General features: G+C 43.8%; 3 protein-coding genes across 5 annotated transcripts in view; 1 reads left to right on the top strand and 2 right to left on the bottom strand.

The window, feature by feature from the left end:
• Positions 1-12,125: 12,125 nt before the first annotated feature.
• LOC310945511 (scavenger receptor cysteine-rich domain-containing protein DMBT1-like) lies at positions 12,126-39,226 on the bottom strand. Of its 2 annotated transcripts, XM_083911628.1 has the most exons (14): positions 39,099-39,226; positions 33,189-33,394; positions 30,634-30,771; positions 27,523-27,640; positions 26,501-26,687; positions 24,664-24,805; positions 23,181-23,336; positions 22,832-22,887; positions 20,782-20,957; positions 17,989-18,389; positions 17,805-17,901; positions 16,941-17,106; positions 15,570-15,628; positions 12,126-15,533 (listed from the first exon to the last, which is right to left on the bottom strand). In XM_083911628.1, the coding sequence occupies exons 1-14, from the start codon at positions 39,219-39,221 to the stop codon at positions 15,294-15,296; spliced, it is 2,265 nt and encodes a 754-aa protein (XP_083767754.1). In that variant the 5' UTR covers positions 39,222-39,226; the 3' UTR covers positions 12,126-15,293. The 2 variants fall into 2 exon arrangements, with proteins under 2 accessions (XP_083767754.1, XP_083767753.1); XM_083911627.1 differs by having other exon boundaries at positions 12,126-15,628.
• Positions 39,227-50,012: 10,786 nt separating this feature from the next.
• On the top strand, positions 50,013-63,799 carry arfgap2 (ADP-ribosylation factor GTPase activating protein 2). Of its 2 annotated transcripts, XM_083911956.1 has the most exons (17): positions 50,013-50,098; positions 52,126-52,244; positions 53,389-53,461; positions 53,626-53,757; positions 55,615-55,695; positions 56,561-56,666; positions 57,317-57,373; positions 58,756-58,800; positions 61,001-61,053; positions 61,177-61,313; positions 61,405-61,536; positions 61,668-61,796; positions 61,937-62,089; positions 62,293-62,419; positions 62,532-62,619; positions 62,705-62,829; positions 63,660-63,799. In XM_083911956.1, the coding sequence occupies exons 1-17, from the start codon at positions 50,027-50,029 to the stop codon at positions 63,678-63,680; spliced, it is 1,650 nt and encodes a 549-aa protein (XP_083768082.1). In that variant the 5' UTR covers positions 50,013-50,026; the 3' UTR covers positions 63,681-63,799. The 2 variants fall into 2 exon arrangements, with proteins under 2 accessions (XP_083768082.1, XP_083768083.1); XM_083911957.1 differs by lacking the exon at positions 58,756-58,800.
• A 3,178-nt stretch (positions 63,800-66,977) lies between these two features.
• Positions 66,978-71,708, bottom strand: part of pex16 (peroxisomal biogenesis factor 16) — a 22,838-nt gene continuing 18,107 nt past the window's right edge. The window contains exons 10-11 of the mRNA XM_083911975.1: positions 70,938-71,002; positions 66,978-67,119 (exon numbers count right to left, since the gene is read on the bottom strand). Of these exons, the coding sequence (XP_083768101.1) occupies positions 67,061-67,119; positions 70,938-71,002 (124 nt within the window). The 3' untranslated portion in view covers positions 66,978-67,060. The remainder of the gene's footprint in view (positions 67,120-70,937; positions 71,003-71,708) is intronic.

Below are 71,708 nucleotides of genomic sequence, written 5' to 3'. Positions count from 1 at the left end.
GTGCCCCAGCTAGGCGACTCACACTGGTCAAAGGAACTAGACTTTAGCCGTGAAATGTGTTTGGGCACGGTTATGGATGGACAGTGTGAGTGCGACCTAACCTAAACTCCCAATACCCTAAAAAAGATACAACATCATTGATTATAGAAGTAAAAAGCAAAAATAAAAAAAATCTCACATCCATACCAAAATATATGCCATAAGAATTTAAATCCTACTTCATCAGCAAGTTGATTTGAATATATATGATTATAAATGTGACTGCAGTGTTCCCTAAACCTCCCAGAAGCAAATTCATTCACTCGAGGGTAAAGAGAAGAGTCTAAGTCTCAGGAGTCAGCGGTTGGCAGCCGTTGGTATTGAGCTCTGGACCTCCTTGATCGGTGGATCACCACTCCCACTGCCACGAGGCCGCTGGCAATGAAGAGGATGTTCAAGCCCAGATTCAGGCTCAGCACAGACGCTAAGAACATGAAATAAATGACTTTATAATAGATATGTATTTATATATCAGGCCAGTGTTAGAAAAGTGTGTCCAATCATAAAACATATTGAAACTAAATATGAGAAACCGGTGGATTGTTACACCAGGTAGGGAATGAGTCCTGACCCCAAGTGAAGGAGTTCAAGTACCTCGGGATCATGTTCACGAGTGAGGGGACGATGGAGCGTGAGTTTGGCCGGAGAATCAGAGCAGCGGGGGCGGAGCTGCAGTCGCTCTACCACACCGTTGTGATGAAAAGGGAGCTGAGGAAGGCAAAGCTCTGGATCTACCGCTCAGTCCTGGTTCCTACCCTCACCTGTGGTCATGAAAGCTGGGTCAGGACCCAAAGAACCAGGTCCAGGTCCAAGCGTCTGAAATGTGTTTCCTCAGGAGGGGGTCTGGAGTCTCCCTTAGAGAGAGGGGTAGGTGTTCCAGGCACGTCCAGCTGGGAGGAGGCCTCGGGGAAGACCAGCGACCAGGTGGAGAGATTAGATCTCCACACTGGCCTGGGAACGCCTCAGGATCCCCCAGTTAGAGCTGGTTAATGTGGCCCGAGAAAGGGAAGTTTGGGGTCCCCTGCTAAAGCTGCTGCCCCACGACCCGACCCCGGATAAGCCAGAGTGTATCTGGTAATCTTCTGGTTTGTTTAGACTTGTTTGCCAGTTTATTAGGTACATCTAGCTAAAAGTAATTGTTAATAGTTAATTGAACTAAATGATCATTTTGGAGGATGTAGTTAGTGGTGCTCACAGGCGTTTCTATGGTTTGACTGTATGTGCACACTCACCTTGGCTGTCAGAAGTCTTAACCAGGTGCAAAGGTCCCTGGGAAATGGAGTGACTGGACGACTGGGCCACAGCTTCTCTTTTTCTGCGATGGCTCCCTGAGGTGGATCTGACGCATCCCTGAGAGCACCTGGTCCAGGGAGCGCCGGTCTCACACAGCATGACCGAGCAAGTGATGTACACCTGCAGACACATGGTGCAGCCGTGGTTGGAGCAGCCGTGGTCGGTGCAGCTGTGGTCGGTGCAGCCGTGGTTTGAGCAGCCGTGGTTGGTGCAGCTGTGATTGGTGCAGCTGTGGTTGGTGCAGCTGTGGTTGGTGCAGCCGTGGTTGGAGCAGTTGTGGTTGGAGTGAACGTGGTTGGAGCAGCCATAGTTGGTGCAGCTGTGGTTGGAGCAGCCATACTTGGTGCAGCCGGGGTTGGAGCAGCCATAGTTGGTGCAGCCGTGGTTGGAGCGGAATTCGGTGCTGAATTGGATGCTGAATCGTGAATCTCTATGCCATTAGATGTCCAATAGCCCACACCATTGTGGCTACTGACACTAGTGGGGTGTCTGTGTAAAGACAGAAAAAAATTCAAACATTAACCACTTCTCAAGATGCTGCAGATCAGGCAAACCATTTGCCACCAACAGGCCAGGGCAGGTTCCGCCCCTCACTGCAGGCAGGGGCAGATACACACACGTGAGTGAACTTGACACACAGCCAATGCAAGAGCCAACTGATGTGTTTCACTGTGAGACTGTAGAAATGTTTTACTGCGAGAGCATAGACAAGCCTGAGGATGTGCATGAGCAAGATGAAAGGTTTGCTGGACTCTTTGCATGCAACACTGGCAGACGGTGAAGACTGACACTGGGGCCATGGAGGTCACATAATCCAGACTCTTGGTGCGGCAGACAAGAACTTTAGTTGCGGTTTGCTGCGATTCCAAGTTGTGGATAGAAATGTGAAGCCATTGTTGTGTCTCAGAGACATTGTCAGATTCTGCTGTGTGACTTCTGTACCAGAGGTGCATGCCGTTGTCCAGCAGGAAGCGCCAGAGCTAACAGTACAAGGACCTGTATTACACCAGCACCATTGGCAAGCTGCCTGTGGTGTATCACATGCACCTGAATGGCACCGTGCATCCCACTCCAAAATAGGTGCAGTACTGCATAGAATGACCCGACTGGGAGTCATCCCACCAGTTCAGGAGCCCACTGAATGGATATCAGCCATGGTGTCTGCGAGCAAATGTGATGTTTGCATGAGACTGTGCATCAACCCGTCAACCTCAACAAAGACCAAAAGATGAGGTGATTGCTGACATGCCTGATGCCCAAATGTTCAGCATTCTGGATGCTTAGTGTGGCTTCTGGTAGGTACCACTTAGCAAAGAGTCCTCAAAACTCACCACCTTCCTGACTCCTGTGGACCGCCGTGCTTTCCTACAGATAACCCTATGGCACCACCACGACTAGTGAGGTCTTCCAAAGGTGTATAGAGCAGCATAACGAAGGACAGCCGTGTGCCATTGTGATCGATGATACCTTGGTGTGGAGCCGCTCGAATGAGGAGCATGACCTATGTCTGCCAGGTCATGGACAGGATACGGATACAGCCTGTTAATCTCAGACTGAACCCTGAAAAGTGTCGTTTCAGGGTTCCCCCATTGGAGGACAAGTGCAGTCTCCGAAGCTTCCTACGCATGACCAACTACTTGGCCAAATTCATACCAGATTACAGTGAGACCAGAGCACCCCTGCGTGAGCTGTCGCCAGGATGTAGATTGGCGCTGGCTGTTTCTCCACACAGCAGCATTTTCCAAACTCAAAGCACTTAATGCAGGTTCCCCAGTTCTGCTGTACTTTGATGTGCACTAACCTGTTGCACTGTCAGCTGATGCCTCACAGCACTGAGCCACATCCGGCTCTTTATCCAGACGGTGATGAGGAGATGAGCCACAGCTGGGGGAACCACGCGGACCAGCTCCAACAGACAAACCTACAGGGAAAGACACATGCAGGGAGAAACAGACAGAGGGAGACAAACTCACACAAAAGAAAGAGGGAAGAGCCTGACTGGAATGTTACTGCGAAGCCATGACAAGCCAAGGAGAAGACAGACATGAACTTATGCTTCCCATCAGGACATGAAGAGCGCTCAACAGATATTCTTTTACTGTGAACAGGACAGATCCTGATTGGCCCATGATCCACGCAGTGAAAAAGATCATTGTTGTGAAAGTATCATTTATCAAATGAACGGCATTATTGAGTGAAAACTGACTATACAGCTATAAATTCATTCTTAATTAAATAAAGTGCACACCTCTTATTCTTACCCTCAGCTGCAATCACCGTTCTTTGTGCCGTTATTATCTCTGTCATAAAGTTTAACACTTTAAATGAATTCATATTAACGAAATCCACTCCAGCAGCTAAACAAACCCTTTTCCTCTACAAAATATTGGGAATATTGATTTGTGTAAAATGACATGTGCATCACCTTCACAGGAAGCAACCGAGCCACAGCCAGCTTAGTTTTCAGTGAGTTAACATCAGCAGACAAGCCAGCGTCACCGGGGTCCTCCCTGTGTTCCCTGGGCGCAAAAGCATCTGCCTTTGCTGGTTCAATTCAGCATTTTGTTACGGTTAGGTTCAGGGGTAGCCTTTTGTCAACTTCCCTTTCCCGGGCCACATTAACCAGCTCTAACTGGGGGATCCTGAGGCGTTCCCAGGCCAGTGTGGAGATCTAATCTCTCCACCTGGTCCTGGGTCTTCCCCGAGGCCTCCTCCCAGCTGGACGTGCCTGGAACACCTCCCTAGGGAGGCGCCCAGGGTTCATCCTTACCAGATGATCCTGAACCACCTCAACTGGCTCCTTTCAACGCAAAGGAGCAGCGGCTCTACTCCGAGTTCCTCACGGATGCTGAACTTCTCCCCCTCTCTCTAAGGGAGACTCCAGACCCCCTCCTGAGGAAACACAGTTCACACGCTTGGACCTGGACCTGGTTCTTTGGGTCCTGACCCAGCTTTCATGACCACAGGTGAGGGTAGGAACCAGGACTGAGGGTAGATCCAGAGCTTTGCCTTCCAGCTCAGCTCTCTTTTGTTAAACTGCCAAATAAAGTATATTTGGATCTCAGAAGTTGTGTTTTTCTAATCCCCTATCTCCTAAATCTGAACCTGACCCAGAAAAAAGAACCCTGAACCCTTCAGACTGCCATCGACTGTCGCTGACTATCCGCAGGGCAGGTTTTGATTAAGACGTCACTGAAACTTGCTGACAGCTACGCGACAGGTGGGTACAGGTGTGTGTCTGTGTGTGTCTGTGTGTGTCGGGATATGAATGCATTCATTGTGTATGTATGTCTATAATCTATCAATCTGCAGACAGTTCATCATTATGTGCCTGTCAGACATGAAATGCTGTCATTCATTGATTAATTGCGCAGAAAGTAACGACACACATTTACTCAAGTACTGTTCACGTGTGAGGTACTTCAGCTTTTCATGAGCTCACTTTTCTGCTTCACCTCAGAGGGAAATATTATATTTTTTTATTCCACTTCATTCATCTGACAGCTGTAGTTACTTTACTGATTAAGTCACTGATTTTACAAAGAACGACCAATTTATAAAATATGAATGTATATAATAAAGAACGCTGCTTACATGTTAGTGTCAGTGAGAATATTCCAATGATATGATTTCAATCAACATGCACTTTCACTTTAATACTTTAAGTTCATCTCATCTCATCTTTAACCTCTTATCCAGGGTCAGGTCTCGGGGGCAGCAGCTCCAGCAGGGACCCCAAACTTCCCTTTCCCGGGCCACATTAACCAGCTCTAACTGGGGGATCCTGAGGCGTTCCCAGGCCAGTGTGGAGATCTAATCTCTCCACCTGGTCCTGGGTCTTCCCCGAGGCCTCCTCCCAGCTGGACGTGCCTGGAACACCTCCCTAGGGAGGAGCCCAGGGTTCATCCTTACCAGATGATCCTGAACCACCTCAACTGGCTCCTTTCAACACAAAGGAGCAGCGGCTCTACTCCGAGTTCCTCACGGATGCTGAACTTCTCCCCCTCTCTCTAAGGGAGACTCCAGACCCCCTCCTGAGGAAACACATTTCAGACGCTTGGACCCTGGACCTGGTTCTTTGGGTCCTGACCCAGCTTTCATGACCACAGGTGAGGGTAGGAACCAAGATTGACCGGTAGATCAAGGGCTTTGCCTTCCGGCTAAGCTCTCTTTCGTCGCACCCGCTGCTCCGATTCTCCGGCCAAACTCACGCTCCATCGTCCCCTCACTCGTGAACATGATCCTGAGGTCCTTGAACTCCTTCACTTGGGGTCAGGACTCATTCCCTACCTGGAGTAAGCCACCCACCGGTTTCCTGTTGAGAGCCATGGCCTCAGATTTAGAGGTGCTGATCCTCATCCCGGCCGTTTCACACTCGGCTGTGAACCGATCCAGTGAGTGCTGAAGGTCACTGACCGACGACGCCATCAGGACCACATCATCTTCAAAAAGCAGAGACCAGATCCTCAGCCCACCGAACTGCAACCCCTCAGTTAATACTTTTCACATCTACGACTGTAATACGTGTATTTGTGGTGGTTTTGTTGCTTGTGCTGGTAAAAGACATGAGCACGTCTTCCACCGTGACAGGACGGGCAGATACCTGAGCAGACGCTTTCAGATTTGTGTGATGTTATCGTGTTCAATGTGACATTCTTACTCATCACATGAAAATGTTCCCATGCAGCTCCGGTCTGATGTCGATCTGCAGATAAGAGATCAAAGATGAGCACGACAACGAGGAAATGAATCTTTATCTTTCTGGCACTTAAAAAGACAGAAATTGTAGATTCCCATCAGCTGCATGTGACAGGCCGGGGTATGGGGACATGCAGCAAAACGACTTACGGACAAACGTATGTGGCGGGCGGTGTGAAGCTGGGCGGACACCGGCCAATCTGAGCCCATTTCTGATGCTGTGGGAATGATGGTATAACGGTATATGTGTGCATGTGGACCCTGTGTTAGAGACCTTGGGATGAGAAATGTTCCGAATGTTCAGGATTGTAATGTCTAAGGCATTTGGGGGGGCCCTTCTGTGTGGAGTTTGCATGTTCTCCCCGTGTCTGCGTGGGTTTTTCTCTAGGTTCTCCGGTTTCCTCCCACAGTCCAAAGACGTGCAGGGAAACACTGGGGACTTTATAAACTGGCTTAGGTGATGAGGGGACTGGGAACAAGTGTGAGGGTGGGGAGGGACGCACAGGTGACTGAAGATGGGAAACAGGTGAGGATGTGGGGGACGGGTGGTGAAGTCTTGGGACATCTGGTAAACAGCAGGTGAGGAGGAAGCTGAGGGGCGGATCGTGCGTGTGCAGCTGGTTCACAGATGTTTGTCTCGCTGATGCTGAAACTGTGGGTTCACCTTAAGAGTCACTTAAACGTCATATAGTGAGGCCCAACACGTGCAGTAACACTGGAGGAAATCAGGGCATTTCCTCTATCACATCAACAGTAATTAATTATTATCAGCAAGCTGGGTCAGGACCCAAAGAACCAGGTCCAGGTCCAAGCGTGTGAAATGTGTTTCCTCAGGAGGGGGGCTGGAGTCTCCCTTAGAGAGAGGGGGAGAAGTTCAGCATCCGTGAGGAACTCGGAGTAGAGCCGCTGCTCCTTTGCGTTGAAAGGAGCCAGTTGAGGTGGTTCAGGATCATCTGGTAAGGATGAACCCTGGGCGCCTCCCTAGGGAGGTGTTCCAGGCACGTCCAGCTGGGAGGAGGCCTCGGGGAAGACCCAGGACCAGGTGGAGACATTAGATCTCCACACTGGCCTGGGAACGCCTCAGGATCCCCCAGTTAGAGCTGGTTAATGTGGCCCGGGAAAGGGAAGTTTGGGGTCCCCTGCTAAAGCTGCTGCCCCCGAGACCTGACCCCGGATAAGAGGCTGAAGATGAGATGAGATGAGGTTGAAGTAGTGCAGGAGTTTAAATATTAAGAACTTTTCTTGATGAGCGTGTGAATCCTATCAGAAAATAGGATTATTTTTATGTGAGTGAGAAAAGTTTGGATCAGGGTCTTGTAGAAAGCGTCCTGTTACACTATAAGTCCATGTTTTGGTCACATTGGGGTTAAAAACAGAGAGAAACTGGTAAAAATGCTAAAAATGTGCAGTGAAATCATGAGGAGGAGCAGAAACAGCCGGGGTGGATTTAGGACCAAAGAGGAGAAAGGAAAGCACAGAGGATTGTGAGTGAAGTTCATAAACTGCCCTGAGGAGGGCGCTACAGAGCTTCTTAAACAGCCACACATACGGATAAGAGCGCATTCATAACGAATACAGTCACAATATTAAATCCATGAACGCATTCAGGACGTTTCAGAGCTCTGGACTTTTCACCTTTTTACTCTTTCTCTGTGGATTAAATGACGTGTTCTTTATTTGATGCGTGTTATTGTGTGTTTTTATGTGGTTTAATGTGATTTTATATGTTTTTTTGTGATTTTTATGTGGTTTTATGTGTTTTTTTGTGGTTTAATGTGATTTTTATGTGATTTAATGTGATTTTATGTGTTTTTTTATGTGGTTTTATGTGATTTTATGTTTTTTTATGTGGTTTTATGTGATTTTTATGTGGTTTTATGTGGTTTTTGGGGTTTAATGTGTTTTTTTATGTGTTTTTATGTGTTTTTATGTGATTTTAATGGTTTTTTGTGTGGTTTTATGTGATTTCATGTGGTTTTATGTGCTTTAACATGGTTTTTTGTGATTTTTATGTGGTTTTATGTGATTTTTTGTGGTTTTATGTGATTTAATGTGTTTTAAATGTGGTTTTATGTATTTTTAACGTGGTTTTATGTGTTTTTTTTATGTGGTTTAATGTGTTTTTTTATGTTGTTTTATGTGATTTTATGTGGTTTTATGTGCTTTTATGTGGTGAAGCCAGAGACAAACTTAAGGGAAATATTAAGATTTTCTGCTTTTCTGCTTCGTCAGAGAGTGAAAGCTTGGAGAGAGTTTGGATGTTATCATGAGATTGTGCGTGTGTTTCCTTTACACTGCACATTCTCATCTCTTTTCTTTCTTTTGCACCATTTAGAATTTATTTAGTGTGTATATTTTGTACCTATCGCACCATGGGTACGAGAGAAACATGTTTTCATTTCCTCAGTGTGTCACATTTGCAGACACTGCCAATCACGCTGACTTTGACTTTGATGGGAACCGTCGCTGTCAGACCCCTCGGCGCCCTGGTTTGTGTCTGACGTGAGGATCGCAGCATTAAAAAGAAAACAAAAGTCCCATGAACCCAAAACGTGAGCCGTAAGAAAACAAAGTCTTCAGTTGTCCAACGGCTCAGCAGCAGACAGGATTTCAGGTGTCGCCCCTCTGACACCGACTGAAACATGTGGAAGAGCAAGAGTCTCACTTTCAGACAAAGACACTTTGTTCCCCCTCTAATCATCTGTCTTTGTCTCTCTCTCTCCATCTGTCTTCTCTCTCTCTCTCTCTGTCCATCTGTCTTTTCTCTCTCTCTCTCTCTCTCCTTCTCTTCCTCTCTCCGGTGCAGACAGATGTGCGTCCTCCACAGAGCTGGGTCTGTCTGTTCGTTCCTGCTGTTATAGTGAAGGTTTTCATCTCCACTGTGTGCAGCAGACTGCTGGATTAATGCTGCATAAAATAAAGATACTACTTGTCTTTGTATACTGAATGTTCAGCAGTAAGTTTAAGTTTTTTAAATACAGTTTGTCAGTCAAACCGTGAACTTCGCTTCACAAATAAACATCAAAACGTTTCACTGAGGATCTGAACGTTATTTTGAGTTTTCTAGTTCTCCGTTTACTTTGTGCGATCGAGTGAGACAAGTGTTTAACGGCATTTCCAACTTATTTAAATGTGAACCTGCGTCTGTTTGTGTTTAATAATCACTTCACAGGAGTGATGAGGTCACAGTCTGGAAGCCAAACGCATTAACGTCTCAAAGGTGAGTCGTCTCACTGAAATGACTGATACAGTAGGACCTGTCTGCAGGCGTGCACGTGTTAACATGTTGACCTTTGCTCCCTCCATCCACCTCAAACTGAAACACTATCTTGGCCCAAGCGGCGTCGGTTGAGTCGTCAGGTATCAAATCATCGCAGACGGTTGTGCAGAGAGTCTGGAGTTTGTGGCAGATGTCGGTGCACGTGACAGATTACTCTGCTCCAGCTCTATTACACGTTGACTGACAGCTCCCTGCATTCACACTAAACAGTTTCCTCCTAACATGAGTGACATGCAGGGTCATTAACGTGTCAGTGAGGTGAGTGTGGATGACATCAGGCAACTACACAACAGCACCTTTGTCCTTTTATCCGCCGTGTTCAGCTGCAAAAGGTCTCCAATATGAGAAACAAAGCAGCAGTTATTTACATTATTTACACTGTTTTGTTTGAACACAACATGCGTTCGCATCAGTGTGAGCAGACGAACCACTGGAGCTCGTCTGTTATGCTGCAGGGCACTGATGTTTGTCCACATCATGTAAAACTGACCAACAATGCACGTCCATCAAGGTGAAGCTTCACACTCAATTTGCTGTAATTACCCAAGTGAAGGAGTTCAAGGACCTCTGGATCTTGTTCACGAGTGAGGGGACGATGGAGCGTGAGTTTGGCCGGAGAATCGGAGCAGCGGGGGCGGAGCTGCAGTCGCTCTACCGCACCGTTGTGATGAAAAGAGAGCTGAGGAAGGCAAAGCTCTGGATCTACCGCTCAGTCCTGGTTCCTACCCTCACCTGTGGTCATGAAAGCTGGGTCAGGACCCAAAGAACCAGGTCCAGGTCCAAGCGTGTGAAATGTGTTTCCTCAGGAGGGGGTCTGGAGTCTCCCTTAGAGAGAGGGGGAGAAGTTCAGCATCCGTGAGGAACTCGGAGTAGAGCCGCTGCTCCTTTGTGTTGAAAGGAGCCAGTTGAGGTGGTTCAGGATCATCTGGTAAGGATGAACCCTGGGCGCCTCCCTAGGGAGGTGTTCCAGGCACGTCCAGCTGGGAGGAGGCCTCGGGGAAGACCCAGGACCAGGTGGAGAGATTAGATCTCCACACTGGCCTGGGAACGCCTCAGGATCCCCCAGTTAGAGCTGGTTAATGTGGCCCGGGAAAGGGAAGTTTGGAGTCTCCTGCTGGAGCTGCTGCCCCCGAGACCCGACCCCGGATAAGAGGCTGAAGATGAGATGAGATGACTGTAGAATTACGTCCGGAGCAAAGAAGGAAATCAGACTTAACCGAGTCATTTTGGTGTCACAGTTACATGGATGGATGATGGTTCTTGGATGATGTTGGATGGATGACGGTGGGCGTGTACAAAACAACAGGGATGAGTTGTGCAGCCTCTCACATGCGTCACGGTTGTTTGTTGTTGTAAACGTGTCGTCAAAGTGAACATTGTGTTCCAGAGTTGAACCGCAGCATCGACCGCCTGGCAGCGCTCGTCTGAATGTGCCACCGCTGCTCCAGAATGCAGCCCAGCTGGTCCTTAAGCTTCCTTCACAGTGCGCTGCTCCTCCGCACCCTGCAGCCCAGCCTCCAATCCAAGGCACCGCCATTTGTACCTACACCCAAGACGGGATCGAACCATTAACCACTGCGATGCCACCTCCCATCAGGAGAGCAGAGACCCCACACTCACCTCTTCAGGAGCATCTTGATATTGTGTTGAATTGTTGAACTACTCCAACATCAACGGGTTCATGATATTCTATTCAGCGCTGTGAAGCTGCGACAGGAAGTGGATGCGATTCACATGAACAGTCGACCCTCCTCACTACGCGGGTGTATCGTACCGGCGGATGCAGGCTCTCATCTTCAGCCTCTTGTCCGGGGTCGGGTCGCGGGGGTAGCAGCTCCAGCAGGGGACCCCAAACTTCCCTTTCCCAGGCCACATTAACCAGCTCTAACTGGGGGATCCTGAGGCGTTCCCAGGCCAGTGTGGAGATCTAATCTCTCCACCTGGTCCTGGGTCTTCCCCGAGGCCTCCTCCCAGCTGGACGTGCCTGGAACACCTCCCTAGGGAGGCGCCCAGGGTTCATCCTTACCAGATGATCCTGAACCACCTCAACTGGCTCCTTTCAACGCATTTGTTTTCATGGTAGCAGCCGATAGCTTTGGGCGTTGCCAGGGTTGCCTGTTGTTGGGTGCAGCTACTGTAGGCTGGCACTGGGTGAAATGGAGTTAGCCAATCCTGCAGCTGCTTGGGAGCCTCAGTGAAGGGGGCGTTCTTTGTCCCAGCAGCTGAGTGAGCGGAGACGGGCAACAACCAGAGTCACTATAGGCCGAGCATTCACTCCATGGACTGAGAGAAAGGAGAGGAACGCCATTCAAACGCACGCCCACATGGCTACGCTGCTCCTTGATGCTAACATCACTTTCATCTGCACTTAGCTGGAACGGCTAACGCTAACTGTCAGTCAAACTCCTCTAATCTTTGTTTTGATGCTGTGGTTTTCTGGAGGGGACGGGTTCAAACAGGCTCAAACAGACTCCGGTCTCCTGGAGCTGCTGGGCCGGGTCTGACCAACCTGGCAACCCCACTGCTGGACTTCTTTTTTGTTGTTGCGACGACGATCTGGAGACACTAGATGGAGCTGCTCTGCTCATTCTACATATTCAACCTTTACTATAAGTCACTTTGGATGAAAGTGTCAATGACGCTAACGTTATTACAGGGAAACTGTTTTGGATATTTTAAAGAGAGAACATTAAAAAATATATGATATATAATTATGAATTATGTGTCTAAGTGGTGACGAATGGATAAACAAACAAAGTGGAGTCATAGCGTCTTTGGGAGAGGAGATATTATAATGAGAATAAGACTTCAAATGTACTTTTCCCCTTTTATTGTAAAGAAAATCCCGTTTAAATGACAGAAACATGTGATTTCACCATTACAGATACATCGGCCTATACGGGACCTGCGGATTAAATTCTAATTAACTTAGTTTGAGAGTTATACTTCATTTCACCAGAGGAGCCTGTCTAAGAGTGTCAAACTTCAGATGGAACAAATTCAGGTTCACATTTTATACATATATATTTTTTTAAAAGGCAAATTCTGGATCCAAATGTAGACCAGGGCGTTTCCCCACCAGCACGTTTCAAACATTGACTCTGGTCAAATTAAACGTTTGTTTACATCCGTACTGGTAAACATCTAAACCAGGGGCGTCAAAGTGACCCAGTGAAGAGTCGCTGTGGCTGCAGGTTTTCATTCCAGCCAATCAAAATAAAGAATTAAAGCAACGTCCAAGCATAAAACAGTTTAAACGGAGGTATAAGGATGTGATCTTTACGAGGTACAGGGAGGAAGTTACTCAGGACCACTAAGTGCCATAATGGGCACAAGGGTGTGATGGGGTGTACTGTAAAGTCTGGTGGCAGTAGCTCAGTCCATAGGTGACTTGGCTGGGAACGGTTCAAGTCCCTGTGTGGGCCATGAATGGAGTGTGGACTGGTGGCTGGAGAGGTGCCAGTTCATCTCCTGGGCACTGCCGAGGTGCTGTTGAGCAAGGCACCGAACCCCCAACTGCTCTGGGCGCCGGCCACTGGCAGCCCCCTCGCTCTGACATCTCTCCTTAATTGCATGTATAGGTCCTGTCTGTGCATGTGTGTGTATTTCGGGACTGTGTGTGTAACATGATTAATTTCCCCGTTGCGGGATAAATAAAGTAATTCTTCTTCTTTTTTTCTCTGTATCTTTCTGTGTGTATCTGAATCACGTATTCATTTTTTCGTAAACACACGTACAGCTATGTGTGTGTTACTTTATTGTGCGTTGAGGACTTTTTTTTTTGCTTAGCACTCAGCAAAGCGTTTTCTATTTTATCTTATTTTTATATAAGAAATCTGTCGGGCTAGGAAGCTCATTTCTATTTGTGTTGTAAGTCATAAAGAAGGATCAGGGGTGGGAGTTCATAAGTTTAACTTCTTCTCTCACTCCTTTTCCAATATTTTATTTCATGATGAATGCGATTACTGCTGTAGATATGTGCATTTATGTGTATGTACACATATGTGTGTATTACAAAACCACACCGGGTCCAACAAATCACCTGTGTGGAGACAGTTCAGGTGGTTGCAGGACTCGAGTCAGGTGTGTTCTTGCTTGGTTGGAATGAAACCTGCAGCCACAGCGCCCCCTACTGGATCACTGTGACACCCCAGAGTTAAACTGTATTTAAATCATGAACGGTGGACACAACAAAAATTAAAAAACCTTCATCTTTTGTCTTAAATAACAGGTAATTTCCGAAATATAAAAATCTATTTAAAAAAATAAATCACATTATAGTGTTAGTAGTATTAGTATTTTACTGTACAGTGACTAAACTTTCCACAGCTGGCGTTGACCCTTTTTGGAAGAGGTCGCCAACAGGACGGTGCCAAAAACGGATCCGGTAAAACCAGACGGCGAGGAATGTTATTTTTAACTTCAGAGCAGACGTGCGCCCGTTCGTAAAACCGGTTTAGTGAACGCTGAGCTGCAGGTGGGGAATGTACTCAGCTGAGGGTGAATTTGATTTGAAGGTTAAGGTTATTTTATGCTCGTGTCTTAATTTGACAGTAGACAGTGAAGAGAGAGAGAGAGAGAGGGAGGGAGGGAGGGAGAGAGAGAGAGAGTTATGACGTTATGCATCTACTCGCCCCAGCGTAAAGACTTTCATCGGCTCTTTAAAGGAGAAGTTCACAATTCAGCGTCTGTCTTAAAACAAAGTCACAGGAGAGAGCGTGAAAGTGTGAAGACGAATAACGAGTGTGTGAAATACGCATTAGCATTTTTATTTATTTTTACCATCATTGTCTTAACTTCTGTATTCATATATATATTTAAAATAATTCATTCATTTAGTATATTTAATATTACACGTGTATAACTCTCGTGCTTCTGACCCGTGTACCACTTATTGTGAGTTTCCGTGCATCAAGTTTGACAAAAACTTGACGCATAACTTCACCTAAAGTCACTTTTTAGGGCCCTAAGAATAAAAAATATACAGATAATAGAGTAATGTATATATAAACATGTATATGTACGTTATATATAACTATGTATACTGTATTTTTTGGATTATAAGTCGCAGTTTTTGGCATAGTTTGGCTGGGGGTGCAACTTTTACTTATGTGTGAAATTATTAACACATAACCGTAAAATATCAAATAATAGCCCGGGCTGTTATTTATCTCAGTCACGTAAGAGACGAGGCGTATATCAGCAATCGTCACACACACACACGTCAACCAATCAGAATCTGGCGGGGGCGGGTCATGGCAGAAGTGCGTTGTGTAAAAAAAGATGCTAGCTGCTACTTCCGTACCGTTGAGTTGGCGGAGTTGTTCAGAAGTGACAGCGTGAATGACTCTGACCGTATTATGTTACGTTAACACACCAGGCACGTTCTCAGGTCGTTGTTCATGCGTCATGTAACGTAAACACTTATTCAGCCTTTTGTTCTCTGTTCTAGTTTTAGTTAAAATTTCCCCAAAAAATGCGACTTATACTCGAGTGCGACTTATATTTGTTTTTTTCCTTCTTTATTCTGCATTTTCGGCCGGGGAGACTTTTACTCCGCAGCGACTTTTAATCCTAAAAGTACGGTAATTAGAAATATACAGAAATACATTAAGAAATGAATGTGTTTATAAATGAAAATGCTAGTAATTATTATTTACTTTATAGTTGCACATTTATGTGTTCTTGCATTTATTTTCTTGTTCTTCTACAGATCTATTTTTCCACGGCGCTCCTGTGAAGCCGCATTAAAACAACAGCCTGGTGTCGAATCCTCCAATTAACTTTGGATAAACGTATAAATGTTGCATTTATATTCCTGTGTTTTGTCCTCCCTCTCTTTGTTATGAACAGGAGATTTAATGAGTCAGCGTAAATGTGAATACTTAGTTTTAAGACAGACTTTGAAAGCAGGTGAAACTACCCTTTAACAGAGAGCCGTGATCCCCGATTACTTGCTGCGTAGATCTGAGATTAGTTGGGTTTAGCCCGAAACCAAGAGAGATTTACGGTCTTCTGCTTTTCTCTTCCTGAAGTAACTAACTACCACTCCCATCAACACCAGCGACACTAAGAAGGCGCTGACAACCACGATGGCGCTGACGTTGATTTCACGTCTTCCTCTGCTGGCATGTGGAGAGGCGATCTCGTTAATTCTTCCTCCGCTGGATTCTGGAGAGGCGATCTCGTTAATTCCTCCTCCGCTGGTATCTTGAGCGGCGATCTCATTAATTGCTCCGCTGGTATCTTGAGCGGCGATTGCACGTCTTTTTCTGCTGGATTCTGGAGAGCCGATTACACGAAGTCCTCCGCTATAGTCTGTAGAAAATGAGTGGAAGAGTTACTGAAAGAACAGTTTTTTCAGATAGAGAGAGAGAGATAGAGATAGAAGGGACGGGCACGAATATTAAATCCAAGATGGAGGGATCGCATCAATTCCTAGAGGGCCAAACGAGTACGGTATTCTACGCACTATAAGTTGCACCTAAAAACCTTCACATGTCTCAAAAGCCGACAGTGCGCCTTATAACCCGGTGCTCCTTATATATGGACCAATATTGAGCCACAACAGGTCTCCAACTACGGTGAGCAGCCGCCGACTCTATTTTCCCCCGTAGAAGAAGAAACGCGCGGTGCATGTTGAGATATACGACTGCGTGAAGCGTGCCGTTTCATTTCCATGTGTGTGTTTGTGTAAAGAGCCCAAAATGGCTCCTGTTAAGAGACACGCTTACGACGCAGAGTTTACACTCAAGGCCATTAGTCACGCAGTAGAACACGGGAATAGAGCAGCAGCCAGAGAGTTGAACATGAACCAATCAATGGTGCCGAAGTGGAGGAAGCAACAAGACGACCTCCCCTGACTGTGTTGTTGACGTTCCCTTTAGAGCAGCTCCATCTAATGGATGCAGAACGTAACCCCAGCCTCGACTGTAGCGTCTGTTCTATGCACCTTATAATGTGGTGCGCCTTATAGTGCGGAAAATACGGTACTTGTTTTATCAAATTTAGACGCAACACATCTTCCTGCAGGAATAATGATTCTAGGCAACACAGCCTAGCCAACACCTGATGCTTATTCTTAATCCAAACATCACAGTTCACCTTTAAGGATTGATTTTCCACAACCAAAACCTCTGCGGAGAACAGGCGCTCCTCTGGCAAAGAGGTGGCAGGTATCAACGCTCAGTTTTTTGTCCCGGTGCCTGTTGGACTTCCACCACACCAGTGGGTTTTTCTGAGGACGAATGCACGGCTCACTGAAACAAGCTTTTCGCTCGTTCACATCCATATTTTCAAACTAGTCCTCCTGAAGAGGGGGTCCAGAGCCTCGACGCTGCAGCCTTGAGCGCCACTGCTTTGCCCCTCCATGTCGTCTTCACCCCGTCATGGAGGTCACACAGCTTCTCTGACGGTGAGGAGAGGAGCCGGTTCCAAAAATCAAAGGTGTTTGTGTTTCGGGTCAAACGCAGAAGCAAGAGGTGCACGAAGACACTGGAGCACCGTTGGTAACCAATCAAGTTCATTTGAAACGAGGACTACTCGAGGAATCGATCAATCACGCCCATCCCAGACAGACAGACACACAGAAGGACAGACAGACAGACAGATAGATGAAAAACATATTTACCTCCAGAGACAAACTGCAAAGGACCTTGCGTAATAGAGTGGGCAACTGTCTCCCTGCTGCCCAGCGATCGTTTGCGTCTGCGGGAAGCCTCCTCCTCACAACCCCGGGCACATCTGGAAACAGGATTCCCAGACTCGCACAGGAGGACGGAGCAGGTGATGTACACCTGGAAGGTGGAAGGTGAGAGGAAATCAAGTGATGAGGAAACAGCAGTTCTTGTTGTGAATCTATTTGAAACGTGTCCTTTCACACAATCCAGGATCATTCAGTCTGTCAGCCTGTTATCTTGTGAAAAGATAACAGGCTTTACGTTACTGCCCTTTTCCCCCAATATTTACTGTTACACAAGAACGAGGTCGCGGGTCCAAGCGGCCGAAATGTGTTTTCTCAGGAGGGGGGCTGGAGTCTCCCTTAGAGAGAGGGGGAGAAGTTCAGCATCCGTGAGGAACTCGGAGTAGATCCGCTGCTCCTTTGCGTTGAAAGGAGCCAGTTGAGGTGGTTCAGGATCATCTAGTAAGGATGAACCCTGGGCGCCTCCCTAGGGAGGTGTTCCAGGCACGTCCAGCTGGGAGGAGGCCTCGGGGAAGACCCAGGACCAGGTGGAGAGATTAGATCTCCTCACTGGCCTGGGAACGCCTCAGGATCCCCCAGTTAGAGCTGGTTAATGTGGCCCGGGAAAGGGAAGTTTGGGGTCCCCTGCTAAAGCTGCTGCCCCCACGACGCGACCCGACCCCGGATAAGAGGTTGAAGATGAGATGTATTTAAGATGCATATGCATAAGGTCTCATGCATACAACAGCCTGGGCCGACTGTGTGAATTATTCCGGTGTACATTCGGTGTAATTCAGTATTCATTAGTATTACCTGGTCATAGTTTCCAGAAAATTTGAAGGCTTGAACCTCGAAGTTGGATGCACCTGAATCCGATGGATAGAACTGAAGTGTCTGATCCTTTACACACCTGTGAGAAGAATTCATCGTCGTGATTGTTATTATATTCCCGGAGCTTCACTCAAACATCTTCAAATTAAAAGCCAGAATCACTCACCCATTCTTGATGAGGTCATAGGAAAGCGTGTTATCAGGGTTGTCATCGGGGGTGGCTTTGCACGATTCGATAAACACGCTCACGTCTGTTAGATCGGCTTCAGACTGGATGCCCATGTAAATTGTATCCAACAGATTGATCTCCACTGGGTAGGCGCTGGCCGGCACCTTGTCTGTAAAGTTGCTGTTGAGGTATATCTCAAAATTGTAGCCGAAGCTGCCGAAGCTTGACTCTGTGAAAATGTAGTCCGTCTTGTGGAGATTGTAGTAGCTGGAGATGCTCATGATCTTGGGGAACTGGCACATAATATCGATCTTAACCGTCCTCCTCCGGACTATAATCTCGCTGTCCAGCACGAAGGAGCTGATCTCATTTGTGAAGACCAGGAAATCCCCCATATCCTATTTAAAGACAAATGTAAGTGGTTTTAAACCTGTTAACAGGAATTTTGAGTTTATACAACGCAGAACTTATGATACCATTTCCAATATGATTCACAGCTAGAGTACTCCAGTATTACCAGTGGGTGATTTGATGCCATCCCTCAAAATGACCAAAATACATCCCCTCCCCTCCTTGTTAAACTCTCACTGCAATCTCTGACTGTCTTTAAGGGCGCACTCACACGGTCCATCCGCCCCGTGCACAAGCACGTCTCACAGCTAAAGTCTAGGAGCGGCACGCTTTAGTAAAGCACGTTTGAACATGTACGAGCACGAGCGTGCGCACGTGTACGAGCACGAGGCCTACGGCGGCTCTGAGGTCATTTCCTGTGCGCCTGTTGGGACGTAGAAAAAAGAAGGAGGGACCATGCGCGGACATTTCAAACAATGGCGGTGAAAGGTTCACGTTGGTGTGATGCGGAGGTGGAGTGTTTACTGCAGATTTGGTCGATGAAAAGATTCAAAAACAGTCGACAAGACGCACAAAAACTCCGAGGTCTACGGAAAGATTTGGAAACAGGGGTCCTTTGACCTCTGACCTCCAGGTGTTTTGAATGATAACTGTAGGTACCCGTCTTTACAGACACGCCCACTTTATGATAATCCATAGGTATTTTTTTTGTTTCTAAAATGGACTTGTTATATTTGTGGACTGAAATTTTTTAATCCCAAATCCCAGTGTGGGGTTTTCTCTGGTGTTCTTCGAGGTCTGGGAGTCTTAATGTGGGATTTTGGATTTTGTTGTGAAGTTTGACCATTTTTATCCTTGAGTTGTAAAACTTGTTAAATTTTGCACCAAATCTGAATAAGAAATTATATCACCACCACATTTATGCAACAACTCACGAGACATAATAAAGCATTAGAATGGGCATCATACACTTCCATCATATTGTTCTATGTCCTTATACACTTTCAACATCCAATAGATGCCCAACCAGATCATGTTTAGGACGAGAAGAACTTGACTCAGCTCTGAGCTTCAACTCAAATGACTGTTCAGCTTTCTGGCTTCATGCTCATCTACTGTTGACCTCCCCGTCTCCCCCTGAACCCCCCCACTAAACAAGACAATGCTGGGTCTGAAGTGGTGACCTGCCATCCCCTAAACCAGGGGTGGGCAATACCGGTCCTGGAGAGGCACTGTCCTGCATGTTTTAGGTTTCTCTCTGCTCCTGGAGCCACTGTCCTGCATGTTTTAGGTTTCTCTCTGCTGCTGGAGCCACTGTCCTGCATGTTTTAGGTTTCTCTCTGCTCCTGGAGCCACTGTCCTGCATGTTTTAGGTTTCTCTCTGCTGCTGGAGCCACTGTCCTGCATGTTTTAGGTTTCTCTCTGCTCCTGGAGCCACTGTACTGCATGTTTTAGGTTTCTCTCTGCTGCTGGAGCCACTGTCCTGCATGTTTTAGGTTTCTCCCTACCCTAACACACCTGAGTCTAACGGAGTATCGCTTGATAACGAGCAAATCCTTAGAATCAGGTGTGTTAAAGCAGAGAAAACCTCAAAAACATGCAGGACAGTGGCTCCAGGAGCAGAGAGAAACCTAAAACATGCAGGACAGTGGCTCCAGGAGCAGAGAGAAACCTAAAGCATGCAGAACAGTGGCTCCAGGAGCAGAGAGAAACCTAAAACATGCAGGACAGTGGCTCCAGGAGCAGAGAGAAACTAAAACATGCAGGACAGTGGCTCCAGGAGCAGAGAGAAACCTAAAACATGCAGGACAGTGGCTCCAGGAGCAGAGAGAAACCTAAAACATGCAGGACAGTGGCTCCAGGAGCAGAGAGAAGCCTAAAACATGCAGGACAGTGGCTCCAGGAGCAGAGAGAAACTAAAACATGCAGGACAGTGGCTCCAGGAGCAGAGAGAAACCTAAAACATGCAGGACAGTGGCTCCAGGAGCAGAGAGAAACCTAAAACATGCAGGACAGTGGCTCCAGGAGCAGAGAGAAACCTAAAACATGCAGGACAGTGGCTCCAGGAGCAGAGAGAAACCTAAAACATGCAGGACAGTGGCTCCAGGAGCAGAGAGAAACCTAAAACATGCAGGACAGTGGCTCCAGGAGCAGAGAAAAACCTAAAACATGCAGGACAGTGGCTCCAGGAGTAGAGAGAAACCTAAAACATGCAAAACAGTGGCTCCAGGAGCAGAGAGAAACCTAAAACATGCATGACAGTGGCTCTTCAGGACCGGTATTGCCTTCCCCTGCCTAAACTAAAGCTTATAGCATCTCACTTAAAAGAGCTGGTCTTCGCATCATTAAGGTGCTCCCTTTGAAACCCCTGCTAAAAACGACTTTACCCATTTATCAGAAAACACTGATTTGGAAAATAAATTAAATATTTTTCCACACCTCAAGTCTTGTGCCGCAGGTGCTGAATGACATGCTGCCTTTGATGTGAGTGCCGTTGGAGGTGAGAGAGCACGACGAGTCTCGCAGTGTGAGGAAGTTCACGTCGATGTCGGGCATGGTTGCTATGTCCAGCGCCACCTTCATCATGTTGGGTAAGCACGTGACAGTGGCTTTGCCTGTGGATCACAGTGTGTGTTTACTTCCTCAGCAAGAAGGAGCTTCAGACTGTAACTCTTACTCATGTTTATCGCTCAACACAAATGTGAAACTTTGGGGAATAAGTAAAAGAACTGTGGCTGAGATCTAATGTTGTGGTCGTAGCTAAATTAGGTTTAGAGGATAGCGTTGTGTATTCTACGTGTTTTTACACCTGCATTAACATAGACAACTTATTATCATCCAGCCTGAACGCAGGACAGTGCATAAAGTATTCAGATAAAGTAAAAAGTAGCATTACACTGTAGACATCCTCTACTACAAACAGAAGTGCTGCATTCAAAATGTTCGTAAAAAAGCATTAAAACATTCTCAAAATAAAAGTAAAAGTACTCATTATGCAGAAAAGTATACATTATATTGTTGCATTATAATTATTGAGGCATTGTGTTCACTTTTATGTTGCAGCTGGTAAAAGTAGAGCTTATTTTAAGTATTTAATAACCTTAAATATTAACTTGTAAGTCAAGTTAGACCACAGACTGTATATGAAGATGGACGTTTGCTCCCTGAACATGCAGCCAGAGCGTGTGGATCGCCGTCTGGTGGCTGACTGCAGTACAGGTCGTAAGTCCTCCTCCGTGTTAGTGGAGATGGTCACGGAGATACATTTGTTTCAGGGTTTGCAGACGTGGACAACCATCGTGAATTTGGTAAACGGTTGAAGATGAAACTATTATGCATTTATTCTGGGTAACTTTGGAGTTCTGGAAAAAAGTTGAAAGCTTTTTTAGCGTCAGTACAAACACTTAATTAAACTGGAAGCAAAAGACGTCGTTAGCTGCTATGAAACAAAACACAGCGGATTAATGTCAGTTTACTAGGAAGCATCAGATCCATAAAGCTAACTTCTCCACTTTAATCCCTTCATAATTGAATTCGTAACTATTTCGAGTCCAAATTATTAATAATAAATTTAATTATACCACAGATAAGTTACATGATTTTTTATAACAGTATAGCCCACGTCTATCTAAGCTCTGTGTTTGCCTTTTGCCTCTGTATCTTATCAAGTATCGATGTATTCTTTTGTAATGTCATTATAATTTAATGTGTACTATATTTGTTCCAATTTTGCAAATAAAGAATAATAAACTGCTCTAACCACTCAGCCACTGGCCGCCCATCGTTGCAAATCTTTGGTCTGAACTTGGCTAAAGGGGCTCCGCTGCATTCAAATGTTGTGTTGAGCGTGAACGCACCCCACCGGCCCAGAGCGACGCGGTGGTTTCATTTGTTGCGACAGGACGACTCCGGTACTTTTGAAACACAAAGATTTATACAAAAACCTGTGTTTCATCCATATTTTATGCTTTGCAATAATGTTGCAGAAAATCAGCAACTTTTTTAATAGGAAAACACATTTAAGCTTCAAATATTATATAAAAATGATTCAAATGTGAAGATTACTGAACAAAACCTGTAAGTATCATAAACGTGTGTCACAGATCTTATTTTCTGCAAACCAGCGCGATGCTGAACCTTCAGGTTTTGACATCAGCCGAGTTATGAAGGGTTGAAATAATCATGAAGCAGTGAGTGATACTTTGTAGGAACTGTTTTGGTGCTTTGGCTGTGGGCGACAGAGTTGTGTGCACATGTTAGTTCAGTATTCAGTGACTGGGCACTTTATGCACATGTAACGTGACCAGTGTGCACGTTTTTGGCTCTCGTGTACTACAAACTTCTCGCTGCCCTGCCCCGTCAGCCCTGATCTTGGTGAGAAAAAACCCTGTGCGTAACAAACATATGCCTACTTCATAATCTTTTCCAGAAGAGCTTGACTAAGAGGTTTCATGGAGCAACTTTAACTGATTACTGATGATCAACGAACCTTGAATGATAGATGCTTGAGTCACCATGACAACCACACACCTCATATCTGATTGGCTGAAGGAAGAAACAAAGTTTGAGTTAAAAAAGAACAACATTACTAATAGTAATAACATTTGCTGCAGTAATAAAGCATTCTAACTGTTTCACACATATTTAGACTTAAAGACGATGTGTTTACGGTTCGATCCCGTACAGAAACCCAAATCTTATAATCCCCTGAATCAACTGAGGTTTATTTCTTTGTCAGTGCTCCGTATTCACAGAAACAATAGATCTCCGCTCTGCTGGCACAAAGCACTTAGCAGGAAATGATAACCTTTCCTGTAAATGCAGCCGCAGGCTCTCACCTTTCAACTGTCTCTGCGGTGAAGCAGACGGGGACGACTCTGTACAGGTCGTCGTGCTGTGGCGTCCAGCTCAGAGCCACTTCAGCTTTTCCTAACGCGTTGTCTTGGAACACTTTGGTCATGTTCTGGGGGCCGCTCACCTGGAAGTCGTGTATGCTTCGGGAAAATGGAGACAAAGGGTAAAAAAACATGAAATGATTATCCTTTTTCGACAAGTAAGGCATTATTAATTTATATATTATTGACAAGTTTAAAAAACTATACTAGAATAGAATGACTTTTATGATCCCAGACTGGGAAGTTACTTTGTAACAGCAGCAGTGGGTCAGCAAATAAACACTTTGTACATAACATACATAGAATCCAATATAGACATAGTGTATATATACAGAGCACAGTGTGCTATCAACAATAAACAATAATAATATATACAACAAAACGGCAGTAGCTCAGTCCATAGGTGACTTGGCTGGGAACCGTAGGGTCGCTGGTTCAAGTCCCTGTGTGGACCATATATGGAGCGTGGACTGGTGGCTGGAGAGGTGCCAGTTCATCTCCTGGGCACTGCCGAGGTGCTGTTGAGCAAGGCACCGAACCCCCAACTGCTCGGGGCGCTGGTCACTGGCAGCCCCCTCGCTCTGACATCTCTCCTCAATTGCATGTATATAGGTCCTGGTTGTGCATGTGTGTATTTCGGGCCTGTGTGTGTAACATGTATGATAATAAGAGTGAAAATTGAATTTCCCCGTGTGGGATAAAAATAAAGTAATTCTTCTAATTCTAATTCTTCTTCTAAAACAGTAGAGAGAGCAGAGTTCTCTGTTGCGCAGAGCTGAGAGAGTTATTATATATATATTATTATTATACAGTGATGGAAAGACTTCCTGTATCTGTTGCTACGACAGCGAAGTTGAAGCAGCCTTCTGGAGAAGCTGCTCCGCTGTCTGACCAGTGTGAGGTGGAGAGGGTGGAGAGGATGATCCATGATGGAGGACAGTGTTTTCAGTGTCCTCCTCTCCACCACAGCCTCCAGAGTGTCCTGTTTGCAGCCACCTACTATGAACTAGACTTGTTTTAAGTTTACTTACTTTGCAATTAAGATGCACCTAAATACACTGAAGTGGAACTTTTTAACTAAAGGACCAACTTTGCTTCATTTCACCTTCACTTCTATTTAAAGCAACTGATGGGTCCTTTCTCCTCTAATTATTATTAAAGACTCTCTATAAAGTTTTTTTCTGCCCCTGCCGTCTCTGATTGGAATAATCCACCTATAAATATTCCATTTCATCTTTCCACTCCAAAAACACTCTGTCTTTATATCATAAGATCATTGAAAATAGCATAATTAATTTACTAAAAGTCTGTGCTCATAGAAGTAGGACTAAGTATAGCAGAAATGATGTGTTCTCAGTTGCATGTTCATATTGCAGGGTCTGTCTTTACCCAAGCTGCATGGTTAACACATTTAAGAAGTAAATACCTGGCATGGTTAGCCAGTGCTTCGGCGTAAAGCTGGAATTCCTGCCCCGCAGTGGCATAAAAGACGTGCCCGTGTAAAGGCGTCCTGGACAGGAACATGGGTATCACATGAGCAGACCCACAGTTTGGTATCGAAGGAAGGACTGAAACACAAGCAAGAGGTCATCACGGCAGGAAAACAGGAAAAACACTTCATTTGTTAGTGTGTAGCAGTTCTAGTACGTTATAGGGGTGGAACGGTATACCGAAAAAATCCGTCCCGTTTGGTACGCATGTCACGGTTCGGTACACGTGTGTACTGTACAGTTTATGAGGTGCAACATAGCGTAAGCCTTCATGACCGCTGTCCTCTCTCGTGTCCGTCTCAGCGCGTCAAGTCCCAGCACGCTGGGAGACTTGCTCTACGCTCTCTCTGTAGGCACACAGCCACAACGCTACGCATGCTCCCGCTACACTCTTCTTCGTGGGTTTCTGAATCCTCTTGGCAACAGCTCGCTAAGCTCGGCTCTGTTTGTTGGTTTCTGTGGTTAAATCACCACAAAAACGTCTCTTTCTACTCTGAAAAAAGAAAGGTTGTCACAGAAAACCGCCAGGTAACCAGAGAAGTTTTAGTTTCCGTCTCTGTGAAGCCTGTGTTTACTCTGCAGCCATATCTGAGTGTAAAGAGGAGAAGTTGATAAAAATCATGCTACTCTGCATTTATGTCACGTTCGTTTCTGTCAGTCCAGTTTTTGATGAATAAACTAATTTTTCATGTGCTTTTCAGCCTGATCCCAAAACCGTGATATGAACCGAACAGTGGATTTTGTGACCCGCTCCACCCCTAGTACGTTATGAATCTTTTGTTGTGTTGCTGGTCAGTGCTCCGTCATCATCGCATGTCACGAGAAAAACATTATCTCTTAATGCCTGTCCCAACATCAGAAAAAAAACGTTTCACGGAACAGACTGGACGAGCCTAAAGCTGTTTTCTCATACGAACTCTGGAAACGTCGGGAGAATCAGGTCCAGACATTGTCCGAAGTTTCTCTTTCACACATGCAGCTACGCGGCAGAAGATTTTACTATAGAAATATGCTGGAAATACTTTGTTTGCTCTAGATTAGGGGTGGCGTCTGGGTAGAGCGTACAGAAAGGATGACATGATGCAGATAACAACGGGGTCTCGTAGCCCAAACTCTTGCATTTCTTCAGTTTATCTGATGACTTTCAAAGCAAACTGACCCGCTGATTCAAAATGGTAAACACTGAATTAAGCAGTTTCACGCTAAAATATAAATAAATGCTGTTTGGCTCGTCGGCAGAGGGGCTTCGGCAGTTTGCTCATCTTGTTTCTCTTATAACTTTAAGAGATATTTTCCTGATTTTTAAAGGTAGCTCTGTGTCATGGAGGTGTGCAGATGAACAGACCCCGTACTCCCTGTGCTGCGGCCACGGAGGGAAGCCAAGCGCTCTTCCTTTGCACACACTGCCATGACACAGAGCTGGATTTAAATCAGCAAAATAGTTCACAGAGAGATGGTGAGCAAACGTTAGCTGAAGACCCTCCGCTGACGAGACGAACAGCCGCAGAGTAACACTTGATTTTTACCAGTTTTAATCAGCAGGTCCGTTTGTTTTTGGAGAGGAGACCTCTGCGGTAAAAACGTCCTGAATGACGATGACGAAGAAAACACTGAAGGAATCCAAATGAAGGAAACAACTCTCATAATCCCCCAGCGTCACCAAACTGAGTCTTTTGCTATCGAGAGACACCTAGCAAAGGAAAATGACATTGTGCATTTAAATTGCAATTAATTTGAGGACTTTCCTTTGGTCCAGTTGTTTCATGTACTCACTCTCCAGGGAGAACTGCAGCTTCACTTTGCACAGAGGGGGTGAGGTCATGTCGGAGGCCTCCCGAGATGCTGATGTTCCGTCTTCGTAGGTCAAAGTGATGTTTTTTCTGGGAAAGTCCTCCAGCATCAGCTCAAACACGTGGACGCCAACGGCGACTTCCCCTGTGGTTTTCAGAAGGCACTGAGTCTGAGAGAACGTGAGGAGGGAAATAAAGATGATTAAATGCTTTTGTCTCTTTTGATATTGAAAAAATAATCACTGAAAACTATTTCTGTCAAGAGTCGGTTCCGTCAGTCCCTCCTCTCTCCCTTTTGTGTGAGTTTGTCTCCCTCTGTCTGTTTTCCCCTGCATGTTTCTCCCGTGTATTAGTTTTGTCCAGGAACAGGTCGGCGTGGTTCCACCCCAGCTGCAGCCAGTTACGCTGATCACCTCCTGGGTTATAAGAACCCGAAGGTGACGTGCATGCAGCGCCGGGCCGTTGTTCTCATTTACTTGGTAACTCTTCATCGATGGCTCCCTTTTCTCGTTGGTTCCTGTATTTCCGTGTTAATTGTTGTTACTGTTTCTTTGTTTCCCTCCGTAGTTTCCCGTGTTCCTGTCCTGTTTTCCTGACCGTCCGCTGTTTCCTCGTTCCTGTTTCCGTCGACCGCCTCCTCTTCAGTGTCCTTGTTTCCCCTGTAGTTATTCCCCTTTTGTTGTTTATATTAAATATTTGTTTGAACTTTTTACCCCGTGTCCGTGTCTGCATTTGGCTCCAGTCTCTTTGTGTTATTTCCCCGCAGCGTTCATGACAATTTCTTAACATCACTAGTCATAAAGCATCTTAAAAATACTGCACGAGTTAGAGGAACAACTTTTTAACTACACTTTCAAAAAGGTCAGTGGACTGTAAATGGGTCTGCAGGACACCGAACATATTCAACACAAATCAAAAGGAGTCATAAGAGCATAATATCCCTGTTTCACACCTCCTGTTAGTGCTCATGAGCTCGTGTTAGTGTCATACTGTTGAATGCATTACCTCGTCCATGGTGAAGTTTGCAGGAGTTGCAGCGTCTGCATGAAATCTGCATCTCACGTGATCTCCGTCTGGATCGTGTGCCAGAAGAGAAAGCTTTGAAAAGCAGTTCTGAGGCGCCCTGCATGAAAACCAAATTTAATATTTTGATAAACATATGAACTAAACACACGTATACACACAGCCATAGACGTTTTTAATGTGGGATTCACAGAAAGGGAATCACAAAAGAAACAACACGTCATTCAGTCAGGAGGTTTTATTCTTTGAATGCAAAGGCTGGCTTTATTTTTCATGCATTCTGACGTTCACTCCTCTCAGGCATGCGCTCTCATTGTTCTCTGCTGTCATTGTCCGGGGCTGTCAATCATGTCATCAGCTCGTCACATCTATCCAATAGCACAGCGACACACCTGCAGGGTTAACCTGTCCTCCTGCTGCTGCTGCTGCCTCTGTTTGAATATGAACCTTTCTCTGCCTTTAGTCGCTCACGCTGCTGTTATTCAGGGTTTTTCTGTATGATGCATCTTTAACATGTAAAGATGATAATACGAGGTATGACCCGTCTCACCTGCTGCATGTTTTGAGTTTCAAAACCGCTTAAAAAAATGGTTGAGACAGTCATAAGATGGTGGTATTTATTGGTATGTATGTGTGTATATGTGTATGTTTGTATGTGTTTGATTGAATTGTGTTGTTTTATTTCCTTCCTACACTATCATATACATTGCATTTGACACACACGCACACTCTCACACACACACTTACAAATGTAAACACTACGAAGGGACCACAATGGAAATAAGCCCTTGGGCTTTTTTGTGTTCTCCTTTTGTCCTGATGCACTTTTGTATTCCTACCCTTGTGCATATGACAATAAAGAATTCCATCATCACCATCATCATCATCATCATTCTTATGATTTAATAATAATAACTAAAATAATAATACATTTTCTTTATGTAGCGCTTTTCACGGTACTCAAAGACACGTTACATTATACAATAAAAACAATACATTTTAAACAAGCAGGCTGCATTAGGTAAGTTGTGCTGAGGGAAAATAGTAATATCTACAGTATTTATAAGCCTTTATTTCAAATGCAGATGTATAAAACTCAGTTTAGATTTATATTGTGAATTTGTAAACTGGTATAATTCAGGGTTGCCATACATTGTCCAAAATTATAAACTTTTCCAGACTTCTCAGAGGACTTTTTAGTCAATATTAAACATCTAAGCACCAATTTTTAGGGTTAGGCCTATTATGTAACTATATACAGCATATATATATATATATATATATATAATAAGAGATAATTTTACCTACGTATTGTAGCTCGAAAAGTGAGTGAACTGTTCAACACACAGCATTTTATTCAAGCTAAATGCTGAAAGAGTGAAATGAATAAGTGAACCTGTGACTCTACAGACAGGAACAGTAGAGATGATTAACCAGAACCACAGAAGAAATCTGTGCTTCTTTGGCATTAGATGAAGTAAACATACTGTAAATAAAGAAAATAATAATAAATAAATATAAATCATAAATAAAATGTTTGGGAAAAATTCAAAAAATGAGAGTTGCAGTTGCACAGTGAGCAGTAACCATGGTAACACCATTCTACACCCGGCTTGATTGATTTCATATCATCTACAGGTTGACTGTGTCGCGTTAGTAAACCTGTTTTGATTGGTAAATATTCATATATTTTATTTTAGAAAGTGAGATAATAGTCTAGTAACAACATAAACATTTCTCCAAACTGATCCAGACCTGGAAATGACTCAGATTAAACTCCATGCTGCGTAGGAATCCATAAATAACAAATCAGTTTGTTGAGCCTACTGTCTTTTGTTTCCCAAACATGTTTCACTTTGTAAACAATAAAGAAATTTGTATTCATATTCATTCTCATATTTGTTATCAATGCCTCTCTGTTGCTGTCAGTCGTCATTCAGAGTTCAACCTCCTCCTCACCACCACCTCGTCTTCATCAGCTTCATCACTCTCAGCAGAATCATCACAGACCACCACGAGTGTCTGAACTCAACGGATTCCCATCAACAGGTTCGTATGATATCTTAAAACATTACGTTTGATTTAATGCCATGTAGCAGCGCCCAGAAGTGGACCACAGCGGTTACGTTTAGGCATCAAAGGGACTCGGTTCAGATCAGAAATAAAGGTGGTTGTTTGTCTAAGTACATTCAGGACTTGAACAACGGTCGTTAAGGTAGAAAATGATTTGTGTTACTACTGATGAGCCTGTGAATGTTCTCATTTGTCTAGGTCAGAGGTCTGCAACCCGCGGCTCTTGGGCCTCATGCGGCTCTTTGGTCCCTTTTCAGTGGCTCCTGCAGCTTTGGCAAAAAATAACTTGGAAATAAATGATGTATTTTTTGCACAGTGGACGATCTTTCAAAGGGAGCACCTGTTCTCTTGGAGTTCAAGGTGATTTAAAAATATGCGTCACATGCTACGGCTATCGCTCAGTACCTTTCCTGCTAATCTGGAGTTTCTGACCTGCGCTGTCAGGATGCTAACCGTGGATTAACCCCCCAAAAACACTTATCTGAGGAGAATAAAGTGTTTAAGTGTGGAGAGATCAGTCTGCTTTCACTGCCAACATTGATAATTACGTGTACGCTTCATATGTGGTGAGACTTTAGCGAACAACTTTTTAAAAACAGGTAATCATAATAATATGAATGAAATGTCAGTTTTCTTTATTTTGTTCTATAATTTCATAAATGCAACAGACTGTAGTTTTTTGTATATATCATATAACTATAAATACAACTTTATAAGCTGTGACATCAAATATGTTTTGTGGATCCAGCTAAATTTTACTTGGTGAAGAGACGGCAAAATGGCTCCTTTGATGGTAAAGGTTGCAGAGCCCTGGTCCAGGTCGTCGTTATCCCCAAAGCAACTTCAGTCAAAAGCAGCTGGACTTGGTTGTTTTGTCCAAGACAAATAATCAAGTCCAGCTACTCTTGACTGAAGTTGCTTTGGGGATGTTTAATCTGATGTTACGGATGTTGTGTGCGCTCTGCTTTGTGTTTGTGAAATCTTAATCCCACTTTGAAAAGAAAAAGAAATGCCGTGTACCGTAGAGAAGACACTGTTGTAGTTACGGGACAGTGGTTGAGGGCGTGGGAGTCAGATCGCCTTCCCAGGTCCAACTCCGCGTGAGACGTCCAGTTAGATTTCCCATCGACATTAGACTCCCAGCAGCAGCCTGAACCACTGAAGGGAAAAATGCGGAGTGTTATTATCGCTCAGAAATACACGAACCTAAACACACACACACACTTTACTTCCACATATTATACCTGGAATACACTCTGTTCTTTATGACACTGGTTCACAACCTGCAGCTCAGGACCCCAACAAAGAACATTGGTTATTTTTCAGGCATTAGCTGCATTTTTTCTTGCTAAATGTCATATAATAACCATTTTACTTCTAAAAAATACTTAAATTAATACAAATTCCAGGAGATGAATCAATCTTTTGTTGAAGCCTAACTCTCTGAGGCCATGAATAAATATACCGTATTCTCCTCACTATAAGTTGCACCTAAAAACCTTCACATGTCTCAAAAGCCGACAGTGCGCCTTATAATCCGGTGCTCCTTATATATGGACCAATATTGAGCCACAACAGGTCTCCAACTACGGTGAGCAGCCGCCGACTCTATTTCCCCCGTAGAAGAAGTAACGCGCGGTGCATGTTGAGATATACGACTATGTGAAGCTTGCCGTTTCATTTCCATGTGTGTGTTTGTGTAAAGAGCCCAAAATGGCTCCTGTTAAGAGACACGCTTACGACGCAGAGTTTACACTCAAGGCCATTAGTCACGCAGCAAAACACGGGAATAGAGCAGCAGCCAGAGAGTTGAACATGAACCAATCAATGGTGCCGAAGTGGAGGAAGCAACAAGACGACCTGCCCTGACTGTTTTGTTGACGTTCTCTTTAGCGCAGCTCCATCTAATGGATGCAGAACGTGATCCCAGCCTCCACTGTAGCGTCTGTTCTATGCTCCTTATAATGTGGTGCGCCTTATAGTGCGGAAAATACGGTAGTTTGAATTTAAGGGGTCACATACATAAAAGGTTGGACCTCACTGTCTCATACAAAATATCTATATAAATATTTGCTATTCAGACTTTTGTACTACTGCTGTTTTTACATTTGTTTTACATTCTTTTTATTATTATTATTTTCACAGCAGACATTTTGATTTACGCAACATTCGGAGCATTAATATCAGCAAACGAATATTACACCATTACATCTGTGCTTTTATTAACATTTCACAACTCAAGTTTTTATGTAACTGCATTTTCTGTTTCTACGTTATGGTCAGGTGTAATTTTGGAGAATACAATTTACAACTTTTAATTTATCTAATCAGAGAAAACATCACTACAGAATATCACGAAAACCCTCAAATTCCCCCAAATATAATAAAGTTAGCTCCAACACTGACTCTATAAACTGACTCCTTTAAAGTGTTTTTCTAGTCTTTTTAATATTATAATTAATCATTTTCAAACCATAATAATAATTAAAAATATGAACAGCAACAACAATCGTCATACACCGGAGCAACCTGCAAAATTGTATGGTATTTTATATTTGTGTTTTATATTATTGTGTTTTTTCTGACTGTGAAAAACTTTGTAACTGTTTTGAAATATTCTGTATAAATAAATAATAACTTTATATGTATGGCACCCTTTCTACATAATAAGTGTTACAGCATTGCAATAACCACAAAACACAGTCAAGAAAAGAATATCAGCAAAACAAAAGTTCATTTAAAGTTAATTTGTAAAATAGCAGCAAACAAAATTATACGCTTGTTCTACCTAAAAAATATAAATAACCTATAAAAACTATTCAATTAAAAGAATAATGTCTCATTTTCTTTGGTATTTTTGAAATGCACTGATGATTTCTGGCAAATATGTATGTTGATGTTGATAGATATACAGCAGCTAGTTCAGGCGTAAAATCTGTCAAGACTGAGCACGTGTGTGAGTCCAGCGAGCAAAGATGCCTTTCAAACAGCGTGCACTTGGCACTATTTCGTTTGACCAGTGTGAGTGCATCCGTACCGTGCCTAAGAGCGGCACGCTTTGCCGTCCACGGGCCGTTTGGGAGAGGTGGGCTTTAGTAAAGCACGTTTGCACGTGTACGAGCACGAGCGTGCGCACGTGTACGAGGCCTACGGCAGCTCTGAGGTCATTTCCTGTGCGCCTGTTGGGACATAGAAAAAAGAAGGAGGGACCATGCGCGGACATTTAAAACAATGGCGGTGAAAGGTTGACGTTGGTGTGATGCGGAGGTGGAGTGTTTACTGCAGATTTGGTCGATGAAAAGATTCAAAAACAGTCGACAAGACGCACAAAAACTCCGAGGTCTACGGAAAGATCTGGAAACAATGTGGCGCATCGCAATGACGGCATCAATGCGTGTGACGTGTTACGGCGTGATGACGTATAGGCAGCAAGAAGCATTCTCCGAGGCCCAGGTAGTGTGAGTACAAACGGGCCTGGAGGGGGGGGGCAAGGACCCTTAAGCACGGGGCACGGGGCACGGGACGGAGGAACAGTGTGAGTGCGTGCTAAAGGTGTTCCCGTGTGTCACGCTCACCTCAGAGCCAAGGAGGTTAGACTAGATGAGACGGTGGCTGTTGTGAATCCTTCAGACTGGCACCACCTGTCTTGGCCGGTGTCATCCTGATCCGTTTGAAGGAGACCGGACTCATCGAAGCTCGTGCACACCGCGTCCTCACACGAGTAGGACGGCGAAAGACTGTCGCAGTTGCTTCTGCCGTTCTGCCTGTGATGAAAGGTCACCTACGGGTGTTTCAGAGAGAAAACACAGATGAAAAAGATCCCCCATGTTTGTGAATGAAGCACTGGGAAAAAACATGGCATTACATTTACCTTTAGATTTGTTATGCCCCAATAAACTGAAATAATGACATTATAACATCATGCACAATATTTACCCCACTAATACATTTGTTTCAAGGTTTGCAGATGTGAACAACAGTTAGAAACTATTCCCTTTAACTATTAACTATTACTATTCTGGGAGTGTCAGAGTAACTTTGGAGTTCTTTTTTTGAACATTCAGTTGAATCATCTCATTAAACTGGAAGCAAAAGACGTCATTACCTGCTATGAAAAAGGAAAACAAAACAGTAGAGTGGATTGGCAACTCTTAATAATTTAAGACTGTAATGTTTACTGAAAGGAGAAATGACTGCCTTATATATTTGTATATTTGAAGTACGATGCCAAAATGTCCCAGTGTTTGTATTATATTTGTGAAAATGTGCAAATAAAAAAATTATTGTTTATGTTGTTTTTTGTTTTGGCAGGTTGTAAAAATACCACAGGAGTCGGTAAATACTTTGCGGATGACGATATGAACGACACGCAGAGGAGAACTTTCTAAAAGGTCTTTTTACCCCTTGATTTAACAGCATCACTTCACACCATAGACTACATAAAATAATAATAATATTAATAATGACAATATTTATATACCGTCTGTGCTTTAAGAGTCATCTTTGATCAGATACTGTTACAGCATGATACGGGATTTAAACACCGGTTCCAGTTAAGAACCAGTAACAGATTGAAATCAGAAGCCGAATCATCTGCCTCCAACTTTATTGATGTCTTTAATCGATGCTTGTTTGTTTTTCAGTCTTTCAACTGGACTTCAGTCAGAACAGTTTATTGTAAGTTCTGGCAGACAGGAAGAAACGGTCCAAAGTGTGGCGTTATAGTAACATTAGCACCATGCTGGCAGGCTGTACCTGTGTCCTCTCATTTCATCTAAACTGTGTCCTGGCTCAGATAATTAAAGAGCTGCATTGATGCTGAAAACCTGTGTGGGACGTTTTTCAGAGAGGGTCGATAAGTGCATTTGTATCAATGAAATCAATTCCCATCCTGAATGATCCTTTTAAACTTCTGATAATGTAATTATAGAATACAGAAATAGAACATGGGCTGATTTTATTTTTTATTATATAGAGTTTCAATGTAACGCCCTGTAGATTCAGATGGAGTTTGATCGGCTGTCACTGATGAAATCGCTCTGAAAATGATCCCGACGATATCGTTCTCCGCTGTCGCTGCTGCTTCAGTCTTCAGGTGTGGACTAAGGATCCACAATACACAGAAAATTTACCTTAATCGCGATATCAACATGTGCAATATACGCATCGCAGAACACAGCTTGAACTGCGATAAATGGTACATTTCCATATGTCATGTGTTAGGACGCAGCATGTCAACATATCCGGCCAATCAGATGAAACCATACTGCTCTAGTTTCCCGAATGTAGAAGCGACGTCGAGACTAGGGATGTCACGAGAACTGATACTTTCGATACCTTTTGACTCTAAAATAAAAAACACAGACGATGCCTATTATTTTGAGGCACCGTAGGTTTTGGTGCTGTGACTCTTCCTGAACTAGTGGGGGCAGTAACGAGTGTTCGAGTTCAGAAGTAGGAGGTCACGTGACATAACAAACCCCGTGTGGAAGCGAACTACAGCGACTCGTGATAAAAAAGGCACCACGTGTCGTGTATGGAAGTACTTTGCGTTTGAGGCAGATGACAGTGGCGTTATCATCGATCTGCTGAAGCCACGATGCAAACGATGATACCGCGCTCTTCAGACCAAGGGAGGCGACACTTATTTCCATTCCAGCGTTTACCGTAACAACAAGAAACAGTCAAAACGCAAGACACATTGCCTTAAAAAAACTACAAAGACAGATCAGATAGGAAACGTTATGTTTAACCTTGTGATGAAAAACTAAACAAGGAGGTGTTCAGGAGGAGAGCTACGACCCAGCTGCAGATTCAAGGTGATGTTTGTTTCATATATATGAACAAAATCCAAAAGTTTTAAGAAGTTAACAGTTTGTTTTTTTATCTGTCATACTGAAATACACGTTACATGATGTTTGGATGCTCGTGAACACACCTGTTGCATTAATGGCTTATGTTATGTAGCATACGTGCTGTAGGTTTAACCGTTAGCCTGTAGCTCGTTGTAATGCAGCCACGGCTAATCAGTTAGCACGCAGTTTTACATTTCAATCGGTCTTATCAACTGAATACTTTAGCAAATGTTTTCAAACATTTTTGTGTTAATGTTTTAACATCAGCTACCTGCCACCACCATGTCTGTAAAAATTAGTGTGTGTATGTGTGTGTGTGTGTCGGTGCCAATGTGTGCATTCGGTGCATGAAACTAAAGTTGTTGCACTTCGACCAATGGTTGTACTGTGTTTTGTTCTGTTATATTCTGTATGTCTGTTATAGAAATGGCATTTTAATTTTTTGCAAACTTGCTAATAAATAAGTTCATGTTTAAGTAAATGGGATATTAAAAAATCGGTGGTATCGAATTGGCATCCAGAATCGAGTAATTTCACTGGTATTGGTACCGACTACTGAATTTTTGGTATCATGACATCTCTGGTGGTGACTAAGGTCAAGGAGGTGTGTCAAGCTAGAGCATCGTAACGGCAGAAGGAAGAGAGATGAGCGCTGAGGGAAATGTCAGCGACGAAGGATTGCTCGTGGCTAAAAAGAACAGCTGGTCTGTTATTTGGGAGTATTTTGGATACAGGAGAGATTACGTGTTACAAACCCAAGTAATATGCAAGTCATTCTGAACATTATCAGGAGAAACGCGACTAATTTTCATAGCCACCTACAACATGACCCCAAAGAACTGTACCAAGGGTTAAAAAACTACCAGAAACGCCCAGAACTGCAACAGGTAGCAGCAAAACAGCCCAACAGACATCCAATCATCAGAGTTATGCAAGTGTTTTTCACCTTATGCGAAATCATCCAAGTGAAAAAACGGACATGATGCCCGTGAATACAGCTTTTGTGTGAGTCCGCGAAACAAATTAGACAAAAGATACCAGATTCACGGAGGTGACACAGACAATGTTACCAAGAGAGATTTCACTTCATTAACATTATTCCGTTTAAATGTATTTATGTGACTTAATTTGACTGTATTCATTTAAACAGTCCAGTCTATGTTGACTTTGGTTTCCTCTTGTGGAAGAAGGTGGAAGTGTCACTCGCTGATTTTGCATTGATAACAACAAATTGCTAAAATCCGAAACTTAGAAACCCTGCAGGAGTTTGCGTTAGAAAGCACAGGCCCTTCTTGTGACTGCCTACCAAATTATTTTGTCTGCTTTTGCATTAAAGCGGTAAACTTTTAATATTTGTATATATCGTGAGTCATATCGTCACTGCAATATTCAACAACAATATCGCATATTGCAAGTTTTCCTGATATGGTGAAGCCGTAGTGTGGACTCCACCGAGTAAGAATGATTTTTAAAACCATATATTTATAGTTATCGTTATAGTTCTTGTTGTGGACGGCCCTTAATTGCTTTCACCGAGGAGACTGGGGTGTATGTCCCGTCCTAACTTAATAACAGACACAACATAACAGACGTATATATATTTTAACCCAAACCACGGTCTTTACCTAAACCTTATAGTGTTAGTTCTGATGCCTAAACCCAAGTGACAAGTTAATCTTGTGATTAAAACTGTTGAGCATCAAAAACAGGACAGTATGTGATGAGAAGGGTTGCAGCAGTTCAGTTATGTTGATATTCAACATATCTGTGGTTTGACTATGAAAACATTTCGTGACTGGCAGATGCAGCAGTCACAAGCTGCCGTGACAGACCATACTCCAGCGCTGCAGTGCGGTCAGGCTGAACGAAGAAACACTCTGGTATAGGAGGAAAAAAACGCTCTGGACTGTTTGTATTTCGTTTAACTAATCACAATCATCTTGTGGATGCAGCAGCTGTGCCCTTACAAAGAAGTCAGATTTTATACCTAATCTGTACATCCAGTAAACCAGACTACAATGTAGGCTTTAACGTGTAGCAAGTCAAGTCAGTCAAGTCACTTTTTATTTATATAGCACATTTAAATACAACAGGAGTTGACCCAAAGCGCTTTACATTAGAATAAATCAGGTTTGGGCAGGACAGTAGATAAAAGGAGCCCAAGAATACACAGGTCTTGACAAAACAATGCAGAAAATAAGTAAAAAACAATATTAGGATCAGGAATCAGCATCGAATAAAAACAGGTGAAATAGAATCAAGCAAGAAAATAAAAGAAGTAAAAAGTAAGAAGAAGGTTAAAAGCAATAGACTAAGTGAAATAAAATATATAATAATAAATAAAAAGGCAGTGGGGAATAAGGGAGGGTGTTAAGGGTTGTTAAAGGCAGGAGTGAAAAGGTATGTCTTTAAATTAGACTTAAAGCTGGCGAGGGTGGTAGAGGACTTAATATGGAGTGGAAGGGGATTCCACAGGTTTGGGCCAACAACAGAGAAAAGCCCGGTCACCTTTTGTTTCGAGACGTGTACGGGGCACAGATAAGAGCTGTTTTGTAGATGACCGGGTCGACCTGGGGGTGGAGTGTGGGGAGAGCATTTCTACAATATAAGGGGGGGGGCTAAGGCATTAGGAGCTTTAAAAACAAAGAGTAAAATCTTAGTGCAGTTTTGAAAGTGCGACAAACACTATTTAAAAAACAACAACTTTCCATTGACGTGTGGTGTTATAGTAACATTAGCACCATGCAGGAAGGCTGAGCAGATCTTTGTCTTTGAATAACCTGAAAACGTAAATAAAAAAAGAGCTGTACCAGTTTTCATCTAAACTGTGTCCCGGCTCGGATAATAAAAGAGTTGCATTGATGCTGAAAACCTGTGTAGGCTGTGTATTTCAAGAATCAATAAGGAATCAGACCAAGAGAGAGTCGATTAGTGCATTGGTATCAATAAAATCTAATCATTTCTGATCCTCAATGATCCTTTTAAAATTCTGGCAATCTAATAATAGAATACCAAACGTGTGGACGCCATAGCAACGGCTTCTTTTTATCGTCCAAAAACAATCCTAAATGACAAATCTGATATTTGTTTTACTCGCAGTAGGAGTGGGGACTGGGGAAGCCTATTTTTTTTAATCTTTATTATCTCAAAATGGCATCAATGGGCCTATTCCAGATAAGCACTTTGTTTTAGTATTTGTGGATTTTGAATGAAGGAGCCCACGAGGGAGTTTGTCCCAATTAAATGTGGTTGTGTCCGAGATACAGTCACTAACTGTTAACATCTGTCACTGAAACGTATTCGTGGACAGTGACTGGTCTCCAGGGAACCAAAATTCCTCCTACAGCTGGAAACGCTGGCCAGGTGATAAAATATCCACCAATATCTACCGTTCCAGCCAAACGCTCGCCATGATGTCGAGTTACATGTATGATTCCTTATGTCAGTAAATACTAAGTTTACTGAGGCAAAAACCTTTCAAACAGTATAACTTGATTATAAAATAAAAGCTAGTTTAATCCTTATTGGTACAGCAGACTTATCAATAATTTTTTAATAATCTGGCAATGTTATGATTAATTTTGACTGTTCTATAAATCTTTAAAGAAGATAATGATAAAAGTATAATACCTTTAATGTTCCATCACTGTTTTTCCTTGGTGGCATAAAACTTATGCTATCTCCATAAAAGCCAAGCGTCGGAGAAATCCCCAACAGTGCGAACACAAGCAGGAGGACTACACCTGCCTCCATGATGTCTCACAAAATCTGTCAGTAAAAAAGCTTGCTCCGTCGGTTTCATTCTCAAGGACGTAAGAGGCGGCTCCTTTAGAGTTCACCCAACAGGACAAACCAGATCTGAGCTGAACTAACTATTATGATGCTTTTTTACAAAAGAGGCCCCCGTACATCCGGGCCCAAGTTCAGGTCCCTGGTGTGCAGGAGGGCCCACTATGGCAAAAGCCTGGTGACTGCAGCCCTCAACAAAAGGCCAAGATAAGAAGCTCTACAGCCTCACTCTGCCATATACATGTCTGTCTATATGTTTATGCTGCTGTGTTTGTCCACGTGTGTATGACCATAAACTGAAAAGAATTTCGACAATCAAGTCGAAAGTCAGTGCCTTTTACATCACCAGGACATTACATGCATACGTATATATGCATGGAAAGTATTAAAGTACAAAACATTATATTATCAATCAAAATGTCTAGTACTTTATTCTAATGTAATTTGGAAGTTCATTATGTAAAACCTTAATTACTGAAAAAATGACCATTACTGTTACCGACTTCTAACACTACACTGACTTTCCTATTAAATATAATGATTAGAATTCTTCAGAGATCTGATTTTTTATTATTAATGTTAGTTTAGTTGTATCCCCAGGTTTTCACTCAGACTCAGTCGTATTTTCGCCCATCTACAAGTCAAATGATCAACAGGATGTAGCTTCATCTGTGTCTCCTGAGGGCCAAACCTTCCCATTTGGTTTTGTTTTTTTTATGTTGTGTGACTGAGTGGTGAAGTGGTTAGCACTCATGGTGAGAGGGTTCTACGTTTGGCTGTGTTGTGGGAATTTTGGATATTTTTAATTCATAATCCTAGTTTTGTCCGGTCAGACGCAGTTCAGTGTCTCCTCTGTATAACCTGATCATGTGACCGGTGCATAGCTTGTTTGTGCTAAATGGATAACGTCAATAACGGCCTCATGACGGTGTAATGGCAGATCTGTGCTTCTGTACATCCTGTTTCTACGGAGAACTAAGGACTGTTTTTATGGCCTCACTCTGAGCTTTGTGAGGAAGCAGGGTGAACGTACTTTTGTCTGCAGAGGAAAAAATAAAAAATAAACCACAGAGAAAAAGCTGATCCTGTTTGTTGATCTTTAGTGAAGAAATCCACTTCCACAACAGCTGTTTTCTCCCCATTTTTCTGGAACTTGTTCTATTTTGTTGTTTTTGTTTTACAAGCACTTATTTGTGAGGTCATCTCATGCATTGCATCGACAATAGCACAGGACAACACTCACCCCCTCAACCGCCACAGGTTCAGGTCCCTTGTGTGCAGGAGGGCAAAAGCCTGGCGCCTGCGGCCATAGCAGCCCTCAGAAACTTTACAGCCTCCCTCTGCCATATATCTGTCTGCATGTTTATGCTGTTGTGTTTCTCCATATGTTTATGACCTGTCAGCGTGCTGCCCATGAAATGTACGGTGAAGTGGAAAAGAATTTCCCCTCAGGGACAATAATGTCTAAAGTCCAAAATCTTGACCGTCTGAAGTGCTGCTATTACGTTACTCTAAAAGTTAAATTTACTAACATGGTACAACATCAGCAAAAGCTTTAACTCTGGGTGCAGCTGTTGTTAATTTCTCCACAATTTTGCATCTTATTACTGCTGGAAAATGTTCAATTGTGTCATTTGTAGTTTAGAAGCGTTTATGGGCAATTTCTCAATGTAAAAACAGTGAAAAGGTGCAGCTATACTCTGTTAAAGTCAGCCTAAATCTGTTGCATTTCATTGCAGCCTAAGTGTTTTCTCCTGTGTGTCTGTATGCCTGTGTGGACATCAACACGTCTAGCAGCTTAACAAGCATCTAGCCCTGAAATGCGTTCTCATGCTATTAGCACCGATTCGTCGTGGCTACATGTATTTGCTAATTTTGTGTTAAAATTCTCAGTTACAAGTTACTCATATAAGGATTTTTCATCCATTCAATTGCAAAAAATTAATTAGATGGCCTGTGATTGACCATTACGGATTTTGAGCAGGCTATATGTGTTTAAGATTTTTGATTTGCTGGCCGCCTGAACAAATGTTGGCATTGTATGTTTCTGCAAACCACAGAAACATTTTTATTCATCTGTATGCGCCTTCAACTGACCCCAACGGAAAATTATAGATGTTAATTTCACACACTAAAAGATATTGCTCCAGAAATCAGGCAGCATACAATAAAAATCCTGAAACTCCTCTAAGAGAGGAGGTCAGGGTGGACGGTTGTTTCAAACACACACAGGATTTTAATTCGTGGCAATTAAATTTTTTTTTTTACCCCAAACTACGCTCAATTCCTACACCGACTCATTTAGCTGTTATGTCTAAACCAAAGTAGCCAAATGTGATTAGTTTGGATTCACAATGTCAATCATGCGTTTAGTACTGCAACCGTGAATCATCAAAAAGAAGAGGAGGAATGAGAACGGGTTGAGGTTGAGTGGTTCAGAAATGCTGATGCTCAACATATCTGTGGTTTGCAAACATCTGAAACTTACAATGGCGATTGTAAGAACTGGGTTGCTGCTGGTTTGGGTTCCAGTTATCAAGTCAGGAGGCTGTATTCCAGTCAGAGCAGGAGTGAGTTCACCCCTGTGCACTCACTTAAATGTTAAATCATTCAAAATTGTATCACTTTACAGTAATTGCATCACTTCTGGGTTGAACAGTCGGGTATTTGCTCTTATGTAACTTTTGAGTTTTAAGTTTCTATTTATTATATTAAAAATACAGGACACATTTTGTCAATACTTCATATGTCCACCTTTATGTTTGATGACAGACTCAATCCTCCTTGGCATGGAGGACACCAGTGTTGCACACATTTCTGGAAAGATGTCATTCTTCAGAGACTATTTTTTTCAGCTGCTCTTTGCCGGACGAGTTGTGTTGCCCTACCTTTCTCTTTAAAATACCCCAAATGTCTTCTATTGGATTCCAGTCAGGTGACATACTTGACCAGGTCAAGGTTTTCACTTTTTCCTCCTTTAGAAACTCTTGTGTGATCTTGGCAGTGTGCTTTGGATCATTTAGGACCTGCACTCATCCAGAGTCAGGAAAAGGGCCGTTCACATCTCTGCAGACCCTTCACACCCTGCACATCACCTCTTTGAACTTCTCCCCTCTGGCAGGCGTTACAGAACTCTGTACACAAAAACAGCCAGACATAAAAACAGTTTCTACCCCCAGGCCGTCACACTGCTGAACAATTGACCCCACCCGACACATCACACACACATGCCAGACATACAAGACACATGCACCTAATGCACCTCATGTATATCACTGTAAAATAACATAACAAAGATATTTATAACAGCTTGGTCACTTTACTTTGCACAATTATTTTATCTTTCAATTTTAAATTTCTCATATTTACTTGTTAACCTATTTTTAATATTACCTCTATTTTTTATCTTAAATTATTGTTCTGTGTTGTTCTGTTATTGTTATGTAAATGTTATTGTTATGTTTAGGTTTGTCCTGTTAAATGTTTGGAAACTGTGAGAAAAGTATAAGCCGGAGTCAAATTCTCTGTATGTCCAACATACTTAGCAATAAACCTGATTCTGATTGTCATGCTGGAATAATCCTCTCCTGCCAAGCTTCTGGAGACTGGGAGTCATCTTGTCAGCCAGTAGTAGTTTAGTATATCCACATGCCTTCATGGTGCCATCTATAAATGGCATCTCTCCAACACCTTTTGCACTCATGCAGCCCCACATCATCACCCTGCCACCTCCATGCTTCACTGTCGGGACGATGCATTCACTGTTGTAGTCCCGGCCAGGTTCACACCAAACACGCTGGACCCCATCTGAGCCGAACAAATTTATCCTGGACTCATCTGACCACAGAATGTGCTCCCAATATTTATCAGGCTTATTTTCATGTTCTTTAGTAAAGTTTAATATGGTCTTTAATCTCAGTGTTGTGCCAAAACACAAGCAAGGGTTTTTTCTTGGACGCCGTCCATAGGAGGTGGACTTGCATGCAATGTTCTTTGCCCTGTCTGAGCTGTCACAGAAACTCCAATTACCTTCAATAACCCCTGTGCCAAGTCTGAAGCACTTGCCCGTCTGTTTTAAAGAGCTAGATTGTTCAAGTAGCGTACAATACGTGACGTCATTTTAAGAAGAGGGCCACTGTGGCTCTGATAAGTGGTACTATGGCACGTTCTATACCTCCTGACTGTTGCAGGTGTTTTCACTGATTTTGAGTTGGTCTCTGATCTTCCTGTATCCTTTACCGTCTTTGTGAAGTCGCACAATCACATGTTTCACTTCCTCCGGCAATTCTTTTCCATGTGAAGCCATGATGCGCACATGCAGATGGACGCAGCCTACAGGTCCAAAACTGAGAAAGTTCTGGTGTCCACAGGTCATTTGATAACGATGCTCATGCAATCAGGGCTCCAGACTAACTTTTTTGTGGCCCCCAGCTGAAAACTTCTGGGGCACAACCAGAAATTTTAGGGGCACACACCGTAAATCAGTAAAAGATGCAGAAATTACAATGTGCTTTTTAAAATTCAGTGTCACATTTTTATTGTGCTCTTTTGAAGATGCAACATAGGTTAACAACAGCACCATCGCTGTCATGAAACTACATTAATCAAAAATATACCATACATTCAGAATTAGGGGTGGGACGAGACGATACACGATATTGAGTCCATGAGAACGTCAGAAAAATGTCAGTATTTTCTTTACAGGGGGTATTTTAGCAGAGAGCTGTGGTGCTGCTGCTGTGTCTTGGGGGGGGGGGGGGGGGGGGGGGGATCGACTGCTCCACAGAGAGCGAGATAAGAAGCGGTGCGATGACTGACACACGCTCGTCTTACAGAAAAGTCACGTTTCCAGTTAATTAAGTTGATCGACTGTTTTAAACTTGTGAACTGTATCTACGCTGACGGATCACATCAGTCTGTGTGTCACCTGCTGTCTCACTCGCTGCCTGGGCGGGGAAACAAAGTCAATGAATCACTTCAACACTGGTGATTTCTTCCCATCGAGCCGACATGAGAAATATTTTGGTTTAGTTAATTTCTGCTGTCACTCGGCTCTGGAGCTGCAGAGTGACAGCAGAGACCGTCTGTCGGCAGAAATTCATATATGGAGACTTTGGGTCTGTCAGGTCCCGACACTGTGACTCTCTGTGGTGCGGGAGTTCACGTGTTACGAGGCTGACGGCTCTTTCTTCTTACACTGATTAAATATCGTTCCTGTCTTATCTGTCACTCCGTTATAAATTGATATGGCGAGACATCTGGTCGCGCATGTGCAGCGAGATGTAAAATTCAGTCTCGCACTCTCAAATTCTGGTTGCAGTCTGGAGCCCTGCAGGTGAACTCAATTTGTGTGAGTGATCACAGGTTTTCTAACTTGTGTGTCAGTGATGACAGGTGTATTGACTCTTGTTGCAATACGTTTCTACTTTTAGGACTCTATTTTCAATATAGTCTTTCTGAAAATTTTGTTTTGGATTGTCCTTTAGAGGAAATACTCTGCTTGTCAACTTAAAAATAATGCAAATACTGTAAGTGGATTCTGTTTTGAATCTTTGACATTTAAGTGATATTGCACAAGGGTTTCTCACATCTGTTGTATACTGTAAATTATATTTTATTAGACAGACTTCTCTTGTACATTAGATATGGTTAATGACAGTGACCATGCACACTTCTCTGAGATCTGACATTCAAACGCTTTATTTGGTGCTCACTCATCCATAAACCAATCAGATGTCAGAGCGGGCTGTCAGTGCAGGAGCCAGAATTGGTTTGGCCTGTATATTGTTTGTTTATCCTGCGCAGCTCTTTGATTACTATCATTGGGTGTGGTTTCAAGGTATTTCACCTGTTCAGTTGCATGATGCTTTTGGTGAGAGGGTGAGTGGGGTTTGTTATTTTCTGTTGAGCGTTTTGTTGCGTGTCCTTCATTTTCCATAATGTATTGTTTTGTTTCCATATACTTCATACTTGCCAACTCTCCCGATTCATGCAGCAGACTCACGATTTTTAACCTTATCTCCCGCGGTGCTTCCGGTCACTAATTTCTCCCACTAATCTCCTGATTTTACAGTGAAGGAAACAAGTAAAGACAATAAAAACAACAACCACTACTACTACTCAATGGCGGTTTCTGGCTTCCGGTTCAGCGTTCTGACTACACAGTACGGAGATGGATGAAGCGACACTGACACAACGAGAAAAGAAAAATATGCTTTATAGTTCAACTCACGTTGGACCAAGACGTTTCCTGGGTCAAAGCCAGCCCGTGTGGTGCCCATCATGCCTTTAGTAAGATGTGGAATGATGTTTGTGTTCAGAGCGGCAGAAAAATGATCTGGTTTACTCCTTTAGATGGCGGCGGTCAGTGGTACACACTTTACTATTAGATATGCAAATACTGCATACTAAGTGCGTTGCTGTGTAACTGGCTTATGATTTAGCCTTCTGGTACTCATTTCAATGACAAACTGCTATTTTTTATTGTCCTTAAAAATCATTTACTTAATATAAAAGATACAAAATTTTGATCAGGTTTAAATACAAGGCCAGAAATGAAAAATTACACCTTGGGCCGATACACTGATGAAAATAATCTCCCTATTTTTAACAACCCAATGATGGCAAGTATGATACTTAATTTTTGCTTCAATAAACACATTAAAACTTTACCTGAGTGAAGAATGGATTTATAGGACAAGACCCCACTGAGCCTGTTAGCAGCCTTTTAAATTGGACAATTAGTCAGTACAGTCAGTACAGAGAGAAACACACTGCCACCACAGATTTGTTGGCCAAACTCACTAGTGTTGAAGTCGCTCTACCGCACCGTTGTGACGAAAAGACAGCTGAGCCGGAAAGCAAAGCTCTGGATCTACCGCTCAGTCCTGGTTCCTACCCTCACCTGTGGTCATGAAAGCTGGGTCAGGACCCAAAGAACCAGGTCCAGGTCCAAGCGTGTGAAATGTGTTTCCTCAGGAGGGGGGCTGGAGTCTCCCTTAGAGAGAGGGGGAGAAGTTCAGCATCCGTGAGGAACTCGGAGTAGAGCCGCTGCTCCTTTGCGTTGAAAGGAGCCAGTTGAGGTGGTTCAGGATCATCTGGTAAGGATGAACCCTGGACGCCTCCCTAGGGAGGTGTTCCAGGCACGTCCAGCTGGGACGAGGCCTCGGGGAAGACCCAGGAGCAGGTGGAGAGCTTAGATCTCCACACTAGCCCTGGGAACGCCTCGGGATCCCCCAGTTAGAGCTGGTTAATGTGGCCCGGGAAAGGGAAGTTTGGGGTCCCCTGCTAAAGCTGCTGCCCCCGCGACCCCGGATAAGAGACTGAAGATGAGATGTTTTTGTGTAATTGATAAATAAAGTTTGTTTAAAAAAAACACTGCCAGCACAGCTGTCAGCCACTGACAGTTACAAGCTAACATGCTAACAAACAACACATAAGTGCACTTACCATTCTGATGTGTGCAGAATTCCTCAATGAGGCAGAAACAGTAGATGTCCTGTCCAGCTCCACCTCGTGTTATTTTTCTATGTGGGGGAATCCATATTAAACAGAATATGAATCAGTATTTTAGTAGTTCTGTAACTGGAGTGAGACTTGAAGCAGGTAATGAGTCAGCTTTGGGCGGGAAACCATGAAGCGATTGCTAATGTTAGCTTGACATTAGCATAGTTAATAGCTGATTAAACTATGTGAGCTTACTGATGATATTCTCGATAACTAGTGTTAACTGACACTCAATGGTAGTGCAGAGAGAGTATATCATAGCTACCGGTAACTGAATTAGGTGTACTGACAGTTGTAGCATAACAAACTAGCTAGCGTTAGCATTATATAGGCTACATTACATTAGCCATGCTAACGAGCGCTCTTTACCTTAGCTGAATTTGGCTCGTCGGTAACAATTAACGTTGTTAAGCATGATTCAGCTTACTATCTAAACATTTATGAGCTTCCTTCTCTGAAATATATTGTTTCCTTCCATCAACAACCTCTCAGGTAGCTCCGCTGTCGATGGAAACCATGGAAACGCCAGCGACATCTTGAACTTCTCCTCATCTCCTGAGCCACAGCCGTTACAGCCGTTACGACCGTTAACGCCTCTGGTATCAATCCGCCGCTGTTAAGAACCCTCTGTGTTGGGGAACTATATTGCGTGGCGGAATAATGGCGTTTTGGAGAATACAACAGCTTTGCAGAAATGATGTTAATAATAATAACAATAATTAATATATAATAATAATAATAAGATTGATAATAATATTCTTAATAATGGTAATATTCTTAATAATAATAAGAAGAAGGAGAAGAAGAATATAATATAATAATAATAATAATAATATAATATTAATAATAATAATAATAATATTAATCATAATAGAGCCTAATGATAATAATAGTGGAATTAAAACCTCAACTATTAGTATCAGAATCAGAATCAGAAAACCTTTAATGTCCCGCAGACGGGGAAATTCTTTTGTCACAGCAGCAACAGGATATGACAAAATAAGAAATATAGCAAAAATAAGCAATGAAGTTACATTTAAAAAGGGAAGAAATGGAAATAGACATATATACATATTCACATTCACACTTAGGGTGTATCAGTGTGTTGCTGAAGGAGCTGCCCAGTGCTGTGAGAGTGACCTGCAGGGGGGGGGGGGGGGGGGGGGGGACTCCTGCACCAGCAGCCATGACAGCTTGTCCCTCATCCTGCTCTCTCCCACCACCTGCACTGAGTCCACAGGGCGTCCCAGGATGGAGCCGGCCTTCTTGATAAGTTTATCAAGTCTCCTCCTGTCTGCTGCTGATATGCTGCTGCTCCAGCAGACTACTCCATAGAAAATGGCTGATGCCACCACAGAGTCATTTATACTACTAGTACTACAATAAATACAAAATAAAAACACTAATATAAAAGTTATTTATCTATGAGCTACATATTGCAAATGTGCTGCATGGGTTAAAAATATACAAATTAGTTCTTTATTTTGTTTTAAATCACTTTGTTTAAAGTCAAATGGTGCACTTCTGGCTCCTTAAAGACAAATATAATTAATTATTATTAATTCTTACTATATTTAGTGTCTTTGAGCATCTTGAAAGGCACTATTTAATTTGATTTATCATCATTAATTTTGTACTTTTGAGGGACCATTCTTCAAACCTGTACATATGGAACTGTATGTGTCTCACACCTCCATTTTTAGGTGTGTATCGCGTCACACACTAAAATGTTCAAACCCACCTCTGTGGTACAGTGGGTCCTGCTGCAGTAGGCCTCTGTGTTTCCCACGCATTCATGCACACACATAGAGCCATGAGGTGAAAGCATACGAGCATCTCTGCTGCTGATAAAGACTTTCAGACACTGCTGGCACATTGTAGTCATACTCAAACACACCCTGTGGTATAGCCACGGGTGTGTCAGGGTGTGTATGTTCCTGTTATGGTCTAAATATAATAATTATTTATTTTATCTTTCTAGATTTTTATTCATTGATTTTCTGCCATTATGACGAGTTTCAGGCGCCTAGATTTTGTTAAACTAAACTAAATTACAAACAAAGTTGTATTTATTTACTGTATTTACGTTTATGAATCAGTGCATTCCCAACAATCAAGAGACTCTTATAAACAGTTGTTTACACCAGTTTCTATCTCTTGTTTACTGTCCCTTTACTTCCTTGTTGTTTCCTTTAGTCTGTTGATTATATACAATTAAAAGAAACGTTCTATTACAACCTCGAAAAGTAAACAGGCTATGAAGCCATGAGGTTTTCTCTCTGTCTGTCCATTGATTGCTCCATTTCCATACTACACACACACACACACACACACCCCCCCAAATACTTGTTTTCCCCTTTCACACGCTCACTTCCTCAGCTGTGGGGATCTCAGTCATGTTAGACACCTTAAAATCAGTGCATCCACCAGTATATGTTTGGTTGTAACCATAGACTGCATAAAACATGGACCTATAGTCTACCTGACGTCACCCATAGATTTCTGAAGAGCCAAAAGGAAGCTCAGAGTGGCCCGTCGCCATCTTGGCAGTGCCTGCCGCTGCCACGTATCCAAACATGGGCAAAGAGGAGGAGCGCGATGGAGCTGAGGCGGGCGAGATTAAGCCGACAGCCTCCTGTCACTCAAAGCTGCATGACCATAATTATTGTGGCATGCATTGTGATGTTGTTGACAAGTGTGTTGTGCAATGCAGTGACAAATTTCCCAACAGGACGATGAAGGATATCTTATTTTTTAACTATCTATTAACGTATCTTAACTTACCTTACCTTACCTTTACTTACCTTCTCTTAACTTGACCTGGGCACTGCCGAGGTGTCCATGAGCAAGGCACCCAATCTGAAACTGCTCTGACACATCTCCATTAATGCATGTATATAGGACCTGGTGTGTGTGTGTGTGTGTGTGTGTGTGTGTGTGTGTGTGTGTGTGTGTGTGTGTGTGTGTGTGTGTGTTCTTATTATGAGCTAAATTCTATAAACACCACCACATTTGAAAACCAGGCACCTAATTTTATTGTATGAGTGTATTTTATATATTTTATATAAATATGCGATATTGTTATTGTTACTATTGATATATTGTTGTAAAGATTGAACAGTAATCTTTGTTGTAAGTCTATCTGTGTAAATAAAGTTAAAGTTAAAGTTAAAAAACAAAAAAAAATACTTTCGCGTTTGTCAGATTCTAACCAGCGGGGATCCGTAGTGACGTCAGCGTATGGAAATTGTCACAGTGGCAAGATGGCTACGGAACCAAATAAGACTGAGATCCTTACCATTTTCAAAAGATTAAGATCTGTCCCCACGAACAAGGTAACCGATGGAGGCGCCGTCGTTGTGCGTGTATCACCTGTGTGTGTGTGCGGCGTGTGTTGGCCGTTTGTCGGTTACCGGCTTTTTCCGGTCAGAGGCGGTTAGCTGCCCGCAGGCTAACTGTGTCCAGCTAACGGGGAGCTAACGGCTAGCTAACGGCTGCTCCAGCCGGTGAAAGAGTCAAACATAAAGGCCACGTATACGGCTAGTGTATGCCGAGGAAGCTAACGGACTTAGCTCCACTGTGTTTGTGAAATAAAGAGGAAAGTGAGCTATTTACCGGACTAATGTCGAGATGTTTCCAACATAAGGAACATCATCCAGTACAGATATGAACGTTACATTTGAAGTTTGACAACCATAGCTAATCAATGCTAACAGCGTCTGTACAGTAACTGACTAACGGGTACGTGGTAATGTCTGAGCCGCGGGTTCGTTCAGGTGCTTAAATTCCTTAAATGCTTGAATTTTAGTTAGAGATGCACCAGCAAGTTCTTTCCGATCCATTCCGGTACCGGTGTGGTGCCGTATTCAGCCCCCCTGCAGTGAAATGCACCCCCAAGCATTATAGGTGATGTTCTGGATCAGAGGACTGTTGTTTCCACCTATAACAGTAAGCCTGTGAATGTTCTCATTCGTCCAGGTCGTCGTTATCCTCAAAGCAATTTCAGTCAAAAAACAACTGGACTGGTTGTTTGTCTAGGAAGACGTTTCACCTCTCATCCAAGAGGCTTCATCAGTTCATGTACGCATCTGACCAGGCTGGGACTGGTCCAACTAACTGGTGTGGAGATCCAGGTATTTAACCTCTCACAAGGCCGATGATGTCACTGAAACCCTTTGTGCTCCAAGTGCCCACGCCCGTCGTTAGAGTGACAGTCGGTGGTGGGCAGTTGGTTTCGACGTCGTTAGTGCTCTATTGAGTCTGAACGACAGTCGTTGGGGTCACCCGGGCCATGTGTGAACAGTTGTCCTTTGAGGTTAGATTGTTGAATCTCCTGGGAAGGGATGAAAGGGCGGCATTGTAAATTGGAGATAAGTGGTGTCTCAGACCCCCTCCTCTGTTTAGCGATGGTTTCTCCACTTTTACATAGATGGCTTCTTTTACTCCTCTTTCAAACCATCTGTCCTCTCTGTCCAAGATTTGGACATTGCTGTCATCAAAGGAGTGGGCTTTCTCCTTGAGGTGTAAGTGGACAGCCGAGTCCAGGCCTGAGGAGTTGGCTCTCCTGTGTTGGGCCATGCGTTTATGCAGTGGTTGTTTTGTTTCTCCAATGTAAAGATCTTTGCATTCCTCGTTGCATTGGACAGCATAAACCAGGTTGCTTTTGTGGTGGTGTGGTGTTCTGTCCTTCGGATGTACTAGTCTCTGTCTGAGTGTGTTACCGGGTTTGAAATACACAGGGATGTAGTGTTTGTTGAAAATCCTCCTGAGTTTCTCCGATAACAGTAGTTTATACACAGGTGTATATACTGTATATTTATACACTGTATATTTATACACAGGTAACCACATTAAAAACATACCTTTGAACCTGTGAATTGCAAGAAAAGCTGGGATTATATTTAGGAAACACTGAGTCAAACACATTCAACTTGCTCTATAGATCCATTTCATTCATGTTGTAATTCTGGCTGCAGTTTATTTCCACAGAACACACAAAAAGGTGTTGTTTTGTGTTCACCATTATCCAAGTTTGTGATTTTAAACTACACACACCTGTATATAAACTCCTCCTATAGGTGGAAACAACAGCCTTCTGATTATCACCTATAATGCGAAGGATAGTTTCTTGCCATTACCTTCTGAAAGCAAGTTGGGATCAGATACAGAAGGATGCGAGAGTCCCATCTTCAGCCCTCCTTTACTGGAACCCCAGTGTACTGAAGCATCACCACATGTGTACAAACCCACTGTGAAGTCACGACATCACTGTCATGGAGCGGGAAAAGCAGCTCACCGCAGTGTCGTTCAGATGTCAGTAACAATAATTCATGAAATTCACGTTTATACTCTTTCCGTACAGGTATGTTTTGACTGCTCAGCCAAGAACCCCAGCTGGGCCAGTATTTCCTACGGCGTGTTCTTGTGCATCGACTGCTCCGGCATCCACCGCTCCCTGGGAGTGCATCTCAGCTTCATCAGGTCAGTGTGACATCGATCACAGCTGTCCACACTCAGCCTCGGATACTTAACAGGAAGCACCAGTGCCACATTAACTACCGTGTGCTTTGTAGCGAATAGTTTTGTCTTTTTGTTGGTTTATATTTGGATCCCCATTGGCACCAGCATAAACATGGATTATTCTCCCAGGGGTGCACGCACATACAGTCATACACACTTAAAATAAACATTAACGGCTCCTCTCATTGATAAGCAAAAAAGTATGGAAGAGAAAGCCTGTGAATGTTCTCATGTGTCCAGGTCGTCGTTATCCCCAAAGCAACTTCAGTCAAAAGCAACTGGACTGAAATAATCATAAGTAAGTCTGGTTGCTTTTGACTGAAATTGCTTTGGGGATATTGAACACAAACATAACGGTCACAAAATCATTCGGTGCAGACAGATGTCCGTCTTTTCTCTCTCTCTCTCCTTCTCTTCCTCTCTCCGGTGCAGACAGATGTGCGTCCTCCACAGAGCTGGGTGTGTCTGACGTTCCTGTCTGTTATAGTGAAGGTTTTCAACGCCACCGTACTCTACGGGGGAATTGTTGGGTCTCTGTAAATCATAAATAAGTCATAGAGTGTGGTCTTTACCTACTCTGTAAAGTGTCCTGAGATCACTTTTGTTATGATTTGGCACAATAAATAAAAAATAATTGGATTGAATTGACAAAATAAATAATAAATCCATCACAATTAATAATAAAGAAGAATTCAAACTTGATTTTCCCTCTTTTTTATAAATAGACATAAATCCTTAAATTATGTATTTATACACCAATTTTTCCATTCAATTATTCCTGAAACCTTTGGGGATACTTCTTTTAAATAATAGTAATAATCATTTTAAGGGATTTTTCCTATTCTCTTGAACAATAATCAGTAAGTCGTGAACTCCATGCGACTGTTTTCGGTCTCGTTTTACTTTTTTCAGCACAAACCTCCTTTCTACCGCATGTCGTGTTTGATAATCGCGTCGAGCAAACGGAGAGAACACGATGTGATTCCTGATCTTTCGACCACAGATTGAAATAACAGACACTTATTGACCTGTAGTGCCATGATCTGGTGTACATGTGTTGTACAGTGTGTGCTCACTTTTCCATTCTCTTCCCTTCTTCCCTCAGGTCCACGGAGTTAGACTCCAACTGGAACTGGTTTCAGCTTCGATGTATGCAAGTCGGAGGTAACACCAACGCGGTAAGTGAGACAGGTTGTTCCCCAAGTTCACCCAAAAACAAGATCTCTGATGATAAGCAGTCTCACCCATGTTCCCGGAACGGCAATTACCCAGCATTGTGTGGGAAGATGTCTGTGGTTTATTGATAACAATGCAGGAACTCCCTCTCTCCTTTTGTGTGTAGACTGCATTCTTCCGCCAGCACGGCTGCTCCACGAACGACACCAACGCCAAGTATAACAGTCGTGCGGCCCAGCTGTACAGGGAGAAGATTCGGCAGCAAGCAAACGCCGCGCTGTCCAAATATGGCACAGATGTGAGTATCAGTCACGTGGAAACAGGTTGGGGAATGAGACTTAATGCCCAGATCGACCCGACATCAAAGGACTAGTGGCGACGAAGACGAATTGTTGCATCATCTCCCGACGGCCAACTGGCACGTCCATTCTGCATCCGCATTAGAGGACGCCGCACCTGCAGGCGGCTGGAGGCTGTGTCCGTCATTTAAAAAGGGGAAACCAGAAGAAGGACAGGACAGATCCAAGATGCTAGTTAGCCACTTAGCACATTAATCAGGCCACAGGGAAGTGCACCTGGATGTGGGGCCAAGTTGACCTAGTGGCCAAATGGTGAAATTACAACGTCCGTGTCCGTCACAAGGCCTTTTGGGTTCAAAAGGACTTAAACTTTCCAGAGCGTCACAACCCGCTGCAAAACGACTCGTGTTTATATCATAATTTAATTCATTCCGTCCGATAGATCAAGTCTAGAAGAGCTGCACGGGCCACACGGCTGATCATCCGCGTGTTTTCAGACCATGGAGTTTAATTATTTTTGTTTGGCTTTGTACTCGGTAGATAAAAAGATAATGTACCTGATGTGATACGTTTGTTTTCGATATCAGAGCCTCTCGAGTTGAGCCGCTTGTTTACGTTCCTCACATCCGTTTTTTATTCGCTGAAGCTGAACTCATCTCATCTCATCTTCAGCCTCTTATCCTGGATCAGGTCTCAGGGGCAGCAGCTCCAGCAGGGGACCCCAAACTTCCCTTTCCCGGGCCACATTAACCAGCTCTAACTGGGGGATCCTGAGGCGTTCCCAGGCCAGTGTGGAGATCTAATCTCTCCACCTGGTCCTGGGTCTTCCCCGAGGCCTCCTCCCAGCTGGACGTGCCTGGAACACCTCCCTAGGGAGGCGCCCAGGGTTCATCCTTACCAGATGATCCTGAACCACCTCAACTGGCTCCTTTCAACACAAAGGAGCAGCGGCTCTACTCCGAGTTCCTCACGGATGCTGAACTTCTCCCCCTCTCTCTAAGGGAGACTCCAGCCCCCCTCCTGAGGAAACACATTTCGGACACTTGTACCCGCGACCTGGTTCTTTGGGTCCTGACCCAGCTTCCATGACCTTCAACATTCTGAATTTACTGAAAAGCCGCCGACTCGTGCTAACAGTGTGGGACGCACCGCAAAAACTAGAGCGGCAGACGCTCACCGGCCGCCTGTCATTGGTTGTTGTAGCTTTAATCAGGATAAATTCGTTGTAGGCGATGTTTCTATAGGGATGCTGTCGGCGGTACACTCCCTGGCTGTGTTATGTTATAGTCCAGTTGTCCTCTTTTTGTTTATTCCATCCTTCAGTGATTTCTGCAATAATTGATTTTAATTTAGCTGTTTTTTAACTGGCAGGAGTAAACACATGTTCTACTTATAAACAACATTAATCTCACGGTTAATGCACTTTAAGTACTGACGGGAACATTCAGTACAGTCTGTGTGCATACTGAGGTGCCTCCCCCTCTCTTCCTCCGTGTCTGTCAACACACACACAGACGCCTGTCATAACTGAGCAGCAGAGTTTCTGATCCAGGATCTCCTGTCATGTGTGATGATACTGACACGTGTGGTCCAGTGGCTGAATCAGTAGTTTTTGTAGCTCACAGGCACAAACAGACCAGAACAGACCTGAGCTGGTGTCCTGCAGATCTTTGACATAATTAGATAAGAGTGATTATCAGTGATTATCAGTGTCTTAGCACATCCAGTGCAGAGTCCACGAGGCGTGTACTGATCACACTGTATGATGATCACATTCCAGGCAACGTGCCAACAAATAAGTGTCCGTCAAACCTGTGTGTTAAGGCCGTTTTCTGATTTTCTCCTCTTTGCTGCAGCTCTGGTTCGACTCTTCTGTGGGAGCGACTCCCGCAGCTCCAGAGAAGAAGGAGACGGACTTCTTTGCTGAACTGACACAGGTGTGTTTCTGCAGGATAGTCTGACACCTGCAATACAGCGTTACAAGTGTGATTAAAACATGGAAATTTGAATATTTTTCTTATTTTAGTAATAGTGGATTATTTGAGGCAGATGTTTGGCATATTTTGTATTTAACTACTATTATATACATAATACAATAAATGTTATTTAGAAAGATCTCTTTAATTTGATAATGAAACAGTTCATCTGAAGCTTCACTGGAAATTAATTGATATCAATAACTATAAACAACAGCATAAATACAACTAAGATAGTTTGAAGTTCAGGCCACAAAAATCAAATTAAAATCTCTTTTCCCAGGGAGTCCTGACCAAGACAGCAGCATAAACACACAAGTTTCACATTTAAAACCAAAACAACACACAACTAAAACATGACACACAACTAAAACATGACAAATCAACAAAATAACACAGCATTAAAAATAAAAATCAGTGCTCAGAAACAGAAAACCTGCAAATTGTGTTTAAAAAGTCCTGAATCCTGCTTTTGAAACGCTCCGTGTTTATGAAACGATCTGGAGTTCATTCAAAGATAAAGGAGCTAAATATTTAAACGCACTTTCACCAAACACAGTGTTGGTTGGAGGAACATTGAACATGACCAGGCTGCTGGAGCGGGTGGTATGAGATGTATATATATAAATGTTTTGAGTAAAATGTTTGAAAGAACACATCGTAGAGGAATATGATGTAGTGTATTTATAACAGTGTTGACATTACTGTGATGTAGTAAAAGTTGTAACTAATATATTTGTGATGAGCTGTAATAGACTGTGATTAGTTCAATGTGCTTAATTGAAACCTTTCTATCTTTTCTTGTATTTGTCGTCTCTGTTTTCAGCCTGTTGACGAGTGGAGCGTGGCGCCGCGCTCCGAGCCGGAGCTCAACGGAGCCGCCGTCACCCCTCGGCTGACGGACACCACGACCAAAGGCCCCGGCGACCACCGTTAGTTACACAAATATTACAAAGTTACACAGATATTGTGATATATTGAGATAACGTCATTGTTCCATATCGCCCTAAAGAAGGAAGATGTTTATCATCAAAACCATATAAAATCTAGACAATTCATTTATGAATTACCAGGAAAACATGCTGCATCCTGATACAGTTTTAAACGGGTTTACTGTGCATTATGGGAAACGTAGGATCCACTGTTTTGGAGCTTGACTCATGCCAGGGGCTAAAGGTCTTATATCTGAGCCTCTGTTGTTCAAGAAATGCATTAAAAGCATCCTCTCACATCCAGACAGGACACACAAAGACCAATTTACATTAAAACACAATAGAAGACGCATTAAAAGCATCCTCTCACATCCAGACAGGACACATAAAGACCAATTTACATTAAAACACAATAGAAGACGCATTAAAAACAGCAGCAGGTGCTCGATGGTGAGGACTGATTCAAGGTCAATAAATGGATATAAAGTGCCGTGAGCTGAGGCAGCAGGCTGGCATCAGAAAGATTAAGATAATTAATGGCACCAGGAACATCATCGGGAGGTGTGATTAAAGCAGAAGCGTCAGCTGGAAATCGCTCTCAGTTTAGATTTGTCGCTGTTGCTCGATGTCTGACGTCTGGTTCTTTGCAGAGCCGGAGGAGGGACCCAGCATCGACGGTCTGAGCACGTCCCCCAAGGCCTCCATGGGTGAGTTTATTAAAGTCTGAACCTCTGACTGAAGTCACCTGCTCTCATCACTTCATCACTGTCGTCTGCACTTTTCCATCTCATGTCTGGCACATGCTCGTTCAGAGGGGGCAGGCCCGCCTCAGGCCGGTTCGACAGCTCATCTGTCTCTCTGTCTCTGGATCTCTAATTTATGTCTGTACTGACGTGAACACACGTGAACAAACAGGCTAAAGGGGCTGAGGGGCTGAGGTCGGGGCTGGGGTTGGTCGTATGACGCGCTCACACAAAAGAAAGAAACTATTTGTGATATTCAGGATTCTTCCGATTGTGGAAATTCATCACGATCGACTTACTTTAAACTACTGTAGAAAGGAAATGAAAAGGTGACATTGAAATCAGCACAAAGGACAAAAAGACAAATCACAGAAGCTGATTAATCAATTATCAAAATTAGAAATGTTCCCGTACCATTTTCTTCCTTCTCTGTTCTGATACTAGAACGTATTTGTATTATGTACAGTCATTGTTGCAGCCTTTTGTCAAAACAAAAGATTCAAATCAAACTTCAAATCAAAGGGCCACTGTTGCACCATGGGTTGTGGTGTACGTTTAAGTCCAGTTTCAACAAAGAAAACATGTTTATTTAACCAGAAATCGAGCAAACAAAGAAAGAAGATGATTCCTGTGCCTCTCCCACTTCGGTAAAAAAAACTTTTGCCCACCCAGGTGCATGCTGGTCCCTCACCGACACCCTACCTATATAACTTCCAGTTCCAAAACACAAATAATTAACTAGAATACTCATAGAAATCAAATACATTGATCTAGACCAGGGGTGTCAAAGTGATCCAGTAAAGGGTCGCTGTGGCTGCAGGTTTTCATTCCAACCAATCAAGAACACACCTGACTCGACTTCCTCCATCACCTGAACTGTCTTCACACAGTTGATTTGTTGGATCAGGTGTGTTTTTGATTGGTTGGAATGAAAACCTGCAGCCACAGCGACTCTTTACTGGATCACTTTGACACCCATGATCTAGAATAATCAAAAATAACTGCTAAACACACACTAAATACTAACAATAAATAACTAGCTCCAACGGTCATACCTGAAAAAGAACGTAAATAAAGTACTTTAAAGTAAAAAAACAGGATCTGTCTAAATGATGTGATGTCAGATCAGTGCTGAGACTTGTGTACCAGCATTTTAGCTCGTCTCAGAGACACAACTCTGATCAAAATATTCGCTAATGACTTTTCTGTCCACTGATTTTTTTTAAATGACTAATCCTGAACAGCATCCGTGACACGACTCCAGCTGTAGTGTCTTTAAAGAGCGTTATTCTAACGTTAAATCGGCTTCTTCTGTGTTTTGGATCATGGGTTGTCCTGTCGTATAGAGGACTCCATGCGTTTGTCATCACTGGAAGGATGGACGCCTCAAGGTGACTCGCTGCTTTGTGCGCCTCAGACGCATGGTTGTGTCACTTCACTTGACTGACACCTTAAGCCGCCTCTCATTCTCCGCTGCCTGCTGATCACGCAATGGAAATATCTCTGTGAGGGCACCCTGGGGTAGCTGTGGAGCTTGTACTCCTTCAGAAAAAGGCAACCATTGTGTAAAGAGAGAGCAGTCATTGTGAAGGTGTCTTAAATACCTGCAGCTAATCAGTGTGTGGTTGAGCATTTTGCTGCGAGCACTTTAACGTGTTGACATTGCGACGTCAGAAGTGGGGAGGCAGCGGCCCGCTGACAAATGTGTTCACAGGGCTCTAATTATAGTAGTGCGCACAATAGCAGGTGCCTCTGAATGACTGTTTCCTGAAGGTTCTGTAATTTGAGTTATTTTCTGATTACAGTGAAAACCCCCCTGACTAACATCGGCGCTTTGGCAGCTTCACAGTTTCCCGTCTTGCCGCTGATTTTGTGACTCCAGCAGAGTTTGAAATGCTGTGATGAGCTTACTTTAGTTTCTTTATGATATCATCAAGCAGACAAAAGTTTCCACACTGCAATCAGGAAATGTCTCATTGCAAAATAAATCAATTAAAGTGGAAAGTAAAATGCAAAAGAGGAAATAAAAGGGGTTCTTAAAATGAACCACTCAGGGGCCGTCCACACGAACACAGGTATTTTTGAAAGTGTGTGTTTCTCTGTTTCACGGTTCGTCCTTTCATCCACCGTTAAAAGCAGCTGTTTCTCCTGAAACCCAAATTTTTTTGTGAGCGGAGTCCAGGGTGAACTTTTTGTTAAAGTGTGGTGTCAGCAGTCACGTGTGGACAGGGAAAACCAGTGTTTGACGTAACACTGTGCGACGGTGAACAGTCCGTTGTATCTGTAGAGACGTGTGGAGCGCTCCAGACGTGACCAGCTGACAAAGACGGGAATGTTTTTTTAAGCGGGGGTCTTAAAGTTTGGTTTCAAAAATCCCCGTGTTCATGTGGACGAGGCCTAAATCAATTATTCTACGGATTATTTCATCAGTTAATATTCTCATGTGTCCAGGTCGTCGTTACCCTCAAAGCAATTTCAGTCAAAAGCAACTGGACTTGGTTATTTGTCCAGTCCCAGCCTGGTCCTGATCCTGGTCCTGGTCCAGTCCCAGCCTGGTCCTGGTCCTGGTCCTGGTCCAGTCCCAGCCTGGTCCTGGTCCTGGTCCTGGTCCAGTCCCAGCCTGGTCAGATGTGTACATGAACTGATGAAGCCTCTTGGATGAGAGGTGAAACGTCTTCCTGACAAATAACCAAGTCCAGTTGCTTTGGACTGAAACTGCTTTGAGGGGATCAGTTAACAGTGAAAATAAGACGGGGGTCTTAAAATGAACTGTGACTTTAAACATTGTATTGCTCGATAAAACAATATTATGAAAAAACCTATTTAGTGCACTGAAGTGTCACATTCAGTCAGTATGGAACTGCCATTTACCGTCCGCTGCGTTGGGCGTTTGGTGGGCGGAGCTCCGCGGACTTGCATCATCTGCATGTTCTGACGACTGCAGGGGGGCGGAGCCAGTTCAAAGTCTTCTAAGTGCCGTCACCTTGTAATGTGGTTAACGTTCACGTGTTCTTTCTGCTCAGATGCCGAAGCGTTGCCGTTGTGTAATCGTGCTACGCTAGTTGTGTTCTACACTGGAAACACTGTACAGAGTTTTTCCCAAACTTTGGACTCTTTCTGTGGTTTTCTTTTATTTCTCTCTTTCTCCACTTTCTAATCCTCCCCTCCACCTCTTCCTCACAGCATGTGTCCATGGATGTGGAGTTCACAGCCTGTTGTGCGACCGTAATAATCATCCGTGTGGAAACAGTGTGCTGTATATTTACATTAAATCAATGAAACGAGGATTTTTAGTCATGGAGTCGCTCGGGGAGTCTCAAACCTGTTCGGTCTGATTGTTAAGAGAAACAAGAGTAACCCCACGCTGGCTTACACGTGCTTCACTGAGCGTAACTTGCAGCAAGTCAACCAAAGCCATGTTTCCCCTCAGCGTGGTTCCTCTGCAGCCACGTTAGCTTGTTTTTCTCAACTGCTGTGATTTTCTTGCTTTGATTTCAGGCGGTGTTAAAGTCATATTCCATTATTTCCTACTCGGTTAAATGAAAACACAACTACCCTGCAGTTTCTGACGGATTGCCGCTTGTGTTACAGATTTGAAACCTTCCATCATTGGAAAGAAGAAGCCCATGGCTGCCAAGAAAGGGGTGAGTCCTATTTTCACCCAAACCACAAACCTTGTGTTTTTCCTGAATGCACTTAAGCCTTTAACATGCAACTTTGAGTCCAACCTGGAACTAATCTGTGCTCCACATCTCCTACCGCTGCAGCTCGGTGCAAAGAAAGGTCTCGGCGCCCAGAAGGTGAGCAGTAAGAGTTTCTGTGAGGTGGAGAAGCAGGCGCAGGTGGCTGAGAAGATGAGGGAGGAGCAGGCCGCTGAGGCGAAGAAACAAGCCGAGGAGTCCATGTAAGGATCTGATGTCATCTCTTAGTTACACTTGTGTCTCTATAAAAATGTTTCCAGAGGTAAAACTTTGTCCGTCCGTGCTCTTACGCAGCGTGGCCTCGATGCGTTTGGCGTACAAAGAGCTGGAGATCGACAGAAAGATGGAGGAAAAGAAGATTCAGACCCTGGAAGGCAAGAAGAGAGAGCAGGCTGAGCGGCTGGGGATGGGCTTCGGCAACAGGAGGTAACAAACACCCAGCTGAGCTTTCTCTGCAGACGATCCGCTGATATTATCAGGAGCTGGAACACTTGAGAGATAGAATAATCATCACAAGAGCATTTGATTCATCTGTGCGTGTGTGTGTCCTGTTTCAGTGCCGTGTCCCACTCGGTGATGTCAGAGATGCAGGTGATCGAGCAGGAGACTCCTGTGGGAGCCAAGTCCTCCTCTCGCTCCAAACTGGACATGTTTGATGAGCCGGGTTTCACCTCTGGACCCCCAAAGTACACGTGACACCTACTTATTTATCTACTCCCCTTTAAATCAGTGCGAGTTTGTGCCTTGACCACAGAAACGAAGATACAATAGAAAACTGAATGAGCAGCAGGGATTTGATATGAACCCCCCGTGTGTGACGTTTCAGGTATAAGGACAACCCGTTCACAGTGGGAGACAGTTTTGGATCCCGCTGGGACACCGAGGGAGGAACTGCCTCCTTCACCACCTCCTGGGCTCTGGAGAAGGAGGACCCCAAGGAGGAGGTCACCATCTCGAGTATTCAGCCAATTGGAGAGAGGTATGTGCGCACATTCTCACTCTGTCCTTAGTGTCAAAAGAGATGATATCATCGGAGCATATTGGCCCATCACACACACACACACCCACATCCGTATCTATCAGCGTCCATGTTTTCATAAATGCACCAATATAAAAAAAACCTTTTTACAGAACATAAAAAAGCAGCTTCAGCTCTGACGTGACGTCTTGTTTGTGATCCAGACTTCCCAGCAGAAGAAAAGCCGAGGTATCTGCTCCGATGTCTGAGTCGAGCGAGGCCCGACAGAAGTTTGCGAATGCGAAGGCGATCTCTTCGGACATGTTCTTCGGTCGGGAGAGCAGCGCAGAGGTGAGGATGTGTCGAAAGCACAAACGTCTGCTGAGAGATTTGCGTGCTGGATATTTGTTAAACCTGTGCGGTTCATTCCCAGGTGTTGACTGTTGTTGTTTCTTCTTCTCAGTACGACGCAAAGACCAGACTGGAGACCATGTCAGGAAGCACCTCCATCAGTTCCGCTGACCTGTTTGGAGAGGGCGCCGACCACAAAGGTTCGTTTCCGTTTGCTGGTGTTATGCTTTGTTCGTCTTTGTGTCAGAAGAATCCAATGTTCTCTACTTCCTCTCGTGCTCTCAGGGCGGGCGCCAGGCTTCGACAGCGTGCTCCCCTCCGGCCCAGACATCGCACAGTTCAAACAGGGAGTGAAGAGCGTTGCAGGCAAGATGGCCGTCCTGGCCAACGGGGTCATGAATACAATCCAAGTGAGATGTCATCATTTAAACCCAAATATGTTGTTTTCTGCCGCTAGAAGAGATGAGGTTCAGTGATGTTGAAATGCACCATGGGATCATGGGAGTTGTTGTCTTCAAGTCAGTCAGTTTCTCCCGGTTAGCGTTCCTTCCTTTGGACCAGGCTTGTTTTTATTTTATTGGAGGTTAAAGTTTATGAATAATTAGGGGCGTGGCCTCTTGAGTGACAGCTAGCCTCTGGCCCTCACTTCTCCTCGGAGGTAAACGTCAGCCAGATGGACGTACGCCCCTCCCCACAACGTCACATACATGCCCTTTTTTGGTCAGAGGAAATGAGGCGGAGTCAAAGTCTGACAAGATGGAGACTCCCGTAGGCGAGGACGATTGGATCAAGTTGAGAGAACGGACCTCGACGGAGACGCTAAGCCATTTTTTATACAGTCTATGGTAGGGCTGCCCAATCCTGCTCCTGGAGGGCCCTGGTCTGTGGCCTCGCTGAGCTCCTTCTCCAGTCACGCTGCCTGAGCGAAAACGTGTTTAGCCTTTACCGGTGCCACGTAGAGCTGTATGTCCCTCTCGGCCGTCCATAGTTTTTCATAGACCTGAAGGACATGGACTCCTCCACAGAGCTGAACCCTCCAACATAAATACAGATAAGAAATGATTCACTCAGGAGACAGTCAGAGGCAATTGTTCACAAACGAGGACTTATTTATGAATAAAGACGTTGATTTTAGGCGATAATAACTGAAAATGCTACACAGTGTCCCTTTAAGTTGTTATACATTGTAGGAAACAACAAATCTTTTCTAATTTATTTATTAATTTCTTTGTTTTCTCAGGATCGTTATGGCTCCTACTGATCGTCCCTGAGAGCGCAGCAGCGACCTGTTGGGGGTGGGGGAGGGGGGACTAACTGATGCCCGAAGAGCCGACGGGCCTCCTGACTGACACGTGCATCTGGGCGGAGAAGACGGACGACAGAGAGAGACGGAGGCCGAAAGGATTGCATGGGGAAACTAAATCGTCCTTCTCTCCCGTCTTCTTCTAGAGACAATTTTACAGAGTGAGACGGTATTTCCTCCTCTCGTTCTCATTAGCAGACTCTTGAGTTTTATTTTCATAACGGGAACCGTCAAAGGCTGTAGTTTTTTTTCTAAACCAAGAGCTTTGTTGTATTTTTTTTGTTGTTTTTCGGTCTTAGTTTTCAAAATGACGTCAGCGTTAATTCTACTATATTTGATTCCTTAGGCATAAATCAAAGTGTTGTTTTTGATTCGTAATATTATCAAACACTTCATGCTTATGTCTTTTTGTTTTATTGTGATATATATATATAAAAGAAAGTGCAGAATATATTTTCAACTATCAGCGTTAATTTGAACAAGAATCCACAACGTTTTCAGTGTTCGATCCACCAGAGTTCACGGTTTTCTTCTTTCATTTTCCACAAAAGCACTGACGGTTTGTGAGCGTGGGATTCTGCACTTCTGTCTGGGTGAGAGGATAAATATATTACGACACAGTAGAGCATCGATTATGTGATGTCCTGGCTGCTACGGTTATTTATTCCGGACCTTTTTAAAACTAGTTAAACGCAGTCGTCCGCGGCCGCAGAGACCCCGTGTGTCAGCAGATTGGAGAGTTTAAATTAAACCCAAACAGAGGTTGTAAATGTAATGTAAACGTGTCTTTTAAAGTATGCAGACACGCCAGTTTAGACACAGACCTCGGATGGAACATGTCAAGTCCCAGCTCATAAAACGATGACAGCTCTGACTCGATGCTTTGTCTTTGTTTGTTTACACTTCTCGCTGTTGAATCTGAAGTCTGCCGCTGTGGACCTCAACTCTGAAACGCCGCCGCCCTCTCCCCTCCTCTGTCTGTCTCTCTCTCTCTGATGTTCAATCGTTTATTTTGGAAGTTTGACGTCTTCAGTTTACACTTATATGGGTTCAGTTTCAGCTGTACTAACAGATAGGATAAAGCCTGACATGCGGTTACCACTCTCAAAGTCCCTTCGCAACAACAACCTCCGAGCTAGCAACCTACATTTATCCAGGTGTGGTCGACGGTTGGGTTTTTCATTAGCAGACGATATAATAATTCTGATATCATGCGTTTCAAACTTCCCTTTCCCGGGCCACATTAACCAGCTCTAACTGGGGGATCCTGAGGCGTTCCCAGGCCAGTGTGGAGATCTAATCTCTCCACCTGGTCCTGGGTCTTCCCCGAGGCCTCCTCCCAGCTGGACGTGCCTGGATCACCTCCCTAGGGAGGCGCCCAGGGTTCATCCTTACTAGATGATCCTGAACAACCTCAACTGGCGTTTGTGCATCAGATAAAATAGATTAATTGAATAGAAATGACAAATTAGACCCAAAATTGCTGAACCTAAACATTCATTTCACACCGTTATCGTCTGTGTTTAAACTCGCGGCGTAGTTTGGAAAATTTACCCGTCGTTTTCCCGTAAGAGGCTTCACACTTTCCCACCGTCCCAAATGAAAAATCTGATGTTGTACTCGTTGGGAAGTGTGTTTTCGAGCCCTGTAAGCTCCTGTAGCTGTTTGAAGTCTTGGATCTACATGCACGGCAACACAGCGTTAATAAACCCGATTAATCGATCTGTCACTATTTGCTCGTCTGATGGAATCTGAATGCAGTTGCAGGACCAACTTGTGAACGCGCGGCACCGCCTGGCAGGACTCCCATTGCCTGATCTGTTTTCTGACACGTCAGGCGGAGTTGATTTTCCACATCTTTGAACTCTGGCAGCGGCGCGCACCACACTGCACACGACCAGCGTACTGATCCGCTCCACATCACACGAGCTTCTGCGATTAACGGTTTAATACGTCACTGCAAGAGCCACATACAGCAAATCGTCTGTGGTTTTAAATGACTTAAAGTCTCACCACGCGGTCGACGGATGTCTTAATATTTTTTGTGGTGTCAGCCTCTTTAATGGCAGGGCTCGCCTCCCTATGTGCAAATGCTCCACCAAAATAAGCTCTCTGCACGGACGTTTTCCCTGTCACAGTCGCTGCACCCAGAGCTCTGCGTCGCCCAGGACGATTGTGATTGTTCAAAGAAATGCGACAAGGCCAGAATGTGTGTGTGTGTGTTTAGTAGCCAGACCATCCTGTCAGCTGTGGCAAAACATGACCGCCGATAGGCCGAAGAAGCCCTTTTATTGTTGTTCTAACACTGACAAAAAAATCATTTCAGAGTCAGGCAGCATGCAGGTGAAAACAACAGACCGTGTCATGTACAACACACCTCTGTGATAAAATCAAACACTTACTGATGTGACGTGACAGCTTCCGTGTATCACACCCTCGGATGGTGATGCGGCTCTTCAAACCCACGCTGTCCTCCTCACCCGTGTTCCTGGCAGACTTGACATTCAACAGGCTAATAAAAGAACATCAAGTCTTAGGTCGGTGAGCTCTGAAAACCGGTTTGTAATGTTCTTTGATAGATCAAGAGTGTCATATTTTCCCCTAGCGTGGCCATGCCTGTGTGTGTGTGTTCCACCTGTGATCAAAACCCTCCACAAAAGTAACAAACGTGAACCGGAGAGGATGAAACAGTCGATTATTTATTTGTAGGCTACAAAAAGAAACGTATTCAGTATGTTAATAAAGATTTAAAACCATCTGTTGAAAGTGTTTCCACTGGTGTTACGCTGCTCTTTTTTTGTTTTTCTGCATGAAAATTCTGCACAGGAAGTGGAAATGCACGTCCTGCCGGTGGAGAGGAGGTGTCGGTGGTATTCACTCACATTTGCTGTGCTTCTCGGTCTTTCGCTGCTTTAGTTGGAAATGCTTTGTTTACAGTTTTGGGCCCTGCAGCACATGTTCTCGATGAGGCAGCCTACTTTTGACAGATTACACAACAACAACAAGGCATTAAAATAGCATTTGGCTGCAAATCGCACAAGCTGTCAATTAGACTTGTCAAAGAACAGAACGATATAAATCATGAACTCAAAGGAATGAGGTTCTCCGACATGTGACGTGGGAGGCAAACATTTTTCCTCACAATAGTCCCCGATGACTGCATTGTTGTGTCAAACGAGGTGATGAGAAGTGTTTGTTTTATGTCCTTCCTGAATCAAACAGGTTTGTTTACTAAGAAGGGCCCCCGCTGTCGCTCAGGACGGTCATCATTTTATCTGATTTATGGGGAATTAAAGCGCCATCGTCTCCGCGTCCGGACGTTCCTGACCCAGCAGGTTTTATCCCCAGTTGTAGAAGTAGATCTTCTGCCAGCTGGGGAGGTAATCCATCAGAGGCCCTGAACAGATCAAAGAGGATCAAAACAAACAGACGTGTTATTACCGGGGAGAGTAGTGACAGATATATGGCTACCTACCCAAACACACTGTTGGAAGTCAGGGGGTGGTATTCACAAAACAACTTTATGATTTTGGCGTCAACTCAAAATAAAAAAAATGGGCGTGTCATCTAATTTTAGAGCTGATACATTTTTTGTGGTCGCAGAATTTTTCACAAGTTGCACAGAGGACTTCTGAGTCACTCCAATAACAATAATCAAATAGCTGCTGCTGGTGTTCTGACTGTTGGCGCTACCTGCTGACGTCTGACGAACCGAGCCTCTCACAAGTCATTGTTAGGGAGGAGTTTGTGCTGATGCCAGTGAAGAGGACCAAGTCCCAGAGTCCTGTGTGTCTTATGCTGTAGGAGTTTATTTGTACTTGATCAAGGAGAACAGAAGAATCTCATCTCATCTTCAGCCTCTTATCCAGGGTCGGGTCGCAGGGGCAGCAGCTCCAGCAGGGGACCCCAAACTTCCCTTTCCCAGGCCACATTAACCAGCTCTAACTGGGGGATCCTGAGGCGTTCCCAGGCCAGTGTGGAGATCTAATCTCTCCACCTGGTCCTGGGTCTTCCCCGAGGCCTCCTCCCAGCTGGACGTGCCTGGAACACCTCCCTAGGGAGGCGCCCAGGGTTCATCCTTACCAGATGATCCTGAACCACCTCAACTGGCTCCTTTCAACTCAAAGGAGCAGCGGCTCTACTCCGAGTTCCTCACGGATGCTGAACTTCTCCCCCTCTCTCTAAGGGAGACTCCAGACCCCCTCCTGAGGAAACACATTTCAGACGCTTGTACCCGCGACCTGGTTCTCTCGGTAATGAAGAACGGAAGAGTTGTCAACATAAATAAGTCTGTGAAACCCCACGATTCTAAGAGTCAAACAGCAAAGATCAGATACTGCGACTTCTCTTTATTGATCCTTTGGGACGAACTCCCGCTAGGAAATTAAGTTTCCAGCAGCTTAAGAAAACACAAGGGAGGTATAAAAAAATACAGTATAGGTCAGGGTAACCAATAAACTCTTAGCTAAATAAATATAGAAAGTAAAACAAATAAGCAATACACTCTTAAAGTAGAGATGTGAATACAGGTCTAATAAAATTCACGGAAAATGAAATCAGGTGAGTGTAGAGAAAGTGTGTCAGATGAAAATATGTTTAACTGTATATGACAGAAAAGAGATAAGTGTCCAGGTGTGTAGGAGTGGATTATTAACTGCACAGTGAGTGGCTCTCTGCTTCTTGCTGCCTATATGCCTATTGATGACGTCATGGCGATGCGTGGCTTTGTTTACAAAAGCGCGCATTTTGGCCACACAATGGAAAGCAGCGCAGAAAACACCGTGACGTGTTTCGGCTTTGTGGTTATTTTGGACTCATTGTGATGCGACACGACCCCGTTTAGTCGGCGTTGCATGGTCCCTCCTTTTTTCTATGTCCCAACAGGCACACAGGAAATGACCTCAGAACCGCCGTAGGCCTCGTGCTCGTGCTCGTGCTCGTGCTCGTACACGTGCAAACGTGCTTTACTAAAGCCCACCTCTTCCAAACGGGCCGTGGACGGCAAGCGTACTGCTTCTAGGCACTCACACTGGTCAAAGGAACTAGACTTTACCCGTGGAACGTGCTTGGGCACGGTACGCATGGACAGTGTGAGTGCGCCCTTTAAGAGGACACGCTGTAGGCGTCCTCCTGATGGGAAGATACGATGTTTGGAGAATAAGAATCAAATGCTGCGACCAGTCAACTTTATCTGGGCCACTATTACTAATATGACCTCCACCAAGGAGGTCACGCTTTTGGATCGTTTGTTTGTTTGTTTGTCAGTAAGATTATAGAAAAACTACAGGTCCAGGGTGGATTCACAAATTATTTTTCACTTTTGTGACACTGTGTGGACGTGGTGGAGGTTTGCGTTCTGAGAGTTCAAACTGGGATGTATTTATTCTTATTTTAATTGGGAGAAAGAAGATTTTTTTTGGTCTCAGTGCTCATTTACGAGAACATGGAAGAACTATGAAATGATATCAGCGTGCACTCACAGATACAAACAGCTGATATCAGAGTGATGAGACTGAGAATGGAACAGAAAATTAAAAAGGAGATGCATAAATAACATAAAGTGATAAAGTAGATCATAGAAATAAGTGACAAAGAGAAGATAAATGAGTACAGTTGAATGTTTTCAAAGCGAGACTTTAGACTTTAGACAAAGTCACACAGGAACTTCCAGGTTCACCTGTACCACACTACCACACTATTAACATGCCAAAAAGATTTAGTGTGTCTGTTCTGTTCAATGTAGTGTGTCAGAAATACCAGGGTGTCCGCGTGACTTCTGCACGTGTGATGCTCGAACAGCTGACTTCAGTTAATATGAGGTGGGGTCCTTTTATGTTCTCCTGTTATTCTGCTTTGTTTTGATACTTAATGACGTAATGGAGACGCCTCTTCAGTACGTTTATTTTTCCCCTTTTTTGTCACATAAGTTGAGAATCGTCTTTAACTGTGTGATAAAGTTTGGATGATATATTAATACGTGCATATGTTTTATCCTCTTTGAACCTTTTTCTGGGATTTTGTAAAGTGTAGGGACTCTTCTCATGCTGCTGCAGAGGTTTGCTGTTATTTTCAGCAGTATCAGGGCGCACTTGTGTGTGAGTGCAACCGTACCGCGTCTAGGAGTGGCACACTTGCCGTCCACAGCGCGTTTGGGAGAGGTGGGCTTTGTAAAGCACGTTTGCACATGTACGAGCACGAGCGTGCACACGAGTACGAGCATGAGGCCTACGGCGGCTCTGAGGTCATTTCCTGTGCGCCTGTTGGGACGTAGAAAAAAGAAGGAGGGACCATGCGCGGACATTTCAAACAATGGCGGTGAAAGGTTCACGTTGGTGTGATGCGGAGGTGGAGTGTTTACTGCAGATTTGGTCGATGAAAAGATTCAAAAACAGTCGACAAGACGCACAAAAACTCCGAGGTCTACGGAAAGATCTGGAAACAAAGCCACGCATCGCCATGACGTCATCAATGCGTGTGACGTGTTACGGCGTGATGACGTATAGGCAGCAAGAAGCATTCTCCGAGGCCCAGGTAGTGTGAGTACAAACGGGCCTGGAGGGGGGGACAAGGACCCTAAAGCACGGGGCACGGGACGGACGCACAGTGGGAGTGCGCCCTTAGTGGTTAAAAAAGACGTTTTAATGCCTTCACCGTACTGCCCCGAGCTAATCACTGTTAGCCACATCCGGCTGTTAGCATCTCTCCCGGATTTCTCTGTTAATAGTTGTTACAGGAGAAAAACTGTCTCCATGGTTTATTTGATGAATGTAAGAGCAGAAAAACACTCTGGGATGATTTTACGCCGGTTATGTCACTAAGTCTGAGGAGGGGTCGGTGTCGGAGACGTCACAGCTTAGAATAAATTTGTGAAGTTGCAGCTTCCGGTGTGTTCGTGCCCCTCAGTCCAGGACCCAGCTCTATTTTTTAGGATGTGCGTGCTTATTCCTACCTGATTTTTCTTTTACTTATCTTATTGCATCTTTCTTTATTTATTTGATTTTCCTGCACAGATGAAGAACTAAAGGATGAATTAGCATAAACTCTGATTTCTCTGATGATCAAAACTTTCAGTTTCTGTGGGTTTATCTCTTCATAAATTATAATAATAAAGTTATTTATCTCAACTTGACCTTTGTTAATTGTTCTTATGAGTCATACATGTTTAATGTTGTAGAGAAATAGTTAAAAATCTTGTTTGCGGAGGTCAGTACTTACGTGCAACGAGGCCTATCCCTGGAACGTGATCGGCCAGAAGTCGGAGCAGGAACAGAATCTTTTCCCTGCAGTTCAACAACAAACACAACGGGTTAAAAACACAATTCAAGTGCCCACAAAGTACCAAAAATGTGCTTTTTATTTTATATTTAAAACCGCCTTCATTCCTAAAACACCATAAAAAAACACATTTCATATAGAAAATAATCATCAAGTCAAACTTTGTCGTCCCACCAGGAGAAATGTGGTTGCAGCCACGTTTAAAACACATTAATTATTAAATAAAACAGTTAATTTATTATTTTATGAACCTTCATTTACACTGGTAAAATCTCACTGAGACCCACCGTCTCATTTGCAAGAGAGACTTGTTCAGGTCGGCCGCAGCAAAACACAAAGTGACAGACGAACTGAACACACAGGAGACACAACACACAACACACACAGGACCTGTATACATGCAACTAATGGAGAGATGTCAGAGCGAGGGGGCTGCCAGTGACCAGCGCCCCTGTTAGAATAATTGTACATAAAGTAATCCCATATTTACTCCAATTATCTTTACATTTAAACTAACATTACTTGGTGTGTGTGTATAGCCAATTCGTGCTGAGTGGATGCAGGTAAAGGAAATCAGATAAGCATGACTGTTGAGGAGTCACCAAAAGGGGGGTCTGTGGAAACACAGACCCTGCTCAACTGATTAAGGACAGGATATGTCTTGAGTTGCAGTTGTGTGACCCTCACCTTAAGAATGGTAATTCATTGTAA

The sequence above is a fragment of the Echiichthys vipera genome, assembly GCF_963691815.1.
Source record: "Echiichthys vipera genome assembly, chromosome: 1".
Lineage (NCBI taxonomy): Eukaryota > Metazoa > Chordata > Actinopteri > Perciformes > Trachinidae > Echiichthys > Echiichthys vipera.
Note: the sequence above shows the minus strand (reverse complement) of the source record. Positions and strands in the feature narration are given on the sequence as shown.

Bases quoted from the DNA above. Each gene is read 5' to 3' on its own strand.
- LOC310945511 (XM_083911627.1), bottom strand. From the start codon at position 39,221: ATGGAGGCAGGTGTAGTCCTCCTGCTTGTGTTCGCACTGTTGGGGATT. The intron at 26,688-27,522 runs GTAATGCATTCA...ACGTTCTCTCAG, and splicing joins CAAACTTCACCATGGACGAG to ACTCAGTGCCTTCTGAAAAC. The intron at 22,888-23,180 runs GTGAGAGCCTGC...TTCTTCCTTCAG, and splicing joins ACCGCAGAGACAGTTGAAAG to CCAATCAGATATGAGGTGTG.
- arfgap2 (XM_083911956.1), top strand. From the start codon at position 50,027: ATGGCTACGGAACCAAATAAGACTGAGATCCTTACCATTTTCAAAAGA. The intron at 57,374-58,755 runs GTGAGTTTATTA...CCTGTCGTATAG, and splicing joins GTCCCCCAAGGCCTCCATGG to AGGACTCCATGCGTTTGTCA. The intron at 62,090-62,292 runs GTATGTGCGCAC...TTTGTGATCCAG, and splicing joins ATTCAGCCAATTGGAGAGAG to ACTTCCCAGCAGAAGAAAAG.